We start from the raw sequence: 72,089 nt of genomic DNA, 5'->3' as shown, positions 1-72,089 counted from the left end.
TATGTATAAAACATGTGTGTATCATCATAAAACAAGCATGGAACATAAGAAATTATCGATACGTTGGAGACGTATCAGCATCCCCAAGCTTAGTTCGTACTCGTCCCGAGTAGGTAAACGATAACAAAGATAATTTCTGAAGTGACATGCTATCATAATCTTGATCAATACTATTGTAAGCACATGTAATGAATGCAGCGATTCGAAGCAATGGTAAAGACAATGAGTAAACAACTGAATCATATAGCAAAGACTTTTCATGAATATTACTTTCAAGACAAGCATCAATAAGTCTTGCATAAGAGTTAACTCATAAAGCAATAAATTCAAAGTAAAGGCATTGAAGCAACACAAAGGAAGATTAAGTTTCAGCGGTTGCTTTCAACTTATAACATGTATATCTCATGGATATTGTCAACATAAAGTAATATAATAAGTGCAATATGCAAGTATGTAGGAATCAATGCACAGTTAACACAAGTGTTTGCTTCTAAGATGGAGAGAAGTAGGTAAACTGACTCAATATAAAGTAGAAGAATGGCCCTTCGCAGAGGGAAGCATTGATTGCTATATTTGTGCTAGAGCTTTTACTTTGAAAACATAAAAACAATTTTGTCAATGGTAGTAATAAAGCATATGCATTAGGTAAATTATATCCTACAAGTTGCAAGCCTCATGCATAGATTACCAATAGTGCTCGCACCTTGTCCTAATTAGCTCGGATTTTCATGGATTATCATCGCAATACATATGTTTTAACCAAGTATCACAAAGGGGTACCTCTATGCCGCCTGTACAAAGGTCTAAGGAGAAAGCTCGCATTGGATTTCTCGCTTTTGATTATTCTCAACTTAGACATCCATACCGGGACAACATAGACAACAGATAATGGACTCCTCTTTAATGCATAAGCATTCAACAACAAATAATATTCTCATAAGAGATTGAGGATTGTTGTCCAAAACTGAAACTTCCACCATGGATCATGGCTTTAGTTAGCGTCCCAATGTTCTTCTCTAACAATATGCATACTAAAACCATTCAACTCATGATAAATCACCCTTACTTCAGACAAGACGAACATGCATAGCAACTCACATGATATTCAACAAAGATAGTTGATGGCGTCCCCAGGAACATGGTTATCGCTCAACAAGCAACTTAATAAGAAATAAGATACATAAGTACATATTCAATACCACAATAGTTTTTAAGCTATTTGTCCCATGAGCTATATATTGCAAAGACAAAGAATGGAAATTTAAAGGTAGCACTCAAGCAATTTACTTTGGAATGGCGGAGAAATACCATGTAGTAGGTAGGTATGGTGGACACAAGTGGCATAGTTTTTGGCTCAAGGATTTGGATGCACGAGAAGTAATCCCTCTCAATACAAGGCTTAGGCTAGCAAGGTTATTTGAAACAAACACAAGTATGAACCGGTACAGCAAAAATCACATAAAAACATATTGCAAGCATTATAAGACTCTACACTGTCTTCCTTGTTGTTCAAACCCATACTAGAAAATATCTAGACCTTAGAGAGACCAATCATGCAAACCAAATTTTAGCAAGCTCTATGTATTTCTTCACTAATAGGTGCAAAGTATATTATGAAAGAGCTTAAACATGATCCCTATGAGCACAACAATTGCCAAGTATCAAATTATTCAAGACATTATACCAATTACCACATGTAGCATTTCCCGTTTCCAACCATATAACAATTAACGAAGCAGTTTCAACCTTCGCCATGAACATTATGAGTAAAGCCTAAGGACATATTTGTCCATATGCAACAGCGGAGCGTGTCTCTCTCCCACACAATGAATGCTAGGATCCAATTTTATTCAAACAAAACAAAAACAAAAGCAAACAAACGCTCCAAGTAAAGCACATAAGATGTGATGGAATAAAAATGTAGTTTCACTAGAGGAACCTGATAATGTTGTCGATGAAGAAGGGAATGCCTTGGGCATCCCCAAGCTTAGATGCTTGAGTCTTCTTGAAATATGCAGGGATGAACCACCGGGGCATCCCCAAGCTTAGAGCTTTCACTCTCCTTGATCATATTGTATCATCCTCCTCTCTTGATCCTTGAAAACTTCCTCCACACCAAACTCAAAACAACTCATTAGGGGGTTAGTGCATAATCAAAATTCACATGTTCAGAGGTGACATATTCATTCTTAACACTTCTGGACATTGCACAAAGCTACTGAAAGTTAATGGAACAAAGAAATCCATCAAACATAGCAAAACAGGCAATGCGAAATAAAAGGCAGAATCTATCAAAACAGAACAGTCCGTAAAGGCGAATTTTTTAGGTGCACCAGACTTTCTCAAATGAAAATGCTAAAATTGAATGAAAGTTGCGCACATATCTAAGGATTACTCACGTAAATTGGCAGATTTTTCTGAGTTACCTACAGAGACTACTGCTCAAATTCGTGACAGCAAGAAATCTGTTTCTGCGCAGTAATCCAAATCTAGTATGAACCTTACTATCAAAGACTTTACTTGGCACAACAATGCAATAAAATTAAGATAAGGAGAGGTTGCTACATTAGTAAAAACTTCCAAGACTCAAATATAAAATAAAAGTGCAGAAGTAGAATCATGGGTTGTCTCCCATAAGCGCTTTTCTTTAACGCCTTTCAGCTAGGCGCAGAAAGTGTGTATCAAGTATTATCAAGAGATGAAGCATCAACATCATAATTTTTTATAATAATAGAATCAAAAGGTAACTTCATTCTCTTTCTAGGGAAGTGTTCCATACCTCTCTTGAGAGGAAATTGATATTTAATATTACCTTCCTTCATATCAATAATAGCACCAACAGTTCGCAGAAAATGTCTTCCCAATATAATGGGACAAGATGCATTGCATTCAATATCCAAGACAACAAAATCAACGGGGACAAGGTTATTGTTAACCGTAATGTGAACATTATCAACCCTCCCCAAAGGTTTCTTTGTAGAGTTATCAGCAAGATTAACATCCAAATAACAATATTTCAATGGTGGCAAGTCAAGCATATTATAGATTTTCCTAGGCATAACGGAAATACTTGCACCAAGATCACATAAAGCATTACAATCAAAGTCATTGACCTTCATCTTAATGATGGGCTCCCAACCATCCTCTAACTTCCTAGGAATAGAAGCTTCACGATTTAATTTCTCTTCTCTAGCTTTTATGAGAGCATTTGTAATATGTTTTGTAAAGGCCAAATTTATAGCACTAGCATTAGGACTTTTAGCAAGTTTTTGTAAGAACTTTATAACTTCAGAGATGTGACAATCATCAAAATATAAACCATGATGATCTAAAGCAATGGGATCATTGTCCCCAACATTACAAAAAAATTCAGCAGTTTTATCACAAGCAGTTTCAGCAGTTTTAGCAGGTTCCGGCAGTTTTGCAGGCTTTGCATTAGAAGTAGAAACATTGCCAACACCAATTATTTTACCATTGATAGTAGGAGGTGTAGCAACATGTGAATCATTAGCATTACCAGTGGTGGTAATAGTCCAAACTTTGGCTACATTGTTATCTTTAGCATTTTCTTCTTTTTCCCACCTAGCAGGCAATTCGGCCATCAATCTTATATTCTCATTAATTCTAACTTGGATGGCGTTTGCTATAGCAAATGACTTAATATCTTTATTTTCATTAGGCATAACTTTTGATTTCAAAAGATCAACATCAGCAGCAAGACTATCGACTTTAGAAGCAAGTATATCAATTTTCCCAAGCTTTTCTTCAACAGATTTGTTAAAAGCAGTTTGTGTACAAATAATTTATTTAAGCATGGCTTCAAGTCCAGGGGGTGTATTCCTATTATTGTTGTAAGAATTCCCATAAGAATTACCATAACTGTTACCATTATTATAAGGATATGGCCTATAGTTGTTACTAGAATTATTCCGATAAGAATTGTTGTTGAAATTATTATTTTTAATGAAGTTCACATCAACATGTTCTTCTTGACCAACCAATGAAGCTAACGGAACATTATTAGGATCAACATTAGTCCTACCATTCACAAGCATAGACATAATAGCATCAATCTTATCACTCAAGGAGGAGGTTTCTTCAACAGAATTTACCTTCTTACCTTGTGGAGCTCTTTTTGTGTGCCATTCAGAGTAATGAATCATCATATTATCAAGAAGCTTTGTTGCGGCGCCTAGAGTGATGGACATAAAGGTACCTCCAGCAGCTGAATCCAATAGGTTCCGCGAAGAAAAATTCAATCCTACATAAAAGGTTTGGATGATCATTGATACGTCTCCGACGTATCGATAATTTCTTATGTTCCATGCCACATTATTGATGATATCTACATGTTTTATGCACACTTTATGTCATATTCGTGCATTTTCTGGAACTAACCTATTAACAAGATGCCGAAGAGCCAGTTGTTGTTTTCTGCTATTTTTGGTTTCAGAAATCCTAGTAAGGAAATATTCTCGGAATTGGACGAAATCAACGCCCAGGGTCCTATTTTGCCAGGAAGCTTCCAGAAGACCGGAGAGTCAACGAAGTGGGGCCACGAGGCAGCCAGGAGGTAAGGCGGCGCGGCACAAGCCCTGGCCGCGCCAGCCTGTCTCCTGGGCCCCTCGCGACGCCCCCTGACCTACCCTTCCGCCTACAAATAGCCTTCATCGCGAAACCCCCAGTACCGAGAGCCACGATACGGAAAACCTTCCAGAGACGCCGCCATCGCGAAGCCAAGATCTGGGGGACAGGAGTCTCTGTTCTGGCATGCCGCCGGGACGGGGAAGTGCCCCCGGAAGGCTTCTCCATCGACACCACCGCCATCTTCATCAACGCTGCTGTCTCCCATGAGGAGGGAGTAGTTCTCCATCGAGGCTCGGGGCTGTACCGGTAGCTATGTGGTTAATCTCTCTCCTATGTACTTCAATACAATAATCTCATGAGCTGCCTTACATGATTGAGATTCATCTGATGATGCTTGTAATCTAGATGTCATTATGCTAGTCAAGTGGATTTTACTTATGTGATCTCCGGAGACTCCTTGTCCCACGTGTGTAAAGGTGACAGTGTGTGCACCGTGTGGGTCTCTTAGGCTATATTTCACAGAATACTTATTCACTGTTATGAATGGCATAGTGAAGTGCTTATTTATATCTCTTTATGATTGCAATGTGTTTTGTATCACTATTCATCTGTGTGCTACTCTAGTGATGTTATTAAAGTAGTTTATTCCTCCTGCACGGTGTAATGGTGACAGTGTGTGCATCGTGTAGTACTTGGCGTAGGCTATGATTGTGATCTCTTGTAGATTATGAAGTTAACTATTGCTATGATGGTATTGATGTGATCTATGCCTCCTTTCGTAGCGTGAAGGTGACAGTGTGCATGCTATGTTAGTACTTGGTTTGGTTATGTTGATCTGTCATGCAATCTAAGGTTATTTAAATATGAACATCGAATATTGTGGAGCTTGTTAACTCCGGCATTGAGGGTTCGTGTAATCCTACACAGTTAGTGGTGTTCATCATCCAACAAGAGAGTGTAGAGTCTAGCATCTATTTATTTATTCTGTTATGTGATCAATGTTGAGAGTGTCCACTAGTGAAAGTATAATCCCTAGGCCTTGTTCCTAAATACTGCTATCGCTGCTTGTTTACTGTTTTACTGTGTTTCTACTGCCTGCAATATTACCACCATCAACCACACGCCAGTCTTGGACAGCAAAACACTTTTCTGGCGCCGTTACTACTGCTCATATATATTCATACCACCTGTATTTCACTATCTCTTCGCCGAACTAGTGCACCTATTAGGTGTGTTGGGGACACAAGAGACTTCTTGCTTTGTGGTTGCAGGGTTGCATGAGAGGGATATCTTTGACCTCTTCCTCCCTGAGTTCGATAAACCTTGGGTGATCCACTTAAGGGAAACTTGCTGCTGTTCTACAAACCTCTGCTCTTGGAGGCCCAACACTATCTACAAGAATAGAAGCTCCCGTAGACATCAAGCACTTTTCTGGCGCCGTTGCCGGGGAGGAAAGGAAAAAGGCACTCATACTCCGGTTCCAGGTAACAGTACTTTTCTGGCGCCATTGTGTTTGTGCTCGAAGCTATTTCCTTTAGATCATGCAATTGCATCTTTTTGTTTCTTGTTTACACTAGTTTGGCATAATGGAAAACAACAAAAATATGAGAGATCTTTATGAACTTTATCTTGAATTAGGACATGATGTGTTTGAAGAGAGAATTAAAAAACCCATGGAACTTTATATGCATGCTAATGGGAATGTTATTAATATGAATGATTTGAACACTATTGTTGCTAATGCTATGGAAAATTCTAAGCTTGGGGAAGCTGGCTTTGATGAGCATGATATTTTTAGTCCCCCGGGCATGGAGGAGAAAATTTACTTTGATGATACTTTGCCTCCTATTTATGATGATTATAATGATAGTGGCCTTTTGGTACCACCTGCTATGGAGGATGAATCTAATTATGATTACAATATGCCTCCTATATTTGATGATGAGAATAATGATAGCTACTTTGTGGAATTTGCTCCCACTACAACTAATAAAATTGACTATGCTTATGTTGGGAGTAGTAATAATTTTATGCATGAGACTCATGATAAGAATGCTTTATGTGATAGCTATATTGTTGAGTTTGCTTATGATGCTACTAAAAGTTATTATGAGAGAGGAAAATATGGTTGTAGAAATTTTCATGTTACTAAAACACCTCTCTATGTGCTGAAATTTTTGAAGCTACACTTGTTCTATCTTCCTATGCTTGTTAATTTGCTCTTCATGAACTTGTTTATTTACAAGATTCCTATGCATAGGAAGCATGTTAGACTTAAATGTGTTTTGAATTTGCCTCTTGATGCCCTCTTTTGCTTCAAATACTATTTCTTGCGAGTGCATCATTAAAACTGCTGAGCCCATCTTAATGACTATAAAGAAAGAACTTCTTGGGAGATAACCCATGTGTTATTTTGCTACAGTAATTTTGTTTTATATTTGTGTCTTGGAAGTTGTTTAATACTGTAGCAACCTCTCCTTATCTTAGTTTTGTGTTTTGTTGTGCCAAGTAAAGTCTTTGATAGTAAGGTTGATACTAGATTTGGATTACTGCGCAGAAACAGATTTCTTTGCTGTCACGAATCTGGGCAAAATTCTCTGTAGGTAACTCAGAAAATTATGCCAATTTACGTGAGTGATCCTCAGATATGTACGCAACTTTCATTCAATTTGAGAATTTTCATTTGAGCAAGTCTGGTGCCTCAATAAAATTCGTCTTTACGAACTGTTCTGTTTTGACAGATTCTGCCTTTTATTTCGCATTGCCTATTTTGCTATGTTTGATGGATATTTCGATTCCATTGACTTTCAGTAGCTTTGTGCAATGTCCAGAAGTGTTAAGAATGATTATGTCACCTCTGAAAATGTGAATTTTTGATTATGCACTAACCCTCTAATGAGTTTGTTTCGAGTTTGGTGTGGAGGAAGTTTTCAAGGGTCAAGAGAGGAGGATGATATACTACGATCAAGAAGGGTGAAAAGTCTAAGCTTGGGGATGCCCCGGTGGTTCATCCCTGCATATTTCAAGAAGACTCAAGCGTCTAAGCTTGGGGATGCCCAAGGCATCCCCTTCTTCATCGACAACATTATCAGGTTCCTCCCCTGAAACTATATTTTTATTCCATCACATCTTATGTGCTTTGCTTGGAGCGTCGGTTTGTTTTTGTTTTTGTTTTGTTTGAATAAAATGGATCCTAGCATTCTTTGTGTGGGAGAGAGACACGCTCCGCTGTTGCATATCGACAAGTATGTCCTTAGGCTCTACTCATAATATTCATGGCGAAGTTTCTTCTTCGTTAAATTGTTATATGGTTGGAATTGGAAAATGATACATGTAGTAATTGCTATAATGTCTTGGATAATGTGATACTTGGCAATTGTTGTGCTCATGTTTAAGCTCTTGCATCATATACTTTGCACTTATTAATGAAGAAATACATAGAGCATGCTAAAATTTGGTTTGCATATTTGGTCTCTCTAAAGTCTAGATAATTTCTAGTATTGAGTTTGAACGACAAGGAAGACAGTGTAGAGTCTTATAATGTTTACAATATGTCTTTTATGTGAGTTTTGCTGCACCGCTTCATCCTTGTGTTTGTTTCAAATAACCTTGCTAGCCTAAACCTTGTATCGAGAGGGAATACTTCTCATGCATCCAAAATCCTTGAGCCAACCACTATGCCATTTGTGTCCACCATACCTACCTACTACATGGTATTTCTCCGCCATTCCAAAGTAAATTGCTTGAGTGCTACCTTTAAACAAATCAAAAATTATTACCTCTGATTTGTGTCAATGTTTTATAGCTCATGAGGAAGTATGTGGTGTTTATCTTTCAATCTTGTTGGGCAACTTTCACCAATGGACTAGTGGCTTCATCCGCTTATCCAATAATTTTGCAAAAAGAGCTGGCAATGGGATTCCCAGTCCCAAATTAATTAACAAAAATAGACACTCCTCCATGGTATGTGATTGTTGGACGGCACCCGAAGGATTCGGTTAGCCATGGCTTGAGAAAGCAAAGGTGGGGAGGAGTGTCATCATAATAAAACTAAAATAAAAAGGCACTCCTTCATGGTATGAGATTGTTGGCAGGCACCCAAGGATTCGGTTAGCCATGGTTTGTGAAAGAAAGGTTGGAAGGAGTGCCACACAAAAATAAAAATAAAATGGGAGCCGCTCTTTGAAGGTTTGTCTGGCAAGGGGGTTAGAGTGCCCACTACCATTCGTTGACAACAACAAACACCTCTCAAAATTTTACTTTTATGCTCTCTTGATGTTTTCAAAATCAAAGCTCTAGCACAAATATAGCAATCGATGCTTCCCTCTGCGAAGGGCCATTCTTTTACTTCCATGTTGAGTCAGTTCACCTATTTCTCTCCACCTCAAGAAGCAAACACTTGTGTGAACTGTGCATTGATTCCTACATACTTGCATATTGCACTTGTTATATTACTTTGCATTGACAACTATCCATGAGATATACATGTTACAAGTTGAAAGCAACCGCTGAAACATAATCTTCCTTTGTGTTGCTTCAATGCCTTTACTATGAATTTATTGCTTTATGAGTTAACTCTTATGCAAGACTTATTGATGCTTGTCTTGAAAGTACTATTCATGAAAAGTCTTTGCTTTATGATTCATTTGTTTACTCATGTCATTTACCATTGTTTTGATCGCTGCATTCATTACATATGCTTACAATAGTATGATCAAGGTTATGATGGCATGTCACTCCAGAAATTATCTTTGTTATCGTTTACCTGCTCGGGACGAGCAAAAACTAAGCTTGGGGATGCTGATATGTCTCCGACGTATCGATAATTTCTTATGTTCCATGCCACATTATTGATGATATCTACATGTTTTATGCACACTTTATGTCATATTCGTGCATTTTCTGGAACTAACCTATTAACAAGATGCCGAAGAGCGATTCTTTGTTTTCTGCTGTTTTTGGTTTCAGAAATCCTAGTAAGGAAATATTCTCGGAATTGGACGAAATCAACGCCCAGGGTCCTATTTTGCCACGAAGCTTCCAGAAGACCGGAGAGTCAACGAAGTGGGGCCACGAGGCAGCCAGGAGGTAAGGCGGCGCGGCCCAAGCCCTGGCCGCGCTAGCCTGTCTCCTGGGCCCCTCGCGACGCCCCCTGACCTACCCTTCCGCCTACAAATAGCCTTCGTCGCGAAACCCCCAGTACCGAGAGCCACGATACGGAAAACCTTCCAGAGACGCCGCCATCGCGAAGCCAAGATCTGGGGGACAGGAGTCTCTGTTCCGGCACGCCACCGGGAAGGGGAAGTGCCCCCGGAAGGCTTCTCCATCGACACCACCGCCATCTTCATCAACGCTGCTGTCTCCCATGAGGAGGGAGTAGTTCTCCATCGAGGCTCGGGGCTGTACCGGTAGCTATGTGGTTAATCTCTCTCCTATGTACTTCAATACAATAATCTCATGAGCTGCCTTACATGATTGAGATTCATCTGATGATGCTTGTAATCTAGATGTCATTATGCTAGTCAAGTGGATTTTACTTATGTGATCTCCGGAGACTCCTTGTCCCACGTGTGTAAAGGTGACAGTGTGTGCACCGTGTGGGTCTCTTAGGCTATATTTCACAGAATACTTATTCACTGTTATGAATGGCATAGTGAAGTGCTTATTTATATCTCTTTATGATTGCAATGTGTTTTGTATCACTATTCATCTATGTGCTACTCTAGTGATGTTATTAAAGTAGTTTATTCCTCCTGCACGGTGTAATGGTGACAGTGTGTGCATCGTGTAGTACTTGGCGTAGGCTATGATTGTGATCTCTTGTAGATTATGAAGTTAACTATTGCTATGATGGTATTGATGTGATCTATGCCTCCTTTCGTAGCGTGAAGGTGACAGTGTGCATGCTATGTTAGTACTTGGTTTGGTTATGTTGATCTGTCATGCACTCTAAGGTTATTTAAATATGAACATCGAATATTGTGGAGCTTGTTAACTCCGGCATTGAGGGTTCGTGTAATCCTACACAGTTAGTGGTGTTCATCATCCAACAAGAGAGTGTAGAGTCTAGCATCTATTTATTTATTCTGTTATGTGCTCAATGTTGAGAGTGTCCACTAGTGAAAGTATAATCCCTAGGCCTTGTTCCTAAATACTGCTATCGCTGCTTGTTTACTGTTTTACTGCATTTCTACTGCCTGCAATATTACCACCATCAACCACACGCCAGTCTTGGACAGCAAAGCACTTTTCTGGCGCCGTTACTACTGCTCATATATATTCATACCACCTGTATTTCACTATCTCTTCGCCGAACTAGTGCACCTATTAGGTGTGTTGGGGACACAAGAGACTTCTTGCTTTGTGGTTGCAGGGTTGCATGAGAGGGATAGCTTTGACCTCTTCCTCCCTGAGATCGATAAACCTTGGGTGATCCACTTAAGGGAAACTTGCTGCTGTTCTACAAACCTCTGCTCTTGGAGGCCCAACACTGTCTACAAGAATAGAAGCTCCCGTAGACATCAATCATCCAAGTAGTCAGTCCATGGGTTGGGCAATTTTTAACCGAAGATTTCATTCTTTCCCATGCTTGGGTAACATGCTCATTATCCAATTGTTTAAAATTCATTATGCTACTTCTCAAAGATATAATTTTAGCAGGAGGATAATATCTACCAATGAAAGCATCCTTACATTTAGTCCCTGAATCAATACTATTCTTAGGCAGAGATAGCAACCAATCTTTAGCTCTTCCTCTTAATGAAAAAGGAAACAATTTTAATTTTATAATGTCACCATCTACATCCTTATACTTTTGCATTTCACATAGTTCAACAAAATTATTAAGATGGGCAGTAGCATCATCAGAACTAACACCAGAAAATTGCTCTCTCATAACAAGATTCAGTAAAGCAGGTTTAATTTCAAAGAATTTCGGTTGTAGTAGCAGGTGGAGCAATAGATGTGCATAAGAAATCATTATTATTTGTGTTTTTGAAGTCACACAACTTAGTATTTTCAGGAGTACCCATTTTAGCAATAGTAAATAAAGCAAACTAGATAAAGTAAATGCAAGTAACTATTTTTTTTTGTTTTTAATATGGCAAACAAGACAGTAAATAAAGTAAAGCTAGCAACTAATTTTTTTGTATTTTGATATAATGCAGCAAACAAAGTAGTAAATAAAATAAGGCAAGACAAAAAACAAAGTAAAGAGATTGGAAGTGGAAGACTCCCTTTGCAGCGTGTCTTGATCTCCCCGGCAACGGCGCCAGAAAAAGCTGCTGCTTGTGACGGTAAAGCACACGTCCGTTGGGAACCCCAAGTGGAAGGTGTGATGCGTACAACGGCAAATTTTCCCTCAGTAAGAAACCAAGGTTATCGAACCAGTAGGAGCCAAGAAGCACGTTGAAGGTTGATGGCGGCGGAGTAGAGTGCGGCGCAACACCAGGGATTCCGGCGCCAACGTGGAACCTGCACAACACAACCAAAGTACTTTTCCCCAACTTAACAGTGAGGTTGTCAATCTCACCGGCTTGCTGTAACAAAGGATTAGATGTATAGTATGGATGATGATGTTTGCAGAAAACAGTAGAACGAATATTGCAGTAGATTGTATTCGATGTAGAAGAATAGACCGGGGTCCACAGTTCACTAGTGGTGTCTCTCCCATAAGAAATAGCATGTTGGGTGAATAAATTACAGTTGGGCAATCGACAAATAAAGAGGGCATGACCATGCACATACATGTTATGATGAGTAGTGTGAGAATCAATTGGGCATTACGACAAAGTACATAGACCGCTATCCAGCATGCATGTATGCCCAAAAAGTCCACCTTCAGGTTATCATCCGAACCCCTTCCAGTATTAAGTTGCAAACAACAGACAATTGCATTAAGTATGGTGCGTAATGTAATCAACAAATACATCCTTAGACATAGCATTGATGTTTTATCCCTAGTGGCAACAGCACATCCACAACCTTAAAACTTTCTGTCACTGTCCCAGATTTAATGGAGGCATGAACCCACTATCGAGCATAAATACTCCCTCTTGGAGTTACAAGTAACGACTTGGCCAGAGCCTCTACTAATAACGGAGAGCATGCAAGATCATAAACAACACATAGATGATAGATTGATAATCAACATAACATAGCATTTATTATTCATCGGATCCCAACAAACGCAACATGTAGCATTACAAATAGATGATCTTGATCATGTTAGGCAGCTCACAAGATCCAACAATGATAGCACAATTAGGAGAAGACGACCATCTAGCTACTGCTATGGACCCATAGTCCAGGGGTGAACTACTCACACATCACTCCGGAGGCGACCATGGCGGTGAAGAGTCCTCCGGGAGATGATTCCCCTCTCCGGCAGGGTGCCGGAGGCGATCTCCTGAATCCCCCGAGATGGGATTGGCGGCGACGGCGTCTCTGGAAGGTTTTCCGTATCGTGGCTCTCGGTACTGGAACTATTATCGACGAAGGCTTCTTATAGGCGAAGAGGTAGGTCAGGGGGCGACGCGAGGGACCCACACAGTAGGGCCGCGCGGCCAGGTCCTGGGCCGCGCCGTCCTAGCGTGTCGTCGCCTCGTCGCCCCACTTCGTTTCCCTTTCGTCCAATTCCGAGAATATTTCCTTACTAGGATTTCTGAAACCAAAAACAGCAGAAAACAGCAACTGGCTCTTCGGCATCTTGTTAATAGGTTAGTGCCGAAAAATTCATAAATATGACATAAAGTATGTATAAAACATGTGTGTATCATCATAAAACAAGCATGGAACATAAGAAATTATCGATACGTTGGAGACGTATCAGCCCCTCCTCGTCCATGTCTGACGATGAAGATGACTGTGTCGCAGGCGAGGTGTGCGTGCAGCTCTGCCGCGGCCACGGCCACGACCACGGCCTCGACCAGAAATGGCGTCATCTTTTCAGATGGTGGTGGCGGCTAGGGTTGGGAAGAGAGGCGCTAGGGTTTGTGTGTAAGAGGGACGATGAGAGGCGGCCCTTTTTATAGGCTGGAGGGAGGCGGGAGAGCGGTGGTGCTCATTAACGCTGGCACGAAGAGGAAGGCGCGCGCGATGGGACGGTTCGATGCGCGTCTGCGGAAACTGGACCGCCGCTGCGCCGCAATAACTCCCATCGCGAGGTAGGCGATGGTTAGGTTAAAATTGAATGAGACGCTGACGTGTCGGCCCTGCCACTTCCCGCTGGCGTTGACTTTTAGGATGTGTGGCTGATAGGTGGCCCCACGCCCAAAATTTTCAGCCTCGCGAGGCGCTGGCGCGCCTGATTCGCGCCCTTGGCAAAGGGGCCGGCACGGGGTTGCCGGCGATTCTATTGGGCTCGAAAATTGGCCGACGCCGTTTGGGGGGCGCCGGTGCGAGCCCATTTTCGCTCCCGACCCCCAAGTCGCTATCGGGGCCGTTATCGGGGCGCCGGTGGAGATGCTGTTAGGTAAAGGTTTTGTTCAAGCTTGAAGAGGAGATTCATGCAGAGGATGTAATAAATCAACAACAAGTACCATCTTCTGAGGTCATCAATGCCTACCAGATCTGGATGTAACTCTTCGTCCTAGGGTTCAATGGCTGGCTGGTGGCTATTGGAGGGAGAAAGAGGGATAAGAGCATAGTAGGTAGGGGTAAAGCGTGGGATGCTCATCGATTTATCGAGACATGTCTTTTCCGCATGCCGTGCGCGTGCAACATACCGTTCGAGATATCCAGTTGTGTCTATATTGGGAAGCGATCAATTACGAAAAAAGGAAAGGTTTGTTGGGGTGACTTCAGGTTAAGCCAGATCTAGGTCGGCCTCAGTGTAGCCACACCCTTAATGTTAATTTAGCGGGTTTTCGCAAAAAAATGTTAATATAATGGGGGTTTATCTGTAAAACCTGGCTGCTACTTGCACTGTATAATCTAAAATCAGGCATGGGCCTTCGTCTAAAAAGAGAGCTGAATAAGTTGATGTATGTTCGTAGTTTCACAAAGCAATATATCTCGCTTAGAGCGTGTCTTCGTACAGCTCGCCCATTGGGTTTTTTTCTATCATGGGCCGGCCTCTTTATCTTTCCGACTAATTGGTGGTTTGTCCCGCTCCCATAAAAGACTTGTTCAGAATGACTTGAACTAAGAGCATGTCTAACAAACCCCTTAAAAGGGGGCAAACCCGTATAATAACCGCCGGAATACGGGTTTCGGCTCTACCCGGTCGTTTAGCACGCCCCGTAAAAATGGCCCCCGCTACGATTTTTGCTGTTTTTGATTACGGGGCGCGTCTTCGCCCCCTACTTGTGCGGGGTGAGAGCGGAGGGCCAAACCGGCATCGTCTACTCCACTGCGCGTGAAGGGTTTCGCTGAAGCCAACCGCCGCCGCCGCAGCCGCAGCCCGATCTCCTCCGCCCCGCCCTTCCCGGCCGGATCCCGCTGCCATGGATCGTCCACAAGAGCCGCCTACCACCGGCGGTGCACCTCCTTCGGCCGCGGTGGTTGATGTCCCCATCGGAGGTCCGCCGAACGCCGGCATCGTGTCGGCCATGATCTCCGCCACCATCCCGTTGAAGAGGAAGAGGATTCCGAAGCAATTCTTCGAAGAGTAAGAGCCTCTCGTTTCCTTCCTGGATTTTCATCGGTACTCCTTGTTGATCTTTGCTCTTATTTTTTTCGAGAATACACCATAAAGAGGTGTATCGATCATATAGAAAATATTTGATCTTAATTGATTTCTAGTTGGATCCACTTGCATGCGCAAGGTAATTTTTTTTTTTTTTGACTTGGGTTGGATTCAGGGCGTTACTGGTTTTCAGATGCAAGCAGTGAGTCCTGGCTGGCTAGTCATTGGAAGGCAATTACTACATGGTGTGGCTGGCTTTCTGAGGGTGGAGAGTCACATTTTTTTTTTTTTTTTGAAACGAGGCAAAAGATTTGCCATTTTCATTGATAGAGTAGAAGGTTTAAGAAAGTTACAAACGACCAAACGGTCAAGGCCGCAGCCAAGATCCAAAAGAAAGATATGGATTACTCTCACGGCATTACATTACCCAACGTTTTAGCTCCGGCGGAAGCCCAAAGAGTCGCCTCGTTTTTTATCCTTGTTGCAACCATGTGAACGGTGGAGCAATGGTTCCGGAACACACGTGCGTTTCTCTCTTTCCACACCTCCCATGACACAAGCATGGCAAGAGAGGACATCGCCCTTCTTGATTGCCCATCTTTTTGCACAAAGCATGCCCACCACTCATAGACCGTGGCGGCCTCGGTCCATCTATCCGGTTCGACGTCAACAAGACCAAGCCAATCCTTGATGTTAAGCCACACCCGTCTTGTGAAACGGCAAGTGAAGAGAATGTGTGCCGCGGACTCTTGAACTTGGTTGCAAAGCTTGCAATTTCCACAATTTTTCCACCCTGGCGCTCGAGCCTATCCGCCGTCCACACTCTATTTTGAAGCACAAGCCAAGTGAAAATCTTGCATTTGGGGGTAGCCCAATGCTTCCACACCATGCCCGGCAAGGCGGAGTTTTTGAGGCCCTCAAATTGCATCTTGTAAGCCGAGCTCGAGGAGTAGTTGCCATGTGTTGTGAGCTTCCAAATGATTGTATCTTGTTCATCATCATTGATGTGGATGTTTGAGAGCTTCTCCCAAAGTTTGGCAAATTGGGTGATGTGCTCTAAGGTTAGCCCGAGTTGGAGGTTGACTTGGGAGACCCAAAAATTGTTTTGTAAGGCCTTCCGAACGGTGCATCTCTTCTTTTTGGAAATATTGTAGATGAGGGGTGCTATGTCTTTTGGCCGAATTCCATCAAGCCAAGAAGAATCCCAAAAGAGGGCCCTCTCACCATTACCGATGGTCACCCTTGTGGCGGCCGCAAAAAGCTCCTTATCATGGCTATTGCAAGGAGATTCAAGACCTCTCCAAGGCTTGGAAAGATCCGTCCAATCTAGCCAAAGCCACCTCAAGCGAAGTGCGTAAGCAAATTTATGGAGGTTTAGAATTCCAAGGCCTCCCTTCTCCTTAGGATTGCAAACAAGGTCCCAATTAACTTTGCACTTCCCTCCCGATACTTTATCACAAGCCGCCCAAAGATAGGCCCTCCTAATGCTATCAATCTTTAGAAGAACCTCCAAAGGTAATTCTAGAACGGTGATGAAGTAGATGACCACACTTGTGAGCACCGCCTTGACAAGCACCATGCGGCCGGCCATGGTGGTCTTTCCTAGCCAAGGAACGAGCTTCCCGGAAACTTTATCCTCAAGATATTGTAGGTGAACTCTTTTCAACCTAGTGAGCGAGAGGGGCAACCCAAGATATCGCATAGGGAAGCAAGTGGGCCTAGCGGGGAACGGTTGTAGCACATCTTGGAGATCAATGTGGTTGCACATGATGGGTGCAACTTGGCTTTTGGCACAATTTGTAACTAGACCGGTGACTTCTCCAAACCGATCCAAAGTAGTAGCCAAGAAAATGATATCCTCCTTGTGGGGGGCCATGAAAATGGCCGCATCGTCGGCATAAAGAGAAGTCTGTATGGTGGGAGCTCTTCCCCTTAGGAGGTGTAGATGCCCTTGTTGGGTAGCTTTGCGGAGGATGTAGTGAAGCGGGTCGATGGAGAGCACAAATAGAAGTGGTGATAGCGGGTCTCCTTGGCGTAGACCCCTCCCGTGTTTAATAGGGTCGCCGGCAAGCCCATTGAGGAGAACCCTCGAGGAGCCCGTAGCAAGGAGGGCAAAAACCCAATCTCTAAAGGTTGATGGGAAGCCAAGGTGCTCTAGAAGGTCCATGAGATAGTCCCACCGGACGGAGTCAAGGGCCTTCTTTATGTCAAGTTTGAAGAGGAGCGTTTTGGACTTGTGGAGTCTTCTAGCCAAGCTCCTCACATATAAGAAATTGTCGTGAATACTTCTTTTTTGATGAAGGCGCATTGTGAATAAAACCCGAAACCCGAACCTAAAAGAGCGGAACCGTATAACCCGAACTTGAGAAACCCGAATGCAAAATCAGGTAGGAGTTTTGGAAACTCGAAATTAGTTCAGGAAATTCCGGTACCAAGTCAGGTACCCGTATTTCCCGTTTAACGCAAAGTAACATTAGCCTAGGAAGAAAATTCTCCTAGCCCAACCCACATGAAAGATAGAACCTCGCTAGGTAACCTAATCTCTCCACGTGCATTATGTAGTTGTGCCCCGACCCCAACTCCCAGCCAACACACCGCACCACCGCCTCCGCGTGCCATCCTCGCGCACTGCCGCCAACCCCGACAGCCCCCTGAGTAAAAACCTTTTTACTCGGTGAACAATTTTGAAATTCGAACCATTTTAAATCGTGAACCTTTTTACTTGGTGAACATTCTTTAAAATATAAACCTTTTAACCCGGTGAACAATTTTAAAATCCAAACGATTTTTAAAATCGGAGACCTTTTTTACTTGGTGAACAATACTTCTTTTTTTGATGAAGGCGCATTGTGAATAAAACCCGAAACCCGAACCTAAAAGAGCGGAACCGTATAACCCGAACTCGAGAAACCCGAATGCAAAATCAGGTAGGAGTTTTGGAAACTCGAAATTAGTTCAGGAAATTCCGGTACCAATTCAGGTACCAGTACTTCCTGATTAACGCAAAGTAACATTAGCCTAGGAAGAAAATTCTCCTAGCCCAGCCCACATGAAAGATAGAACCTCGCTAGGTAACCTAATCTCTCCATGTGCATTATGCAGTTGTGCCCCGACCCCAACTCCCAGCCAACACACCGCACCACCGCCTCCGCGTGCCATCCTCGTGCACTGCCGCCAACCCCGACAACCCCCTGAGTAAAAACCTTTTTACTCGGTGAACAATTTTGAAATTCGAACCATTTTAAATCGTGAACCGTTTTACTTGGCGAACATTCTTTAAAATATAAACCTTTTAACCCGGTGAACAATTTTAAAATCCAAACGATTTTTAAAATCGGAGACCTTTTTTACTTGGTGAACAATTTTCAAAATATAACCCTTTTTACCCAATGAACATTTTTAAAAACCAAACATTTTAAAATTATCAAGATTCTTTAAAAATCTAAACATTTTACAATTATGAACATTTTGAAAAATCTAAAAGTTTTTATCTAGTGAATCTCTTTGAAATCTGATTTTTTTTAAATCAAGAGTAATTTTGAAAACTTATCAATTTTTTAAAATCATGAAATTATTATGAACCTTTTTAAAATTATGAATATTTTTTAATGTTACTGTTTTAAGGAAAAAAATTGTTTTTACATTTAGTTTTCAAAAAAATGATTTCCACATTTAATTTTTTTGAACTTTTCAAGTAAAATAGAGGAAATGGAAAATCGGATTTTGAAAAAAACGAAAGAAAAAAAAAGGAAAAGAAGCTGACATGACCACGCTTTTTATTAGGGTACCTGATCGCTATTTCGTTTTTTTAGGTAGCTTACATAGCTCCTTGGTGCTTGCTTGGATGGACACTGGGCCAGACCATCTTGCGCGATACTGCGAACGCTAGAAGCGATGCGCGCATAGGAAGTCCCCATAGTTTTACTCTGTTAATTTGTTTTTTTGTCGTGCTCCTAACGCCTGGTTTTCAGTGTTTCTGTGTTCCGTTGGGCTCCCGTTTAGGTTTCTTCGGTTCATAAATATTATCTTCATGAGATGTTGAAGTCGGCAATGACCTACCAGGTTCAGATTTGAAGGAGGCAAGTTGGAGCTTGGTTCAGAGATTTTTTTTGAAAAAAGGCACGAGAGTTTGGTGCAATGAGATATGTACATTTTTAAGAGACAGGGCAAGCGACATGTACGACTTGTTTAAAATTATGCGAGGAATCAGATAGCAATTGTTTACGTGTTTTCTTTCTAGCTTAGTCGCCGAGCACATTGAGTATACCTGGCGGATTTGATGAGTTTGGTCACCACGAGAGGTCGTTGGCACCTACCAGATGCGCAAACCGCGGCAATGAAAAATAACAATTTCGTGCATTACATGGATCATCACGCATTTCTGCCCGCCCTAGACCAGCTCTTCCCCTTAGAATATTTCTTCGTTCCGAAAACGAGTAACATGGGATCTTCATGATTCAACTGCGTTTCTGTGATTGTCCTACGAACTTGATCAGCCATCGTATATCCCAACTTTGCACGCGCAAGGCAAAAACTTTACTTTATTCATACTCGCAACTATTCTAGGTACACCGAATTGGATGTATTTTTAAAGAAAGTACAGAACCGGCCCCTTTGAACTATGAATGACAAGTAGATCTCCTCGAGATATCTTCTCTATGGTATCAATTTTTGGAAGACGAAATACTGTCAACAGAGAGCTTTTTTTTTTTGACTGAAAATGCAGAGCGGAGCTGCTTTTCATTGATAATAGAGGAAAAACAATTACAAGCTAAAGAAAGCATGTAAAAGTGAGAACTAGCTAGGTGTGCAAGACTACAGCAAAAGAAAAGCTACTCTAAATTGAAGAAAACTGAGCCGAAGTGGACACAAAAGCTCCGCTCCACCCCAACCCTAGGCGACGCGGGGGCGGCTGCGCCGGCGCCTCCAAGGCTCTCCCCCGCCGTCTCCCCTCTCCCCGCCGCCGCCAGAGGTCACCGACGGGCAAAGCCCGGGCGTGGACGGCGGCGGCGGGGCTTCTCCCCGGATGGCGCCTCCTTCCCTGCGGCGGTGGTGACGAGCTCCAGTAAATCTGCGATGGGCTCGACACGACGACGGAGGTCAGGGAGGTGGTCAGCCCGGCGGTGGTGCCCCTGTGGCGGCGGTCTGCAGATCCGGGTCCGGCTTGGGCCTTGGGCCTAGGCGGGCCTACGGGCCCAGGTCTGACGCTGCGGGCGGCGTGGTGGCCTGGCTGCGGAGCTGCCTGGCACCGTGGTGGTGTCGGTCACGATGGGCTAGGTGGCGGTGGCCAAGGCTCTCCTGGCGGCGCGGCTGGTCCTTGGTCGTGCTGCTGTGGTTATTCCTCGCAACAACAATATTCCTGGGATTGCGATGAATGACATAATAGGCATCTGGACTTATAAATCCGGGTGTTGACAGCCACCCACCTGCCGACTCTTGGGCGCTCAAGGGTGGTTGGTACGTCGATGAGGAGAGTTCAGAGGAGGTTGTTTCTTTGGAGTTGCTTGGCTTCGGTTATGACGCGGCTTCGGTTTGAGCTTGAGCGAGACCCCTGTATGTCTTCGTTGTAGTGTGTGGTGGCTAGTCTTCGGATTGGCGGTGTGTGTTGTAGCCATCTTTGGCGTTGTATCGGCCATCGGCCACTTCTTCTATGCAACTGATATGTCTTCCAGGACATATCCTTGAGAAATACTGTCAACACTTCATTTAAGAGACTACAATTGGACTGCAGCAACGATACCGTCACTCATTCACCTGCACTAAATTGATTATTTTGGAAGAAGTACATTAGGGAAAGGCCCCTATAGTGGGTTTTGAAAATCATAAGAACCAAGATCTGTGCTTCTGAGGGTTTGAACTTGGGTGGTTGAATTGCACATCCAGTTTCCGAACCAAGTGAGCTACGCATGGCCTCGATTAGCAAGAAAGGTTTCTGAAAGCCCCTTGTGATGCACATCCAAAAAGATAGGAAGCTGTGAGCGATGGATGTTGTCACAACCTATTTTTCATAACTTGCATAATTTCCAAAACTTGAAAAATAGAGCAAACAAAAACTTTTCTTTCTTGTGCTTATGTGTGTGCTTAAGATAGATTATTGCATGTGAGTTTGTGTTGAATTCTTTTGGTGTGTCAATTCATGGGAAAAACCCTAACACCACCTTGCGCACCATCTTGAGTCATTAGGGTTACCCCTCTTTCTTGATGACACCACCCCTAATGATGTTCTCTGGTTCTAAAACCCTAACCCTAGGTTCTCACCACTCCAAGATAAGAGGGAACACTCCCCTCTCTTCCTTTTCTTGGTGACACATCATCACCTAGGGTTGCACCTTTAACACCCCTGCCCCTGTGGCATGGCCCTCTCTTTTCGCCCTGCCCCTTTTTCCCTTCTCTCTCTTTTCTCTCTTTGTTTTTGGCCGAGAGACTAGAGGGGGGACACTTCCCCCTCTCATTTTCTTTCTCCACTTCCTCTCTTTTTCTTCCCTGGCTTGGGCCGTGGACGACACCACCCCTTCCCTCTCATGCCCAAGCCCAACACTAGCCTCTCCACCCCCTCTCTTCTAGCCCGCAGGCCACCGGCCACCTCTCTCCCGCCCAAACCCTAGCCCCCTCCCCCAACACGCGCGCACGCCTGGCAGAGACATGATGGCACGGAGCCACGCTCGACACGCCATCAGCCTCGATTGCACGCATGACTCCTTGGCGCCCCCGCTTGTTGACGCCACTAGGGAGACGTCACCCTGGCCCCACTGGGTGACGCCAGCCCTCGCCCGCCCGTTGGGCGATGCCACCGCCCCTCCACTACCCAGCCCCTCCCTCTGCCTATTTAAAGCGCCCAAACGCCACCGCCGCCCCCTTTCAGCTCCCTCTCCCACTCACTCCACCCCTCTCTGCCCCTCACTGTGCTGCTCGAGCAGCAGCACGAGCAGCTGCTACTGCTGCACAACGCTGACGACGCCGTGGTCACCGTGACGGTGACAAGGTGGAGCTGCACGACGCCGCCACTCCCCTGCCTCTCCCCTCTCTCATTCATCGTCATCGCCACCTACTGCCATGCCTAACCCCCTCCGTGAACCCCTGCCGCGTAGATCTGCAGCGAGGCGACGACGACGGCGATGCTCCGACGCCGCTCGTGTCGCAGGTGAAGCTGCACGAGGAGGAGGAGACGTGTCCGAGCGACGCCAAGCCGTGCACGCGCAGCACCACCACGCCACCGACCCGCCTACGCCGAGCCACGCCACCGCCAGACGCCGGTAAGCCCCTGGCCACCCCCTTTCCTTATGCACCAGCAAGCGTCACGCTCACGTCGCAGACACGACGGCCACAGGCCGCCAGATCGGCATCTGACGGCTGCATTGGCCATGCAGGCCACGTCGGCGAGCACTCGCCTGGCCCGCCACGGGCCCCGGCCATTTCTTTTTTCTTTTCTTTCGCCGCCACCTGGAAAACCCCATTGGGCCGGCCCATCTCTGCGCACTGGCACGGCCTAGAGCTTCCCGCCAAATGAAATTCGTTTGAAAATTAAAGTCTGCACATAAAATTTGAAAAGCATTTGTGAGCCTTTTTGCCAATAACTTGAGATTTTTGTAGATCCGATTGAGGTGATTCAAATTGCAGTAGAATCGGTATGAAAATATCTATCCATTTCCACTGGGCTTCATTTTTAGGATTTTCGTACGATTTTTAATATATTAAACATGATCATTGGTTACTGTTTAGTATTTCTAATTCCTAAAATTGTAGGATTAATATTTTTGGTTGAATCCAATTGTGATAATCTTGTTTTGTTACTTTCCACCTAGGAAAAATGCTAAGAGTCTATGTTCATGAAGTTTTGTCTCCGTTTATGAGTGGATGTGTGTCACATGCAATGATAGAATTGAAACCCCTTTGATTATTTCAAATCCTTGCCACCACTTTGTTTTAAAAAATCCAACACATGTTTTGTTATTGTCAAACAACTCCCCTGCATATTTTCATTTTGTTTTATTTAACCCTTGGTTCTTGAGCTATGTAATGATTGTATGTGTTATTTATTTTTACGACGCTAGGTACGAACGAGGGTGAAGTTGAAGGGGGGGGGGGATTTGGAGAAGGTTTTTAAGGGGACCAGGGACAAGCCAACCAAGGCAAGCCATCTATTGATCTCTGATGTGAAGTCTCTTTGGATGTCATCTTGTTGCTATTCTTAGCATCTTGGTTCTATGTGTGTTGATCTCTATTTTGTTGTCATCTATGCTTTGTTGCAAGCATGGTACTCCTAGTGGTTATACCTTATCATGGTCTTAGTAATTGTTGGATGCATGGTAACATGGCCATGCTATCCTACTTGGTTATCCTCTACGCTTAGCTTGAGCATGTTTCATCTCGGGATAATATTCACACTACACACCTTGTTAGTCTAGAGGTAGTAATATCATGATCATGGTGTATTCTCGAATTGAGAGGAGTATGCCTATTTACATTAGTGGGATCTTATGTTGGTTAACCATCATCCTTTTATTAGTGTTGGATAGATAACACCACCAAATCTGAAAGTAAGTTCCCTCTTATGTTGTCATTATACATGCTTACCTTAAGCAAGTATGATCCCTTTCGATACCACTCACACATACCCCTCAATGGCATGATGCCCTTCATCTCGTCCATAGTGGATCTTTAGTTCCCTCATGAAACTTTAGGTTGGGAAACCCTCAAGGTTTTACCTTGTTGTAAAAGTTTTGCTAAAACCTTGGGTGGGTTAACCCTACCCAAGTGTATGGTTTATGAAAGCAAATGATCTTAACAAAGGTGTTGGGGAAAGTGGTATATAGTTGGTTGTTGGCAAACCAAGGAAGTGTGGGTGAGATGTTTTTAAAGAGCACTGCGTATAAGTGTTCGCCATCCCAACTTTACTTAGCGCAACCATATTACCCCAACATGGGCACATGGCTTAGCTCGTAGTCCGTTCTTCTCATCTATGGCGCACCGCACAACTATACAAGGGTAATGTAATATCCCAGGAATTGGGGTTACAAAAATAGAGGAAACAGATGTGTGCATTGAATTCATGCATAGAAAATCTGGGGCATTTTCGCGCTTTAAAGTAAAACAGTCACAGTAACTGAAGTTTCACTTGACCTTGGTGGAATTGAAGTAGCTCATCAAGTCCAGTGCTATAAACCTCAATGTTACTTTTGTTAAAACCTAGTTTTGGGTAGAGATGATTTGATCTAAGGGGTTAGATCAAATGAAACTAAAATCAACACAACAACACCTTACTGAATGATCAATTGCTTGATCTTATAAAAGATTATAATATGGTATTCCTTGCTATATCATATGAACAACTATTCAACTATAAATCAAGTAGTAATAAAATGGAGAAACCATTCTTGACTGATCTTTTTCATGTCTTAAACTAATCCTAGATTCTACCATGAACCTGATGGTATTCATTTAACTTCATTCTTGGAAACATAACAAGGAGATCAACTCTAGAAATATAATATTCTTCTCTATTCCAACTTATTATACATAAACACTAGAGAAGTGAGAGTTCTATTTTATTTATTAGAGAAGCAATGACAAGATTTGAGTTAAACCTTGGATATATATCCATGTATTCAAATCATCATATTTAAGAGGAACCTTAGAATATTATTCAAGACATTCCCAAGAGAGATGACCCAATAATGTTAAATATAGATATTGATGATCACATCAACCTTTATGGAGCCTAACCTTAGGTTACTATTAAAAGTCTTTCCCAAATGAGAGAGACTATTCCTATTAATTCTAGCTTTACCTATTTAAGAATCAAGAACACCATTGAACTAAAGTATTAGGAGATAAACCATTTCATCTTAGAGTGGTGAGATAACCAAATATCAGATGGAATAAGACCATATTCCTGAGTTGATAAAATAAGGATAAGACTAATCCAACTAAGCTAGACAATTGAATCCCTAGCCTAGATACCTAAGGAAATAATAAGAGTACACCATAAACCTCGAATAACTATCCCTATATGAGAGAGCTCAAGCTTTGGTGTTATACTCCAGATAGTTGAGGCAACACTTGAAATTGAAGGGAGAGAAATATCCATATAACCAGATGAAATCATCATTCCTTGAGTAGCACCTAAGTAATTATCTCAGGCATTCTCCTGGGATACAATCTATTGGGGCAACCATAGCCATGTTCATCCAAGAAATTATAAAAGAAAAGGTGTTATACCTAGTTGATCAAGACAATACTTGATCTGGGAAGTGAGAAACCCAATTCATGATAGATACCTTAGGAAGCCAAACCTTGACCATTATAAATTGAGTAATGATCATAAACCATAAGAACTTGAGGTAGAAGTTATTAAGAACAAGTTGATCATATCCATGACCCAGCTTTGGAGATATATAATCCAACACATGAAATTATAGGGATATAACTAGCAACCCTAAACCATTTCCCATATGTTAAATAGGGAGACCAATGAATAGAAACAAACCTTGTATGGTTCAGCCCTATATCAACCCAAATGATCTTGAATTGAACCATCCTATGAGTGGTGAGGAAGAGCAACCCTAGCCAAAGTAATGTTGTGTTAAACCCCATATAGAACCTATCCCCATGTCTCAAACTAACTTGTGAATTATTTGATGATCACAAGTAAAACCCTAACCTATATCCCAAAATTAGTTTGTGTACCACTTAGGTGATCACAATGAAAACCTAAGCAACAATTGAGTTTCAACTCATGTGTCAATAGGTAAATATAAATAGAACTCTAGTATTGCACTCTAATTAAATCCTATGCTTAATTGTGGAACATAAGATGAACTTAGTGCTGAACCCTATAATTAAAACCATGTGTAGTTACCAACCACTTATCCTCATAAATCAAAACCAAACTATGATGAGAATAATGTTCACCCTAGGGCGTTCAAGATAGAACTAATATAATACTAGTAGCAAACTTGGAATAGATTTAACCTAAGACTCAACTCTTTATTAATTAAATGGGCACATAAAATAATAGGCAAATGACAACATTCTCAAATCATAGAGCTAACTATATGATTAAGAGCATTACCAAGACTTGGTAATATTTATGTTATGAAGAGATCATCAATTTCAAACAACTTTAACAGAATAGTTTTTCCACAAGGAAAAGGAAATTAAAATGAGAATTTAAACCCATGCATATTTGCTATTATGACCAAGCCACAACTATACAATATAATCCAATATAAAATATTTGTTTCAAATAAAGAATGGTGTAATAGTCATTGCACTACATCTTAATTCAATTAACATAACAAGAAACCTACAAATAAAATTTGAATCCAAATCAGATTCAAAGAGAAAATATAAAACCGAAAATAGAAAACAGAAAAGAGGATAGAAAAACCTTACCAGACCTTACCTGGCCGTGGCAGCCCAACAGCAGCCCAACAAGCGCCAACCCAGCACAGCCCAGCCTGGCCCGAAGAACACGTTCGTCCAAAAATATCAGGAGGAGCTCGTCCTCATCCTTTCTCTCCGCATGGACGACAGCACGACGGCGTGCCCGCTTTCCCCTCTCGCTGGCGACCTCCCCTAGCTCAGCGTCGTGACGAGGCACATCTCATCGCCGTATTTAAGCTCCACGATGAGCCCTGGCCCTCGATTTCTTCCTCTTTGCTCCATTTTTTCCCACACCGAAACCCTGGCCGCACCAGTTTCCACCGCCGTCGATGGAAGCCACCCCAGCATTTACAATATGTCCGTGGAGATGCGCACGACCATGTTGAGCATCTGTGCAAGAGGAATTGACCTGGGGTGATTCCAGCTGGGCGAATTCCATCGATTTCATCCACGGCAGTCCGCCGGAATTCGTGGCAGTGAGCTCGTCTCCGGCCATCATCGTCCTCGGCGACCACCTCGAGCAACCCTGGGTGAGCTTGCGCTTCCATTGATACCTAAATTGCATCAATCAGTGGTCTATAGCTACATAGAGCTACTTGGCCGGAGTTGCTCCGTCGTGAGCTTGTTCTCCGGTGATGCTCCGGTGGCCATTTGACAAAACCGCCACCACCACTGTACTCAACGTGTCGAGGGGATTCGGTAGAGCCTAGCCGCGCGTCCGGGGGTGCCGTAAAACGGCGGCGCCGCCGCGCGCAGACTCACCGGCGTTTAACCGCCGGTAGAGTCAAACTCCCGATCAACTTTGACCAGTCGTCGCTTGCGTGGCAGCCTACGTGGCACTGGTCCCGCGGGTCAGTGTCTAGCGCTAGGTTCTGCCACGGTACCAAACCATTTTCTTTATTTTAATTCCAATTCAATAATTACTGAAACTTTATAAATGTGTAGAACGTTCATTATAACTCAGAAAAATACAAATAAGATATCAAAATTCTTAGAAAAGTAAACTCTATCCAATAAAAATATAATATGAAATTTTATTTTTAATAAAAATTTAATTGTTTTAAACTTAATAATTAAGTCTTTTCTTTTATTCAAAATGCACTTAAAATTCAGTAATTAAGAAAAGTTTCTAAAATAAATAAAAACCAGAAAATGAATAAAGGGAAACATTAAAACTAATTTTCCTTTACTAATAACTTGTTAAATCCTTATTAAGAGGATTTAAAACCCTAATTAATGATCATCTTAATTGTTAATTCTTTAAAAAAATGCCAAATCCAATATTATTTTATTTCAAAGTTGTTAATAACCTCAACTATATAATGAAGTTATTACCTTAAGAACTATATGGTAGATTAGGAAACTCTAGTTCTATTATACATAAAATAGTAGTTCATAATTTTATGTGGGATTCCAAAACCCTAATGCCAATAGGAACCTAGCTCCATTAAATCATATGAACCCTAAGTTGTTTATAAACCAAAACCCTAGAGTATAACATGTGATCATGTTACTCCATTATCATTCAAAGATACATAACTATCAAGTAGATGCATGACTATGTCCACATAGAATATGGGAACCCTATCACTACTAAATTAGCATCCCATGTGTTCATCCAAATCAAATCTAGTTGATCAAGTAGGATCAACCAAGTCTAAACCCTAGTTCCTATTCCCAAGACCATCATTCTTAATCATACTTGTTTAGCATCACACCATTCTGATGAACCCAATAGCAACTATGTCAAATATCATGCATTACTAAGTGGAATCATCCTATTTAGGAACCAACCATTCTTTACTTAGTGGATCCAATAGAAACCCCTAGTACCTATAAACTCTAATTGCAATACTTCTTATTACTTAAGAAGTATGTTCTTCAAAAGTTATTCTTTTGAAGTAAATAGGGAGTAGTCATCAAACCTGCTTAATAGGACCTATAAACCCTAGCCAGCTATCATCAGCAAGATATACCAACCTTGATAACACCTATGTATAATGATTTTCTCAGATGTGCTTCACTAAAACCATATGATTCCTAGCTACTGATGAATCCAACATTGTTGTGATCCATCTAATCCTTACTCTAGAACCCAATTAGAACCATAATAAACCATAGAACTCTGCAATCCTAATTGTCATACTTGTTCTTTATCAAAGAACATGTTCTTCAAAAGTTATTCCTTTGAAGTATATGATAAGCAATCATTAACCATGTCTTATAGTAATCAAACCAACAACTATCCATTACATGATAATACCAAATCATATTATTGTGTGCTATTAATACTGTTGTTATAATATACTGCATTACTTGTTTATGATTCTAAAACAACAAAATCCTAATAAGAACCTTGTTTGTGAATCACTCTAAAAGTGCAATCCACTTTGAACTAATCATTACAACTCATTAATCCTAAATCATCGGGGTTAGGTCACGCTTAGAAGGATTGCATCTCATACTTATGCATTATTGCATCCTTGCCAATCTTTTAAACACCGTCCTTACCGGACGATGATGATATTTCAGAATTTGGAGATTTTGCGTATCGAAGACCTTGCCTGCATAATCTTGCAGTCAAGAAAGGCAAGTTCATCGCTTGCTCATGTCATTTGAGTATTTTTACCAAATTACTTGCAAAGTACTATACTTATCACTCTTGCATGAAAATCAAAAGTACTATTTTCATAACTATGAATATGACTATGTGGTGGGCAATGGAACCATGGTATGTGTTGATATGGTGGAGGTTCCATTGCAAGGGTTTATATCCATCTAGGATTAAACAACAAATGTCGTCCAGTGATTCTTGTGCCGTAATAACCGTGTTAACCATAAGATCTGGAGTGGGACAGAGTAGTCAAAAGTGTTTCCACCTCTCGTTCATCAACGAATGCGCTTACCGTAGTAGTTGGATCTTGCGAGAACAACCGGAGGGTGGGGATCCCTTCTAATTCCCCACGGTAATGCGGTCTATGATGGGTTGCATCTATCGGCGAAGGAGTTTATGGTAGAGCCCAGAACTATTGTCGTGGTCGGGGCCATCCTTAATTGGTATAAGAGCACCGGCGAGGACCCAGGGTCGGGGATTGCAACAAAGGGTGGGTGTTCGAGGTAGCGTAGGAACATGATTGGCTAGACCTTATACCGGGCCTCACACCAAAGGAAGTGTGGACGAGAACATGACTCGGTTGGCACCAAGGTTAAGATCTCTTATGGGTAAAGCAACACACCTCTACAGAGTGTAATGAATCGTGACCTGTCACTCCCTGTTCCGGGATATGGAACTGCGAACGCTGCCGGAAAGGAACTCCATGAAGTTCTAGTAAACCGGTGAAGGCTGACGGACATAGTTCTTCTGAATAAAAGAAACCTTTTGAAGAAATGGTTATAAAAACCTGCATTGGTATTAGACTTTCTGGTCTAATGCTGTAGCTAGTGCATTAAACACCTCTTTCCTATAATGAACTTGTTGAGTATGCTCGTACTCATCCCACTCTTAAATCCCCTGCTTAGATATGGATGCATCAAAGGAGGATCTACAGTGGAACTCGAATACCGATGAGTCAACAGCTACTTCAAGGAACAGGAACCTTCCAGAAGAGTTAAACACTACATCCAACAAGGATAAAACCTAGCTTAGCAATAGAAATGAACTAGCTTCCTAAACCTAGCTCCTAGTTAGCTAGAATCTATTCATAGTCTCTATAGCTAGATAAATACTCTACAAATAGAGTTCGTGATAGGACTAGACTACGGATCGTTCTCGTGGAATTTATTTGCAGTTTTACCTCATTGTAAAGTAGGAGGCTGTGATGATCTTATGTAACAGAGTCAATGTTGTAATTCTATAGACATGCCTTGGACCCGCATATGTTTCTGTTGTACCACTCTGAGTGATATAATACTAGTGGAACGGTGTTTCATTGGTGTTATATCAGACTTGCATACTACACCATGCAGTGGTATGACGGGTCGCCACAGGTAAGAGTACCCCCGAGTCCGGATTGCCGTAGTCGGAGGCAATAGTATAACGGGATGCCTTTGGGACTACCCGTCCAGAAGACACTATGGGTCTCCTGACGTGGCGGTGGAGTCACGCTCAAAGTGAGGTGAGCTGCCACGGTGCCGTGGAGGTACATACTCCATAGGGTAGGATCTCATGATAAGTTGAATAGGCGAAAGGCTTTGACTGATTATCCGAGATTCACATACTTTCGTATGACGAACCGGGGATGATCCCGGCGGATTTATTGGTTCTTGTGGGAAAGTGTGCGAACTATGCAGAGTGTCAATCTTTTCGAATAGCCGCGTCCACGGTCATGGACGAGTTGAAACGGCCATACTTAACCTGGGCTACACTAGTAGGGAAATGCTTATAGGTGGAGCTTAGTTCTGTGGCGCACCATCAAAAATGCGCCACAGAAAGTTATTTTGTGGCGCACCAAACAAGGTGCGCCACAGAAATAGCTTAATTTTGTGGCGCACCAGTGATCCGTGCGCCACAAAAACTTGGTGGGGCCCACACCCTGTCACCCCCAATCATTGGTTTTACTTTTTCTATGGCGCACTGACCCAAGTGCGCCACAGAAATACGTTATTCTGTGGCGCAGCTCCGCGGTGCACCACAAAAATAAGGTATTCTGTGGCGCACTGTGCCTGGTGCGCCACAGAAATAAGGTATTCTGTGGCACACTGTGCTCGGTGCGTCACAGAATTAGCGAACCAGATATACAAAAGTGAGCCAACCTCCCACCTACCACACTACCCAAGCCATTCTTCTTCCTCCATCTAGCTCTTCCCCCTTCTCTCTCATACCATTTTGGCTATACTTTTCACTTGCTTGGGTATTTATTGCACTTACTTTGGTTGATACATAATTGGAGTTGAGGAGAAGGCTCTCCATACTCTCTCCTCCTCTCGAACTCATCGATCGCGGTCTCGTCTCGGTATCGAATCTACAAGGTGAGTAGTTGGAGGAGACATACATATGCTTGGAGGAGACATGCATATGCTTGTTGATCTTGTGTGGCTGTCGTGTGTATGGATGCTTGTTGCAGGTGATCGAAGCGCTTGTGTGTGTGTGCCAGTGTGGTGCACGGATGTTTGCCGAAATGTTGATTAATTTCCGTTTCGGAATTTTTTTGCACTACCCATATGTCCTACCTTGAGGAGAGGTCATGCCGAATTTTTCCGCTCCATGTAATACCTTGAGGAGAGGTACGGCCCATGCATGTGTGTGCATGTGTTGCGGTTCTAATTTCCTGTTCTATGTATACCATTTGCAGGCAAGCATGGTCCTCTCGATGAGTTCCGCTCGAATCTCTAGATACAAGATAGACGCGAAGGAGGACATGATTTGGAACAATAGGCGCCAGATAAGATGTCTGTGTCAATCATGCAAACTCGAGCGCTGGATCAACCCTGATTCCGAACAACTGGAGTAGCACCTACTGAGGCGCGGTTTCATGAAGACAACCAGGCGCGACCGGCCCCATCAAATGGTGCGCATGAAGACCATGTCGAGCGAGATGACTAGCATCATGAAGAAGACTATCATCATGTCGACGGGGACTATCATCATGAAGAAGAAGTCGGCGGAGAAGATCATCATGAAGAAGAAGATGCCGGCGGAGAAGATCATCATGATGAAGAAGAAGATTCCGGCGCGACCCCGCTAATTTCGTCCTTGCGGGACTCTCATGTTCAAGATCTGCTCCTCCAGGAGACGAACTACGATAGAGTTGCAGCTAGAGAGAGAGCCAAGTTATCGCAAATGGAGAAAGACGGGATGACTCCGATCTTTCCTAGGTGCCGTCTGTAGGATACGCACTTGCATGTAACGCTTGATTACCTGCAGATGAAGACGTGGAACAAGTGGACCGATTCCAGCTTCAGCAAGAACTTGAAATTCTGGCACAATCGTCTCCCGGAGGGGAACACATTGCCAAGTAGTATCGAGGAGGCCAAGAAAGTCGTGTGCCCCCTTGACCTACCACACGAAAAATACCACGCCTGCATTAATGATTGTGTGATTTATAGGTGCGAGTACAAGGACAGAACCACATGTCCGGTGTGCGGCCATGGACGGTACAAGGTTGGGAACAAAAAGGTACCTCAAAAAGTGGTATGGTACTTTCCTATCACTCCCCGTCTGCAGCGGTATTTCGTGGACCCTAAGGAAGCAAAGCTCATGCAATGGCACGCGGAAAGGAAGAAGCCCGAAGAAGATCCGGAGATGGGCTATATGCTGACACACCCTTCAGACGCTGGACAGTGGGAAGCATTGGACATCGCCTTCCCTGCTAGGTTCGGGGGCGACGCAAGGAACATCATGCTGGGTATGAGCACCGATGGAATCAATCCGTTCGGCAGCCAGAGTAGCACGCATAGCACCTGGCCTGTGTTTGTATGGCCTTACAACCTACCCCATGGCTGTGCACCAAGCAAAGGTACACACACCTGAGTATTCTCATTCAGGGGCCGAAACAACCAGGTGTCGACATGCATTTGTATCTCGGGCTGCTGAAAGAGGAGTTAGACACGTTGTGGAAGACGCCACCCCGTACGTGGGACGCCTACACTAGAACTTATTTCGATATGAGAACCGCGTTGATCACGAAGGTCACGGACTATCCTGATTACGCATATGTATCTGCCCAGGTCGGCCATGGATTCAACGGCTGTGTGAAGTGCATGGACGAGACCCCGCATCTACAGCTACCAAGGGATCCCGGGTCCTCGAAAACCGTGTACCCAGGTGCTCAAAGGTGGCTTCGCTTGGATCACCCGTGGAGAAAACGCGGTGATCTGTTCAATGGTAAAGATGAGCCCGATGGACCCCCACGCCCGAGGAGCGGTGCAGAAATCGATGATCTTCTGAAAAATTGGAAGGAGTGCCCAGCGTCGGGAAAGAAGCGACCAAAGACAGGGCCGCGGCTCGGTGTATGGAAAGCGAGGTCTGTTTTCCACGACTTGGAGTACTAGAAGGTCCTCCACATGCCCCACAGCCTCGATGTCCTGCACATTACGAAGAACGTTACCGAGAGTCTGCTTGGCACTCTTTGCAACTCAGAAAGTCCAAGGATGGACCGAAAGCAAGATACGATCTGAAACATTTTGGCATCAGGAAAGATCTTCAAGCCCCCGATACTGATGAAGACGATGATGATGATGATCAGACGAAAGGGACTCAACGTCTCCGCCAAAGGGCTAAGAAGAACGCGGTGCTGCTTCCCGCTGCCTGCTTCACAACGAGTCCGGAGGAGCTCGAGCAGTTTTTCAGGTGCCTCCTACGAGTTAAAGTTCCTCATGGTTACTCGGGGAATATAAGCAGTTATCTAAACGTAGCGAAGAAGAGGTTCACCGGGATGAAGTCTCACGATTGCCACGTGCTCATGACGCAGATACTTCCCATTGCGATCCGAGGCATAATGGACGAGCACGTCCGTGATACGCTGTTTGGCCTTTGCAACTTTTTTGACGTTATCACCAGGAAGTCGATCGGCGTGAGGCAGCTCAAGATGCTAAAGGATGAGATCGTGGTGATACTATGTGAGCTCGAGATTTACTTCCCACCCGCATTCTGTGATATATGAGTCCATCTCCTTATCCATGTCGTTGAAGACATCAAGCAGCTCGGCCCGACGTTCCTCTACAACATGATGCCTTTCGAAAGGCAGAACAGTGTCATGAAAGGATACGTTCGCAATAGGGCCCGTCCAGACGCAAGCATGGACAAGGGGTTTCTAACCTACGAGTGCATCTCCTTCTGCCAGAATTATCTAAGCACCGAGGACGACGAGGATCATGTTGGTCTACCCCCCAGGACGCACCTCGGCAGGCTCGCTGGAGTCGGTCACCGCGAGGGCTACCGCTCAGTCCATGTCGGCATTGCCAATCGACGTGACGACTTTGATAGGGCTCACCGGGTCGCGCTACAACACTTAAAACTGATTGAACCTTTCATGCAAGAGCACAAAAGCATGATCGAGCAGAATTACATCGATATGGGCCGGCCGAGGAAGATGGGAGACGTAACCAAAGAGCACAACTCCATCTTCACGCGTTGGTTCAGGCAAACTCAACTGGTTGAAGCACAGAGAAAAAGTCCTTCTACCGAAGATGAAAAACTCATATACACCTTATCACAGGGCCCCGGGCATAACGTAAGGACCTATCAGGGGTACAACATCAACGGTTACAGATTCTACACCGAGGAAAAGGACAGAAGTAGTGAAAATCAAAACTCAGGAGTAACTATGATGTCATACGCCGATGACAAGACTAATGTCAAGGAAAGATTTTTTGGAAGGATCAAGGAGATATGGGAGCTCAATTACTGTGGAGAGACGGTGCCAATGTTTCGTGTGAGATGGGCCAAGAAGGTCGAAAAAGAAGGCCGATATTTTACAACCATGGTTATACCCGATGCAAAATCGAAGAATGCATCTGCGAAAAATGAGCCATGGGTACTCGGTAGCCAAGTTGACCAATGCTTCTTCATCACCGATCCGTCGAGGCCTAGCCGTGTTGTCGTGAGGAGGGGCAAGAGGAGCATCATAGGAATGCAAGGAGACGCAAACGAGGAAGACTAGGACAAGAACGGTGACCAGAAGATCGAGGAGGAATTCGACAAGCACTTCGACATGCCTACTACTAGTAAAGTAAGAAGGAAGACCCCCTAACCTCTAAAGGTTGTTCGTTCATGCGAAGAAATCTCAAGGTGGCTGGCATAAAGTATTCAACAGCCAACAACCGAAAGGGCAAGAAGATTGCGAAGAGACGCTAGAGCTCGAAGCCGGGACGAAGAAGATCTTTTTTTGGTATATCACATGTGTGTGAGTGTGTGTGTTAGACAAGTACATGAATGTGTGTGTGAGAGAAACAAGAATATGTTTGTGTGAGACAAGTAATTTATAATTCCCTACTAATTAATAAATAATGTTGTGTTATTTATTGAAATGTAACTAAAATATGAAAAAAAGGAAGAAAATTTGTGTGGCAGCCAGGGTTCGAACCTGACTACTAATGGGATAACATTGGCCTTAACCACTAGGCTAGTGCTAAGTATCTGTCAGGACACAGCAGTAACCCTTTTTGTTTTGCTAAGTGTCTAAATTCTGTGGCGCACGCCCCTTTAGGTGCGCCACAGAATTAAGGAATTATGTGGCGCATGTCAGAGCTGATGCGCCACAGAATGCTTAATTCTGTGGCGCACGTAGAGGGGTGCGCCACAGAATTTAGACACTTGGTGAAATAACTCGATCGACCCTTTCTTCCCCACTCACAACAGCAGTTTCTTCCCCGACAACCCTAGCATCACTGCTCTCGCAACCACCACCACCGCCAAGCGCCGCCACCTAGCGTCGCTGCCGCCGAGGAGGAGGAGGAGGACCGCCACGCCACCACCGAGAAGGACGCCCAAGCCCGAGCCGCCGCCACAGATCGAGGAGGAGGACGCGCGAGCCCGAGCCGCCGCCGCAGAGGAGGAGGAGGAGGAGGACCGCCACGCCACCGCCAAGCAGGACGCCCAAGCCCGAGCCGCCCGCAGATCGAGGAGGAGGACGCACGAGCCCGAGCCGCCGCCGCAGAGGAGGAGGAGGAGGACAACGCCATCACCACCGTAGCCCTGCCACCGCCGCCGTTCGGTGAGAGCCCCTCTCCCCCTCCCCACTCCCTTGTCCCCCTCCCCACACTGTCCTGTCTTGTGCCCGACCCGTCCCCAATTCGCTGTGCTCCCTTGCTTGCAGGTGTAAGGATCATTACTGGAACTATTAATTGATGAACTGTGTATTCATAATGATTCAATTTGTTTCCATAGAATGAATGGATGCCAAGTAATTGTTGGTAAATATCCATTATAATCTGAATCTTAGAAGATTATGATGATTGATGCTTTGGTTGTGGTTTAATAGCTTGGTGATGCTAGGGGACACATCCCAAACCTATGAATGCCTATGATCCTATAGAAGCCCAATTTTGCTTGCCTATGAATGCCTATAGCAGTACAATTTTGCCAATTCAGTGTTTGTTCAGTGTTTCTTCTTCTCTGGTTCTTCACCAAAATAATGCAGTGGATGATGCTTTCATGAATAAAGTGGCTAATTTATGCAGTGGCTAATTTAGTTAAGTGGCTAATTTATGCAGTGGCTAATTTTATCATTGATATAATAAAAATGGTGTATGATCCATTTGATCATCATCAGTGCCATGTTTGGATAATCTTAAAGTAGTGTGAGATTTAGTCCAATGAGTCCAATGCAATGCCACTGCCTAGGTAATTTAGTCCAATGCAATGCCACTGCCTAGTTAATTTAGTCCAATGCAATGTTACTGCCTAGTTGACATGCTACTGCCTAGTGTTCAATAGAAAATGGAGCACAATTTAGAAAATGTTGCTAAGTTGGCAGTAGCAAATGAACTAGTGTAAAGTAGAGATAAAAGCTACTGCCTACTATTTTAATGAACAAGCTACTGCCTACTCAGGTAATTAAAATGCAATACCGATGAAGTAGTTCATAAAAATTGGTTGTAGATGGTTCATATATAAAAATTGCTAGGAGATGGTTTGAATTGGCAGATGCTTTATTGCAGTGTTCTTGTCCATTTTAGTTCACCTCTGGCCACCTCTGCCCTAGCAAGAATATTCCTCTAAACCAAAAATTGCTCTGCCTAGCAAGAACCATCAGTACATTGTCTCCGATCCTGACCAAATATGACAGATTTTGAAGAATATTCCTGAACCAAAAATGGACAGTCTCTCCTAACCCATTTTGGGGAATATTCCCAATGGCTTGTCTCTGACCCATTTTGGAGAATATTCTCCCTGTTGTGGATTGACATCACAATTCAAAAAAACAAACTGATGGCATTGTCCTTTGTAACACAACTGTTCAGCTTGTGTTCTCATACCCTCTGTGCCCTCCATCCTATATAAATGCCTAGTGTAGTGAACCAGAAAACCACACCAAACATGGACAACCTGTCCTGGAGTGCAAAGAGGAGGAGCACTGGCTCCAGTGGTGCCTCTGGCTCTAGGGATGCCTCTCTTTCCAAGACTTTTTCTATGGGTAGGGCACACAAGGAGTTGCTAGTGTATCATAGGAGAAGTGTGCAAGAGAGGGAAGCTTCTGCTGCCAGGTTCAGAGAAGAAGAAGCAGCAGATGGCTTGAACCAGCTAGGTGTGTTCACATACACTACACAAGTTCTCCAAGTTCCAAAATCCAGACCTAAGCCCATTCCCAAACTGAAAAAGTATAAGCATCAGTTGAAGGAAGGAGGACCCACAGAGGTGTTGCCCTACTATGTAGAACCAAATCTTGAAGAAAAGGTTAAAGCTGGAGTTATCTTGTGCTGGCTGAGGAAGGGCATGAAAAAATCAAAGATTTGGTATCCTAGTTTGTTGTAGTTTGTTGTAGTTTCAGCCATCTAGTTTTAGTGTGTCCTAGTTTGTCTGAATAATTATGTAATGTAAGGGTTGATGTAATGCTTCCATGCAATGATGAATAAAAGGGTTTATGTAATGCTTCTATGCAGATGCTAGGAAATAAATGATGCTCATGGTCACATGTTGGCAGTAGCTACTTGTTGGCTTGCTCCATAAGCTTGTATGCTTGTTTATGCTCTATAACAAAGTTGCATAGCTGCTGGTTATGAAGAAGCATATAATGCTACTAGTACATGAAATGCTACTGTTTGAATTCATTTATGAAATGATCATGCTCATGCTCATTATCTTGTATATGCTTTTGTGCAGTTCTCTATATGCTGTACCAATGCTACTGCCCATATATAATGAATTCATGTTAGTTAAAAACTTGAAGTGCAGTTCTCTGGTTTGAAGTGCTAGCTTTCATAATGTTTTTAATGTACTCTAGTTTTTGTAGTGCTCCAGGTTGTGTAGTGCTCCAGGTTGTAGTGCTCCAGGTTAAAAAAAATATGCTGAAATAGATGCTCCAGGTTAAGAAGGTCATTGTTGTTGTACTGCTCCAGGTTAAAAAATATGCTGAAATAGATGCTCTAGGTTTATGTTGGCTTTTGTTTGATGTATTGTAGATGGGCAACTTTGTATGGTGGATATATGGTGGATATGTTGGATATATGGTGTATATAGTGGATATTTTTGCAGGGATTTCATTGAGTTGCCCATTTCTCCCGAAGCGTTGATTAACTTCCGTTTCGGTTGAGAAATGGGCACTCCTACGTAGAAAAATTAGCAAAGGTCATGCCGAATTTTTTGGTTGACTTTTGTACTAACTTTTTGCCTCTTTTTAATGAAGTGCAAATAAACATGTCGGGCGGCACTTCTAAGCCCAGGAGCCAGAACGAAGAAGCGAGAGAGGCCAACAAGGACTTCTGGGTGGGCTACGAGCGGCCCCGGAAGGCCGCCGCCGAGTGGACCGGCGATGAGGAAGAGGGCCGGGATGCCGCCTACAAGGGAGAGGGCCGGGGGCGCCGACGACACCGACGAGGGCCGGGACGCCGCCTGCGAGGGAGAGTGCCGGGGGGCCGCCACCGACACCGGCGACGAGGATGATACCTGGGATGATGCCGCTGAGACCGGTGAAGAGACCGGTGAAGAGAACGCGGCCAACCGCACGGAAGGTGATAGCGGCGGCAACCCTCAGGAGGGTAAGAAGAAGAGGACGGCAAGGAGGCCAAGGAGGGATCGGAGGCCGCAAGTGCTCGCCAACGTCACCGATGTTGTCACGGTAGTCTCCGAAAGTGGCCTACCGATCGAGCCTTCGTGGGTTGCCAAAGGGTATGGCATGCAACTAGGGTGCATCGTCCGTGAAACCGTGCCGATCCTAACTCAGGACCTCAGAAGCAAGGAGAACGCGGCTATCGCCCAATCCCTCCTCCAGAAGCTTCACCAACGATACATGTTCCCGGAGCCGTTCAATAAGAAGGTGGACTCTTTAGCTCTCACGAAGATGAGCACCGCCTTGAGCAGCTGGAAGAACCAGCTGAAGAACAAGATCGAGGCCGGGTGAAAGCTGGGAGAGGATAAGTAGCAAAGACCCGTCGCTCTCCTTAGAAGACTTTAATGCATTCAAGTCTTACATAGAGACTGACACTATTAAAAAATGGACTGCCTGGGGGAAGAAAATGCGGGATTTCAACTTAGGGACCCACCATTGCGGAAGCGGCGGTTACCGAGGAAAACAACCCACTTGGGACAAGGAGGAAGCCGAGATGGTACGTCTGGGGAAAGAAAACCCCTGGCACAAAATCGAGGATGTACAGGCTAGGAACTTTGTCCGGTCCTGCTACTACTTAGACTGGAAGACGGGGGAATTTATTACGGATCACACAGATGTGAAGAATTTCGAGAAGTACCTGGTAAGGATAGTCTATATTATTTCGCTCATCTTATTAGGCAATGAAGCCAAATAGGCTAACCTTAAGTTCCTTTGTCTGAAGGATGATGAGTTGAAGGCTAGTTGTACGGCTGGCCCGTCATCCCAGGGGTCGACGGAACCGTGGGACACGCCTTTCAACAGGGCGACGAACAAATACAAGGAGAGGGAGCTGGACAAGCCACCGACGTCAGGTGGCCGTGTGTCCGACTTTGGCACAAGTATGAAGCTATCCGAGTACTACAGATCGGATGCCAAGACGAGAAAGCTGGAGAGGAGGTCGTCGGCTAAGGATAAATCTGAGGTTCAGGAGCTGAAGAAGAAGGTGGAGTCACTAGAGAAGCTGGTGGCCGAAAAGCCTGTGGAGAACACGAAGATGATGAAAAAGTTATTGGACGAGAAGATCTGGCAGATCATCCCCCCTGGGTTGATGGAGGGGTTAGCTGCTTGGAATGCCTGAGGTCAAGTGGGGCCGATACATGTGCCCAGTATCAGTGGCAGCAACTCAAGCTTCCACGTGTCGCCAACGCTGCTGCTCCACCCGACGCCGACGTCAGGTGCCCCGACGCCGGCGTCGGGGCTCCACCTGACGCCGCCGCTCCACCCAACGCCGCAGCTTCAACCGCCGATGTTGGGGGGGTGACCCCCGGTATGCCAAAGGCATGCCAAACTGGATGGTTTGAGCCATCGAAGTACCGGTTTAAAGGTTATTCCAAATGGCAAAGGTTGATTCGGAGAATCAAACCGGTATCCCAGGAGGGGGATACCGGAACTGGCTAAGAACGTACCAGAGTACCGGAACAGGCTAAACTGTAGCACGTCAGCAAGACTGGTCAAAGATGCTCTCCAGAGCTAGAAGACAAAGATGAGCAAAGCACTCCAGCTTTAATCGAAGGATGACGTAAAAGGTGCCGGAGGATGTCACAGCTCCTGATTAAAGGCGTACCGGCATCACCGATAGCTAAAGTAGCTTTGTAAAGTAGTTTGTCTAGTCAAAGATCCCATTAGGGTTTCTTAGGGTTTCTTCCCCTATAAGCCACCCTCTCCCCTATATAAGGAGAGGGGGCACAGCCCTTCGCGGGCACGTCCAATTGGCTGTCTTGTACACAGAAACCTGTAAGCACTTATGATCAAGAAATAGAGAGATCTAGAGGTGACATTGTGCTTGAGTTCATCATCTTCTACCTTCGGCCAAGGGAAAGTTCTTGAGGAATCCATCCGGAAATCCTCTCCATCTATACCAAAACCCTCCCCCGAATCCTCTAGCGCACATTCGGCCCCAAGATAAGCCATCCCATGGCATCTGTCTGTTCACCACGAAGACAGTTGGCGCCCACCGTGGGGCCAGCAGCTGCGCTTGCTGGAGTTCATATTCGGGCGGGCCTCCTCACCGTCAGCGGCGAGCGTGTCGTTACCTCGCTCGTCAACCGCATCCGCGACATGCGCTTCATCAACGACAACACGGGCTGCTTCGCCAACGGAGGTAAGTTCCCCAAGAACGGCCGCGTCATCGAGTTCGGGAGCTTCCTCGTCTACTACGACACCGTCGATGAGCGCCAGTGCCTCTCGCCGGTGCTGGTGGCTCCGGATCCGCCAAGATCTGCGCTTCACAGCGGCCGCGCCGCCGGCAGCGTCGAGGTGCTGGTGGTTGGCGCGGGCGACGCTGGCAAGGGAGCTGCGACGGAAGGCGCGGGACAGACGAAGTCCACGCGCACGGCCAAGCCGCCGACCGAGCGCGACCAGGTGGTTGCGGGTGCGTCTACAACGCCACCGGAGACTCCTCTCCAGGAGGCCATGAGCATGCTGGCCACGCCCATCGCGCAGTACATCGACCCGGCAGCGGCTCAGGCGGAGCTGGAGGCACAACGGTAGAAGCTGCTCGCGAATGGCGCCGACATCGTCCGGGCGCAGCGCGAGCTGAACCTAACCCTACGTGAGTATAACTCTGCCCATGGCTTTGCTTCTGTTAGCGCTCAGGCTGCAAAGATACCAGAAAACCGGCTTAGAGCTCGTAACTTAGATCAGGATCTGCGTAAGGAGATTCTTGCCGGAAAAAGTACTTCTGCATCGTTGAGCATGGTAGAGAAACCTAAGTATAGCAGTCCGGATAAAACCATAAAAGCTGCTAAGGCTGCAGTAGAGCTGTGTGAATCGCTTTCCGGAGATGCTTTAGCAAAATAGCAAGAGCGTGTCAGAGAGTTACTTGATACGATTGAGCAGCAAAATGCTGAGCAGCTGGCTAAGTTAAACAAGGCTGCGGCTTCAAAATCTGTGCATTCAACAAAGAATGCCGGAAGCAAGTCCCATGGGTAGGCATCGTCCCCCCATCCGGACAAGAGAAAAGAAAAAGAGGTAAATGCACAACAGATGACAGTGTACGATCCGGTTCTTGCCGGAAAACAACAAGCCGGGCGACACGAGGCCGGTAGAAAAAGGCAAGGGGCAGATCGTGCTTACGCCAGATATGGCTATGCCAGAGATGAGTATGCCGGTAGAGGTGAAACCGAGCAAAATTACCGTGCACCGAGAGCTGCTTATGCAGAGGAGGAAATGCCTCCGCCAAGGTACCGGCAGGCAAGGGCCGCGGTGCCGGAAAGATACGATGAGGCTGATTCAGGAACCGAAAGAATCTGAGCCTACCGGAACCCTTTGGGGGAAAGGTTAGGAGAAAGATGCCTACCAGACCGGGATGCGAGGCACAGGCTGGATAGGATGTACTTATCTGAGATGGTTGAGGCAGAAGGTCCTCCGGGTCCCAAGTGTTTTGGCCCACGCATCATGAAAGAGGAACCACCGGTTCGCAACTTCACGTTGCCCCGTGACACAAAAACATATGATGTCACCACTAAGCCGGAAGACTGGCTCGTGGACTACGTGACCGCAGTTTACGTTGCCGGTGGCGGAGGAACTGTCACTGGTGGAGGAAACCAGCGTTGGGCCGTGAGAATCGTACCATCTTTCCTGGTAGGACCAGCGCGCATCTGGCTAAACAACTTGCCGGCAGGAAGCATAAACGGCTGGTTGGACTTTGAGGAAGCCTTTGTGAGCAACTTCAGCAGTACCTACCGGAGGCCAAACAGGCCGCAACAGCTCGCTTTGTGCGTGCAGCGTTCGAACGAAACAGACCGGGATTACCTGACCCGGTGGAACTCCACAAGGAACTCTTGTGAGGGAGTAATCGAAGTGCAAGCCATAGCTTGGTTTTGCAACGGGTGCAGAAGAGGTTCACCTCTGTGGCAAAAGCTACAGAGAAACATGCCAACAAATTTGGCAGAAATGATACGTGTGGCAGATAGCTACGCATTGGGAGACCCAATGCAACCGGCAGTGCAGGCAGAGCCAGCACAAACAAGCCAACCACGCCAAGATCAGTACCGGGATAACCGGCACAACAAAAGAAGGGAAGATTTTCCGGATCGGAGGTACGGTCCGCAGCAAGTGGCTGCGGTGCATGATAACTCTGGCGCCAGCGGTAGCCAGAGGCAGAAAACCGGATCGCAGCCATGGGCGGGTCCTAAGAAACAATGGGTTCAAAAGAAACCGTGGGGCCAGAAAAAGAATTGGCAAGAACATGCAATATACACCATGGAAGCGGCTATGGACCAACCTTGCCGGTGGCACACACCGAATCCAGCAAATCCGTCGAACCATTTGACAAAGGATTGTTCTTGGACCAAGTACCTGATGCTGAAGGGTGCGGTAAAAGATGCGCATGCACAAGGCTGTACCACGATACTACCACCATCGCAAGATATGTTGCACCAGCACCCCCTACCACCGCCACCACCGCTTACCGGAGCGGACGCACTACCGGTACAGCCTCAGCCAAACCGATAGCAACACCAGCAAGTTCATCAGGTGGGCGATGGCAATGGCCAACCGTCACCGCCGGCACCTTTAGGCCGGAATGTTTACCAGGACCCGGACATGTGCTGTGTTGTGTTCGTTAATGATCCAACTGACAAGCAAAGCATGCATCTCCGTTCCTTGGAAGTGAACGCGGTAATGCCGGCAGTATTAAGATACATGATGTGGTCTGATTAGGAGATTACCTGGTCGTTCAAGGATCATCCGAAAATCATGCCTAATCCGGGTGGTTATGCTCTTGTTGTGGACCCTATCATGCATGGGCCAACGACTCGAGTGCGGTTCAGCAAGGTGCTGATCGACAATGGAAGCAGCATAAACATTATGTACCAGCACACCATGCGTACGCTGGGAATCACTGAAAACATGCTATAGCCAACCCACACTACGTTCCACGGAATCATTCCGGGTTTGTCCTGCTGGCCCATGGGAAAAGTCCGGGTGGATGTGTCGTTTGGAGGACGCGACAATTGCCGGGTGGAAAATGTTCTGTTCGAAGTGGTGGACTTAGACAGTCCCTATCATGCGCTGCTAGGGAGGCCGGCGTTGGCATCGTTTATGGCCTCAACTCACACGGCGTATCTCAAAATGAAGATGCCGGCACCATCTGGACCCTTAACCGTGGTAGGAAACTACATGGTCTCACTGGAAACCGCTTCCGCCGGATCAAATCTGGCAGAATCGCTGGTGATCGCATAAGAAAAAAGGAGAATGCAAACTGCGGTTGCGCTGGCTCAGTCCTCACAGTTGAGCTTAGCGGCAATGAGTGGCAACTTGGGCGCACCGGCGTTCAAGCCAACCAAGGAAACAAAAGACATCGTGCTGGACCCGGCTTACCCTGAGCGCACTGTTTGCATCGGTGCCGGTCTCAGTGAGGCATAGGAAAGCGCGCTCGTCAACTTCCTCCGTGAGAATCGGAATATATTTTCCTGGTCTACTGATGACTTGGTAGGTTTCCAAGGGAGTTGGCTGAGCACTCTCTAAACGTCCGGAAGGATGCGAAGCCGGTAAGGAAGCCACTGCGCCGATTCGCTGAAGACAGGAGGAAAATCATTGGGGAAGAAGTGACAAAGGTTGGTTGCCGGTTTCATTGTGGAGGTGCTGCATACTGAGTGGCTAGCCAATCCGGTGCTGGTCGAGAAGAAAAAAGAGGAGAACCTTGAAGCAAAAGCTCCAAAGGTGTGGCGCATGTGCATCGACTACACCAACCTGAACAAGGCTTGCCCGAAAGATCCTTTCCCCTTACCCCGGATCGATCAAGTGATTGATTCCGCTGCTGGATGTGAACTGCTGTCGTTCCTGGATGCCTATTCCGGTTTCCACCAGATTCCCCTGAAAAAGGAAGATCAAATAAAAACTGCGTTTATCACCCCGCACGGGGCTTATTGCGATGTCACTATGCCTTTTGGTTTGAGCAGCGCTGGTGCAACGTACCAGCACTGCATGCAAAAGTGTTTGTTTGATCAAATCGGAAAGAATGTGCAAGTCTATGTGGACGATATTGTGATAAAAACTAAGGTCAAGGAAACCTTGATCGATGATCTGAGGCAAACGTTTGACAACCTAAGAAGGTTCCGGATGAAACTCAATCCGGCAAAATGCACCTTCGGTGTTCCAGCCGGCAAGTTGCTTGGCTTTCTCGTGTCTAGCCGGGGCATAGAGGTTAATCCGGTAAAGATCCGGGCCATTGAAAGAATGACAATAGCACAAGAACTCAAAGATGTGCAAAAGTTTACCAGAAGCTTGGCATCGCTAAGCCGGTTCATAAGCAGGTTGGGGGAAAAGGCCCTGCCGCTCTATGCTTTGATGAATAAATCCGATACCTTCGTCTGGACCCCTCAGGCAGACGCAGCGTTCAAAGAGCTAAAAACAATGCTAGCCACTGCACCGATATTGGCTTCGCCTCTAGAAAGAGAGCCCATGCTGTTGTACATAGCAGCAACAAACCGGGTTGTGAGTGTGGTAGTTGTGGTTGAAAGAAAAGAGGAAGGAAAAACCGTGCAGAGACCGGTATACTACCTGAGCGAGGTGCTCTCCCTCTCCAAACAAAACTACCCACACTTCCAGAAAATGACCTATGGCGTGTTCATGGCCGCCACAAAGCTCAAGCACTACTTTGAAGAACATCCCATGAAGGTGGTGAGTGAGGCACCCATTTCCGATATCATGTGCAACAAGGATGCTAGCGGCAGGATTGCCAAGTGGGCAATTCAGGTATCACCGTACGTACCGGTGTACGAAAGAAGGGACGCCATAAAATCACAAGCTTTAGCTGATTTCTTGGTTGATTGGGCGGAAATGCAATACAAACCGCCGGAACACAAGATAGAGTTCTGGAAGATGCACTTTGATGGATCCAAACTCAAGGAGGGTCTGGGTGCCGGTGTGGTGCTTACTTCACCTAAGGGAGATCATCTCCGGTATATTTTACAAGTGCACTTCAGAGCATCGAACAATGTTGCTGAGTATGAAGCTCTGATCCATGGGCTGAAGGTCGCAAAAGAAATTGGTGCGCACCGGATCATTTGCTATGGTGATTCAGATCTTGTGGTGCCGCAGTGTTCCGGAGATTGGGACGCAAAAGATGCCAACATGGCCTCGTACCGGTTTCATGTGCAAAAGATTGCCGGCTTCTTCGAAGGTTGTGAGTTTCACCATGTGCCGAGCGCAGAAAATGAAGCTGCAGATACTCTCTCTAAGCTAGGCTCCTCCCGGCAGGAAATTCCTCCCGGAGTGGCTTTGGCTCACCTAAGGACTCCATCGATTAAACCGAGTCCGGAATCAGAGTCAATTTTTGTACCGGAGTCACATATTGTGCCAATGGACATTGACGAAGGAAACCCGGGGACTGCTCCGGTAAACCCGGGGACTGCAGGATCTAAGCCGGAAGAGGCTATGCTGGTGGACAATATGGAGATAAACGTACCGGTATTCCTAGTCCGGGAAGCACCAACTTGGGTTGAACCTATTAAGGAATTCCTGATCAACGGCACCCTGCCGGGTGACGAAAACAAGTCGAGGAGAATCCAGAGAAGATCCAAAGCCTACACTGTCATCAATGGTGAGGTTTATAAAAGAAGTGTTACCGGTGTCCTCCAAAGGTGTGTGGAACCGGAAGAAGGAAAAGAAATGTTGCTAGAGATTCACCAAGGAGAGTGTGGGCACCATGCTTCATCAAGGGCACTGGTGGCAAAAGTGTTCCGGCATGGGTTCTATTGGCCCACAGCTCTAGAAAACGCTGAGGACTTGGTACGAAAATGCAATGGGTACCAGCGGTACGCCAAGCAAAATGATACCCCAGCGTTCGGTCTCAAAACTATACCATTGACTTGGCCATTTGCTGTTTTATGCCTTGATATGGTTGGTCCATTCAAAACCGCAAGGGGCAACATGACCCATGTATTAGTGATGGTGGATAAGTTCACCAAGTGGCTTGAAGTGAAACCTATCGCAAAGTGTGATGGGCATACGGCGGTGAAATTCTTAAAAGATGTGATCTTGCGGTATGGATACCTGCATAGCATCATTACTGACAATGGCACAAACTTTGCTCAAGGTGAGTTCAAAAGACTTTGTGAGGATAACAATATCCGGTTGGACTTGTGCTCCGTAGCGCACCCACAAGGCAATGGCCAGGTTGATAGAACAAATGCTCTGGTGCTTTCCGGTATCAAGCCAAGGCTGATTGAACCGCTTGAAAGATCACCGGGATGCTGGCTAGATGAGCTACCATCCGTGCTGTGGAGCATACGGACAACACCGAACCGGTCTACCGGATACACTCCTTTCTTCATGGTTTATGGAGCAGAAGCCGTAATTCCAACCGATATCATTCATGATTCACCAAGGGTTCAACTCTATACCGAAGAAGAGGTAAAAGAGGCCCAAGAAAATGATGTGGACTTGCTAGAAGAAGCAAGAGAGTTGGCTTTGGCAAGAACAGCCGTATACCAGCAGAACCTCAGAAGCTATCATAGCCGGAAGGTTAACCCGAGGGTATTCCGGGAAGGAGATCTAGTGTTACGCCTAATGCAGCGCACTGAGGGATGCCACAAGCTCTCATTTCCATGGAAAGGACCTTTCATTGTGAGCAAGGATCTACACAATGACGCCTACTACTTAATCGATGCACAGGAATCAAAGAAAGGCAAGGCGGACAGGTCAGGAGAGGAAACCAAGCTCCCATGGAACATAGCACTGTTGCGTCCTTTTTATTCCTGAAGTTGTGCTGTAAGAAGTTCTTTTTTGTACCTTAAATGCTATGAATAAAGATGCTGGCACCTCGAATGAATCTCGGGGACTGCCTCTACCGAAAAATTGCATGTAATGTGTTTATTTTTTCAGTTTACCGGTTGCTTGGCGAACATTTTTTCTTTCCGGTTTAGTAACGTGCTAAACCTATCGGAGTCTTCGATTTTGCTGTTGTCTGTAGACCGGCTTCATGGCAAGCAAGATAAACCGGTAGGAACTAAGCACGCGAAACACGAAGAGGAGGAATGGGAACAATCAATCCGGAAAAAGTTTAACTAACCCCGGTTATACCGGTTTTTTGTGAAAATTTTCTAATTCTTTCTAAGTTCAAGAAAGTGCTTGCTTGGCAAAAGAACTTTGTGACTCATACGCCAAAAAACCCAGAGAGGTAGGTAGAGGCAAAGCAAAAGAACCAAGTGTGCATCGGATTGGATGCCGAAATAATTCTGGAATCTTCACAGTGCAGGATAAAAAGCAAACAACATGCACAATGATAAGATAGCACATAAGCTTAACTTAATTAGTTACCGGTAAAAAGACACCGGCATAACTGTTGTAGCACAACCAAAAGGCATGATAAGTTTTATCTTACATCTTAAACGCCGGCATTCCGGGGTAGAATTTAACGAACTTGAGTTTTTGAGGCAACATATGGCAAGCACATAACAAAAGATTCAGGCAATAGGAGGCTGCGCGCTGGCCTCAGGAGCTTCCGGAGGAGCGTCGCCTTCTTCCGGAACAGCAGCATCTTCTTCTGCTTCTTCATCCTCCTCATCCTCGATGTCTTCTCCTTCGTCATCGGAAATGGCATACTTGACGTCGGGGGGAGGAGGGATGAAGGTGCGCACATGGGCGAACTCTGCGATCCGGTAGGCGCGGTCCTGGCGCTTGGCGGTGCGAACTGGATCTGTGTCGGTGGGCGAATCGCCACAGAGGCTATGGAGGGCGTCCAGATCCAGGTCGTCGTACCAGGAACAGGCGAAGCGCAGCGCCGCATCCGCTCCGGCCCGAGCAGCCGAACATTTCCACTCGCGGATCCTCCGGCCCGCATCCTTCAGCCGGTCGGCGGTGAGCGTGATGTTGGCAGGCACCGGCTCCCCAGGCCACAGCACTTTGAAGATCTGGATGGCAGCATCCGAAAGATCAGCAAGATGCCGGTCGACGGAACACATGTGTTGGACCCGGGCGGAGAGCGCGACCAGATAGTCGTACCCATCCTAGGGCGCATCCGGATTGGGCATGGCATGCTTAGCTCTGTGCTCCGCAACCTTGGCAACTGCGTGCGTCTGGGAATCTGGGAAGATCCCTACAAAGAAAAAGAAAATAAAAATCAACCGGTGTAAGAACATACCGGTATCAACTTTAATCTTCTAAGCAAGAGAGAAAGGAAGAATCGCTTACTGCAGGCGAGGGCGTCGATCTGCATCACCAGCCGATCATATTCAGTTTGATCGGCGGTGAGCAGGGCGATCCGGTCCTGCGCAGCCTTCCGCGTGACCGTCTCCTCCTCCAGCTCCGCCCGCAGCACAGCAGTGAGTTCGTGTACTCCTTCAGGGATTCATCCAGCTTGGCCTCTGCTGCAGCTTTGGCCTCCTTGAGCTCCCGCGCGTGCCGGAGCTCAGCCTGCATGGCCTGCTCCTTCACTTCGCGGTGCGCGGTGGTGAGCTGTTCCTTCTCAGCTGAAATCCGGAAGGGTTTTATTAACAAAGAGAAGTCCGGTATGGTAAAAGATGCAAAACAAGTAAAAACAAGAAATAGTACCTTTGAGCGTGGCGAGCTGGGCGGAGAGATCCTCGAAGGAGGCTTCCGGAAGAGCTGAAATGCAAAAAAGTTAATACGTGCTGGAAAGGAAAAAGCAAACGGTAAAGAGAAGCCGGGGTGTGGAAAGCTCGATACTTGCTGTGGGCCTCAGACAGCTCCCGGTGCTCCCACAGCAGCTCCTCAAGGAGCTGCTTCCGGGTGTCCAGCGTGCTCTGTTCAAGTTAAAAAGGTTTTCGGTAAAAAAGATGTCGGCAAGGACAACAAAGTTTCGCGCTAAGTGCTGCGCTCTAAACCCGAAACTCGGGGACTGGCTATGCCGGTTTTTTGTCTTTATAACAAAGTTTCGCGCTAAGTGCTGCGCTCTAAACCCGAAACTCGGGGACTGGCTATGCCGGTTTTTGGTCTTTACAACAAAGTTTCGCGCTAAGACCTGCGCTCTCAACACGAAACTCGGGGACTGGGGAGATATACATAGTCTTCAAAGCTTGGAAAGAAAACCGGCAAGGATGTTAAAGAGATCGAGGTTGTGCAGCTTACCGACACGTTGGTGCTGGCATCGTGCCACACATTGTCGAACTCCTTGGCCGCGCGCCGCAGCCGGCCAAAGTGTTGACCGGTGCTCCGAGGGCCAGAGGGATCGACCACCGGCAGCTTGTCTTTGCCAAGGCCGCGCGTCGCCGGCGTCATATCCGCCTGATTCCACTTTTCAGCGTAATCAAGTAGATGGCCAAGGTCCGCTCCTCGGCGGTGGAACTCGGTGATCCGGCCTACCTGGGTAGAGGCCGTTTCACCGGCCACAACGGCGGCGCGGACGGCATGCAGAACTAGCGTCTGCGAACCAGAAGAATGAGCAGTGGCCGCGGTCACCACCGCAGCAAGTTGTTGGGCGGTGAGCTTGCTGCTCTATGGCGGTGTTGGCTTGGCGACCGCATGCTTGCCGGCTGAGGTTGCCGGAGGAGGAGTTGGCGCTGATTTGGTTGGCGCAGGAGCTTCAGGAGCGTCCTTTGCCGGAGCAGAGCTTGCCGGCTCGGAAGGATCCGGCTCGGCCTTGGAGGGGGAGGAAGCAGCAATCTTCTTCTTCTTCTTTTTCTAGACAGGAGGAACCAGAGGTTCCGCCTGCCCGGCATCTTTGGTGCCGGCGCCGGTGTTGCTGGCGCCGGTGTCTTGGATTTCTGCAGGGGAGGCAAGGTCCTCCTCCGCGCGCCACGTACTTGTGTTGCCCCCTAGGGGGAGGCAGAAGGTTTGCCGGCACCAGATGGTACCGGACTTGGCTGAGGAGGAGTCGAGGCCCTGGCGGCGTCCTCTGAGGTCTCCGGCTTCATGCTAGAGGCGCTCTTGGAGATCTTCAGGGCAGGCCTGGAAAGATGGAAAAAGAAAGTTCAGAAAGGCAACCGGAAAAAGAGAATCGGGAAACAAAAAGAGTCAAGAAATAAAAAGAAAGTGAAAACGGAAACTCACCCGGAAGCCACCGGCATCTCCCGTTTGCGGTAGCGCTTGGTGGTGACCTTCTTCCCGCCGATCTCCATCCGGGAGCGTTTGGCCGGAGGAGCCTCGCTGGAACCGGCCTCGGGCGTGGGTGATACGTCTCCAACGTATCTATAATTTCTGATGTTCCATGCTTGTTTTATGACAATACTTACATGTTTTGCTCGCACTTTATAATGTTTTTATGCATTTTCCAGAACTAACCTATTAACAAGATGCCACAGTGCCAGTTCCTGTTTTCTGTTGTTTTTGGTTCCAGAAAGGCTGTTCGGGCAATATTCTCGGAGTTCGATGAAACAAAGACCCAGTATCTTATTTTTCCCGGAAGACCCCAGAACACCGAAGGAGAGTCGGAGGTGGGCCAGGGGGCCACCACACGCCAGGGCCGCGCGGGCTCCACCCTGGCCGCGCCGGCCTATGGGGAGGACGCCCCAGGCGCCCTCCTGCGCCGCCTCTTCGCCTATATAAGCCCTTTCGACCTAAAAACGCGATACGAATTGACGAAACTCCAGAAAGACTCCAGGGGCGCCGCCGCCATCGCGAAACTCCAATTCGGGGGACAGAAGTCTCTGTTCCGGCACCCTACCGGGACGGGGAAGTGCCCCCGGAAGCCATCTCCATCGACGCCACCGCCTCCATCATGCTCCGTGAATAGTTCCCCCATGGACTACCGGTTCTAGCAGTAGCTAGTTGGTACTCTCCATCCCTTGTACTTCAATACAATGATCTCATGAGCTGCCTTACATGATTGAGATTCATCTGATGTAATCGGTGTTGTGTTTGTTGGGATCTGATGGATGATACATTATGATTAGTCTATCTATAAAGTTTGTGAAGTTATTGTTGCTGCAATCTTGTTATGCTTAATGCTTGTCACTAGGGCCCGAGTGGCATGATCTTAGATTTAAGCTCTATAATTATTGCTTAGATTGTATCTACAAGTTGTATGCACATGTCTATGTCCGGAACCAAAGGCCCCAAAGTGACAGAAATTGGGACAACTGGAGGGGAAGGCGTAGGTATGAGGATCACATGTTTTCACCAAGTGTTAATGCTTTGCTCCGGTGCTCTATTAAAAGGAGTACCTTAATAGCCAGTAGATTCCCTTGAGGCCCGGCTGCCACCGGCTGGTAGGACAAAACATGTTGTGCAAGTTTCTGTTATCACCAGAATTTGACCGAGTCAGAGGTGGGCCACGATTAAGATGGACTTGAAGATATACATGGAAGGAAGAACAAGAATCGGCCTTATATGCGAAGTTGGGCTAAATTGCCCATGTATCTATAATTATAGTAGATCGCATCTTAGATTAGAAAATAGAGTTTTACCCGTGCACGGTTAGGTGCACGCCTAAATTAGAAAGTCCCCTGGACTATAAATATGTATCTAGGGTTTATGGAATAAACAACAACTCACGTTCAACCCAAACAAACCAATCTCGGCGCATCGCCAACTCCTTCGTCTCGAGGGTTTCTATCCGGTAAGCGACATGCTACCTAGATCGCATCTTGCGATCTAGGCAGCACAAGCTCCACGTTGTTCATGCGTTGCTCGTACTGAAGCCTTTTTGATGGCGAGCAACGTAGTTATCATAGATGTGTTAGGGTTAGCATAGTTCTTCGCGTAACATGCTAGTGTAGTGCAACCCTTGCATATCTAGCCGCCCTCACACCTATCTTAGGTGTGGGGGCGGCACCCCGCTTGATCATGGTTTAGTAGATCTGATCCGTTACGATTGCTCCTTGTTCTACAAGGATTAGTTTAATATCTGCAATAGTTAGGCCTTGCGAAGGGGGGGAGGATCCAGCGGCACGTAGGGTGTCGTTCGCAAGTCCTAAACAGGATGTTCCGAGGATCAACTTCATGTTGGTTTTTAGGCCTTGTTTAGGATCGGCTTACGATCACCGTGCGTGGCCGCGAGGCCCAACCTGGAGTAGGATGATCCGATTATGCGGTGAAAACCCTAAATCGTCGTAGATCTCATTAGCTTTATCTTGATCAAGCAGGACCACCATATATTCGTGCACCCCGTACGAATCATGGGTGGATCGGCTCCTTGAGCCGATTCACAGGATAACCTGAGAGCCGATCGAGGCTCGTATTTAATGTTTACGTGTATGCCATGCAGGAAACTAAGCGAGGCATCTCCATCACCTTCCTGACCAGGTATAGGTCAGGTGGCATGCCCTTGCAATTCGCATCGGACGTGTGACCAGAAGTGCTTTGCGGGCCGTCGCTCGGAGGGGTCTCAGCCAGCCGCAGCTCTAGGCTCTTCCCGGCTCTACCGTGTTGACGGTCGCTGCCCGCCGGTGGGTTTTGGCAGTCAACACATTCTGGCACGCCCGGTGGGACCATCGTCTACATCAACCACATCGCCATCTACATCTGAGATAGCGGACGGCACGCCAGTCACCTACGAGGAGCTGCCCGACGAGCTCAAGAAGAGGTATGACGAGATCAAAGTCACCCTCGAAGCCGACCTCATCGGCTCTTTTCAGAGAACCCGTTCCCATGGCATCAGATGGAAGGGGTTCTCACCAGAAGGTGCACTCGATGGGATAGACCTCTCTGCCCCGTCGGAGGAACGCACCAGGGGCCTGCGGCAGGAGATCAACTACTTGGTGGCTCATTCGCTACACCGCCACTCTGAGAACCTGGTCAACACGTTGGAGCGTGTCGCTCTTCGCGTGATCCAGGAGATCATGAGGCACCAGTACTCGCCGTCAGGACCAGCTCTCGGGACGCATCAAGGAGAGTTGCCACTCCAGTCCCGTCCATCGCTGCCATATGCGTTGGCAGCACCAGAAGTGCCGGCTACACCGGCATTCGTCGTCTACAAGATTGGTGGTGACCCTAGTGACTACCAGTTCTTGCCCGAGGCGCCTAAGGAGATCCCTCACGGATACGCGTGCACGTATGTGCCAGATTGTGGCAACTGGGCACTCACGAACCAGGCCACAACATCAGGGACTCCGGCGAAGGGAGGAACGTCAGCGACAGAGCTTGAGAAGCAGACGTGGCTAACTAAGTACGCCACCCCGACGAACCTCCAGAGCCCAGCTCCTGCAGTTGGCTCAGAGCTGGAAAAGCAAACATGGCTGGCTAAGTACGCCACTCCGGCGAATCTTCAGAGTTCAACTCCTGCAGCCAGCACAGCGGATCAAATCAGTACCATACTGAGAGACCAGTTCGGCATGGTGCCGAAAAGAAGGGCAATCGGCTATTCCAAGCCGTACCCCGACGAGTACGAGATGATCCCGCTGCCACCCAAATATCGGCTCCCTGATTTCTCCAAATTCAGTGGAACAGATGGCTCCAGCTCCATCGAGCACATAGGCCGATATTTGGCACAACTAGGACCGGCTTCAGTGTCGGAACAGCTACGCGTGAGGCTCTTCTCACAGTCCCTCACGGGATTGGCTTTCGGATGGTACACCTCTTTGCCGGCAGACTCCATCCGGACTTGGAAGCAATTGGAAGAACAGTTCCATATGCAATACCATTCAGAAGCTTCCGAGTCTAGCATTGCCGATCTAGCACAACTACGTCAGAAGCGCGGAGAAGCGCGTGACGAGAATACATCCGGTGCTTCGGGAATCTTAGGAACCGATGTTATTCGGTTCGTATAACTGAAAAGGAAGCAGTCGAGTTGGCAGTAGCAGGCCTTGCAACACAGCTCAAGGACATGGCCTCCCAAGCAGATTATCCCTCATTGGCGCATATGGTTCAGAAACTGTCAGCATATGAACAGCGCCACCCGGACCTGTACCAAGACAAGTTCAAGCGTGCAGTAGTCCTGGTCGATGCAGAGGAAGATGAAGTTCCTGCGGGAGACCAAGAGGTAGCAGCGGCTGAATGGACTCGGGGAGGAACCCCCGTGTCATGCAAATGGGTAAAGCCGCCAGGCCCGCCCAGGGGGTTTGATTTTGACGTGACCAAGACTGAGCAAATCTTCGACCTCCTACTCAAGGAAACGATTGAAGATACAGAAGGTCTCAAATTCCCCACGGCGCAAGAACTGAACGGAAAGCCATACTGCAAATGGCACAACTCGCTCTCCCATGCCACCAACGACTGCAGGGTGTGGCGTCAGCACATCCAAGCGGCGATAGAGAAGGGGCGTCTAATTTTCAACCAGTACGCCATGAAGGTCGACACCCAGCCCTTTCCCGCCGTTAACATGGTGGAGTGCACTTACCCTGAAGGTTGCCAGCCAGGATCCTCGTTCAGCATCAACATGGTAGGACCTGGGAACCACTCTGGCAAAGATGGAGACGAGGGCAGCTGCTCTCGTAGCAAGGACACAGAGGAGGCCGCTCCACGCGATCGGCTCCGTCATGATGGCAAGCGCTACGTCACAGAGGGAGAGGTGAAGAACATAAGATATCAGCGACCCCTCTCTGATCACCTCCTCAACAAATATGTGAGTCAGTATGACCAACGCCGACGGTCCAGCTATGATGATGAAGGAGATCGTCTGGCTAGAGAAGCCAGAAGACATCGTCGGCATGATCGTGATGAGGAGGAGCACGAGCGCCGCGCCAAAGAAGAATCAAGGGAGCAAGATGACAACGCCAGACACTGGGACTGCCCCTTCTTCAGACACTGCTGGGATTCAGGAATGAGCCGATTGCCCACAATCGGCAATTGCCCAGAATGCAACCAGAAGAAGAAGGAGGCAGCCAATGTATCTGTGTTCGAGCGCTTAGGGCCTCTCCCGCCACAGAGCAAACGTGCTGAGTCCCCTCGGTGGGCAGATCTCGAGGATTCCGAAGACGAGGGACAAGAAGAAGAAGAGGACAGGTATCACCGTCCAAGGTGGTGCCCTGACGGACTCAGCCGTTCACAAAAGCGCAGGGTTCAACGATTGCGCGGCCTGGAGGAAGCCGAAAGGTTATACCTGCATACGCTAAGGAAGGCACGGCCTGATCTGGCTGCGAAAGTCCAGCGAACCCTGGATGAAGAGGGTCGTCCACGGAAAATGGAGTGGCGTCCCAAGCAAAAGAAAGCCGATGATGAAACATCGGCTGGTACGAACATGGTGTTCATCCTCCCTTCGGAGTTCAGTGCTCCAGGATTAGATGAGATACCCGTGGCACAACTTGACTGCGGTCCACGGCCGGTTATCTTTGAGAAGCCACGAGAAAAGAGCTACAGACATCTGAAGGCCCTGTACTTGCGAGGTTATATCGATGGGAGGCCTGTAAACAAGATGCTGGTGGACACCGGAGCGGCAGTTAACATCATGCCGTACTCTATGCTACGTCGGCTGGGACGCTCTAGCTCAGATCTAATCAAGACCAACGTGACACTGAGCGATTTCAACGGCCAAGCATCTGAGGCACAGGGTGTCCTGAACGTGGATCTGACCGTAGGAAGGAAAACTATCCCTACAACGTTCTTCATCGTTGATAGCACGAGCACTTATGTTGTTCTGCTGGGAAGAGATTGGATCCACGCCAACTGCTGCATTCCCTCCACGATGCACCAATGCATAATACAGTGGGATGGAGATGAGGTAGAGGTCGCCCAGGCCGATGACTCAGCTGAAATTTCAACGGCTGGCATGAACGCATGGGAAGCAGCAGGCCAAGAACCCCTCTCAGGTATCAACTTGGACGACTGCGAGCGCATCGACGTGACGAAGGGAAGGGTTAAGCTGGTTTTATCCACTGGCCTGACCATGTAGTTGAAGCAAAGCGATGTGCAACTTGGCGAGGCTGATCCTTGTGATCGGCCCCAGAAGTCTATGAAGGGACATTACAGAACCTTCAGTCAGCGCCTCAATCATTATGGAGGCCGATCCTAGCGATCGGCCAAAATTATCCTCACCACATGTTCTGCTCGTGTTCGTCCTTGACCCTATCAGGAGCCGACGTGCGAATTACAGAGCCGATATCTGCCATTCCCTGACAGATTCGGCTCGGGGGGCACCTAAACACGATGAACATGGGAACAGGTGCAGGGGGACATGTGTGCAATGAAATATTGGGGGCCGATAGGAGAAAATCGGCCAGTAAAAAAAAAAATTTCAGACAGCCGATGCAAGAGCATCGACTTTAGAATTGAGAAGCAGCCGATGCGCAGCCATCGACTCTAGTGGAATTATGAGAGGTTTATCGAGTCTCCACCAAATCCAGGCCAGCGGTGGTGCCTTCTGTTTCTTCGAGGGAGTAAAACAATGGAAATTTCTTCAGCTGCTTCGAGCCGATCCGGGTTCCTGAACCTTTTTGTCGAGGATTTCCAATCTTTGGTGCTAGTCGGCTGTCTAAGGAAGAAAGGGGATCGGCTTTGGCGCATTCTCTCTGACATTCTCGCCTTGTAGTGACCCGGCATACCACTGCATGGTGTAGTATGCAAGTCTGATATAACACCAATGAAACACCGTTCCACTAGTATTATATCGCTCAGAGTGGTACAACAGAAACATATGCGGGTCCAAGGCATGTCTATAGAATTACAACATTGACTCTGTTACATAAGATCAGCACAGCCTCCTACTTTACAATGAGGTAAAACTGCAGATAACTCCAGAAGAACGACTCGTAGTCTAATCCTATCACGAACTCTATTTGTAGAGTATTTGACTAACTACAGAGGCTAAGAATAGACTCTAGCTAAATAGGAGCTAGGTTTAGGAAGCTAGTTCCCTTCTATGGCTAAACTAGGTTTTCTCCTTGTTGGAGGTGGTATCTGACTCCTCCGACAGGGTCCTGTCTCGTGAAGTAGTTGTTGACTCCTCGGTCTTCGAGTTGCACTGTAGATCCTCCTTCGATGCCTCCATATCTAAGCAGGGGATTTAAGAGTGGGATGAGTACGAGCGTACTCAACAAGTTCATTATAGGAAAGAGGTGTTTAATGCACTAGCTACAGCATTAGACCAGAAAGTCTAATACCAATGCAGGTTTTCATAATCATTTCTTCAAAAGGTTGCTTTTATTCAGAAGAACTATGTCCGTCAGCCTTCACCGGTTTACTAGAACTTCATGGAGCTCCTTTCCGGCCGCGTTCGCAGTTCCATATCCCGGAACAGGGAGTGACAGAGTCACGGTTCTTTACACTCTGCGAGAGGTGTGTTGCTTTACCCATAAGAGATCTTAACCTTGGTGCCAACCGGGAATGACCCGTCCACACTTCCTATGGTGTGAGGCCCGGTATAAGGTCTAGCCAATCATGTTCCTCCGCTACCTCGAACACCCACCCTTTGTTGCATGCCCCGACCCTGGGTCCTCGCCGGTCCCATTATTCCCACTCACGGGTGGACCCCGACCACGACGACAGTTTGGGATCGAACCAAACTCCTTCGCCGGTAGCTGCAACCCATCATAGACCGCAATACCGTGGGGACTTAAGGCTTCCCCAGCCTACCGCTTGCACTTCGAGCAACAAGTGTCTACGGACTATGCCGTGGGGACTTAAGGCTTCCCCAGCCTACCGCTTGCTGCAGCAGATATACAAGTGTCTACGGTAAAGCGCATCCGTTGATGAACGAGAGGTGGAAACACTTTTGACTACTCCGTCCCACTCCGGATCTTATGGTTAACACGGGTATTACGGCACAAGAATCACTGGCGACATTTGTTGTTTAATCCTAGATGGATATAAACCCGTGCAATGGAACCTCCACCATATCAACACAATCCATGGTTCCATTGCCCACCACATAGTCATATTCATAGTTATGAAAGTAGTGGTTTTGATTTTTGTGCAATAGTGATAACCATAATACTTTGCAAGTAATTTGATAAAAATACTCAAATGACATGAGCAAGTGATGAACTTGCCTTTCTTGACTGCAAGATTATGCAGGCAAGGTCTTCGATACGTAGTAACTCCAAATTCTGAAATAGCATCATCGTCCGGTAAGGACGATGTTTAAAAGATTGGCAAGGATGCAATAATGCATAAGAATGAGATGCAATCGCTCTAAGCGTGACCTAACCCCGATGATTTAGGATCAGTGGGTTGTAATGATTAGTTCAGGGTGTGTTGCACTTTTAGAGTGATTCACAAACAAGGTTCTTACTCAGGTGTGATTACTTGGTATTATAAACAGGTGTTGCAACATATCATAACAATAGCATTAATAGCACACAACAATAACATTTTGTATAATCCTGACATGTAATGAATAGTGGTTGGGGTTAGCACTATATGACATGGTTAATGATTCTTTATCATATAATTCAAAAGAATAACTTTTGAAGAACATGTTCTTTAATAAAGAACAAGTATGATAATTAGGCTTGTGGAGTTCTATGGTTGACTATGGTTTCATTTAGTTTCTGGAGTAAGGTTTAGATGGATCCAACAAGGTTGGATTCATCAACAACTAGGGCTTGTAAGGTTAGGATAAGCCTAGGCATCCTAAGCATTTGTTCATACAAGGTTGCTATCAAGATTGGTTTATCTTGTTGGTGATAGCTAGCTAGGGTTTATAGGTCCTTATAAGCAGGGTTGGTGATGACTCCTTATTTTCTTCAAAAGAATAACTTTTGAAGAACATACTTCTTAAATAATAAGAAGTATTGCAATTAAGGTCGAGGTTGTCTTGTATTAGCCATAGGATTCACTAAGTAAGGGATGGTGATTTCCTAAATAGGATGTTAATAATTATCCCACACTAATAGGGTTTAGTGGGTATGGGATATGATGTCAGTATTAGCATGGTTGCTATTGGAGTTCATCACAATGGTGTGATGCTATTTAAGGTTAATTAAAGATGAGATCCTTGTGATAGGAACTAAGTTTGATTAAGATGAACACATGGGATACTGATTAGTAGTGATGGGGTTCCCATATGTTATGTGGATTTGAACAAGCATTTAGTTGCTAAATATGAATCTATGGTTACCAATGAAGTAACATGATCACATGTTACTTAGGGTTCATGTTTGGGATTAATCTAGGGTTCATATGAAATAGTGGAGCTAAGGTTCCTAATTGAATTAGGGTTTTAGGGTTTCACATGAAATGATGAATTCCCTTTTTTCCTACTATATGGAACTAGGGTTTTCTAATTACCCTATAATTCTATGATTAATAACTTCAATTTAAAGTTGAAGTTATTAATAATTTGGCATAAAAATAATATTGAATTTGGCATTTTTTTATTTTTAAACAAATAATATTTAAAGTGATTATTAATTAGGGTGTAAATCCTCCTAATAAGGATTTAATAAGTTGATAGAAAAGGAAATTAATTTTAATGATTTCCTTAATTACTTACTGGTTTTTAATTATTTTATGAAGTTTTACTAATTATTGAATTTTAATTGAATTTAGAATTAAAATTAAAGGCTTAAATAACAAGTATAAAATAATTAAATTTTTATTAAAAATAAAAATTTCATATTATATTTTTTTTGGATAGAGTTTACTTTTTTATGAATTTTGATATCTTATTTATATTTTTCTGAGTTAAATTGAATTTTCTATGAATTTGCAAAGTTTCAGTAATTAATGAAATTTGAAATTTAAAATGAAATGACTAGTTATACCGGACTAGTTTACCCACAGAGGCTGACTGGTGGGGTCATTGACCCAGTCAGTTGCCATGTAGGCAACGACTGGTCAAGGAACGCGGGATGGCCCCACTGCCACGTCGACCTCGCCGGTCCACTCGCCGTCGGCGAGTCAACACACGGCAATGACGCCGTTTTTGCCCTACTGGGACGCGCGACTACCATTTTCCGAACCCCCTCTACACGCTGAGTCTGATGGTGGGTTTGGTTGCTCGATTTGACCACTGGAGCATCGCCGGCGAACATGGCCGCGGTGGTTCAACTCCGGCCAAGTAGCCCTATGGAGCTACAGACCACGGATTGATGCAATTCAGGTATCAATAGAAGCGCAAGCTCACCGTGGTTCGGTCGAGATGGTCAGCGAGGTTGGGGAAGGTGTAGTTCGCCGGTATTTGGGGTCCCCGGTGTCGGAGAAGATGAACTCATCGGCGATGCTACGGATCGCCCCGCCTCAATTCCTTTTGCACGATGACCAAGTCGAGCCTGGCGGTGATGATGGTGTCCTCGGCTTGGCTTGGGAATGCTCCAATCGCCGGCGGTAATGGTGAAGTGGTGCGGCCAGGTTTTCGGCTTGGGGCGAAATTGAGCAGAGGAAGAAAAATTGGAGGCTAGGGTTCGTCCAGGGGTTTTATACCACGCGGGAGCACGCCTCGTCACGCCTTGGAGCCCTGGGAGGTCGACAGCGAGAGAGAGGAGGAAGAACACGGCGTCGTGCTGGCCGGCATGCGCTTGGAGAGGATGAGGACGACTTCGTCCTGGGATATTTCTCAGATGAAGGGGTACGGGCTGTGGTTTGGGCTGGTTGACAGGCTGCTGCTGGGCTACCTCGTGGACTACTGATGGGCTTCGTTGCTGGGCTCTACTAGCCAGGTAAGTCCATTTCCTTTCTCTCTTTTCTTATTTCTGTTTTTATTTTATGTTTTGAATTCTGTTTTGAATTCATACATGAATTATTTTCTATTTTGCAGATCTTGCTTGTTTCATTCATACAAGAATTAGTTCAGGGTACTACAAATTCTTGAGTGGTGTATTATCAAATTTAATATGGCACCATAACATTGGTTTAATTATTATTATTGGTATTTGAATTTCAATACCCCTATGGACATGAATTTGAATATTATCTTTGGGAACATTCAAATTGTTTTCCAATTGGTAGTGTTCTTACTTAGTGATATATCTTGTTTTATTTGTATTGTTTTACAAGAAACAAGTTACCAAGTAAGGGTTGTTTATAGAGTTCTATTAAGTAAGTGTCTAAATGGCATGATTTCATGTGCTAAAAATATCTCTAAGGACTTGATCTCACATTTGAGATTGTTGGTCACTTACACAGGAATTTATGTGAACACTTGCTTGTTAAGGTCTTGTGAGGTTTATCTTAATTTCTATTTCAAGTTTATTACTTGTACTACTATTTTAATAACACCTTGAAATACTTAGAGTAGTTATTACTCTCATCAGGGTTTGGTCTTGGTCATAATGATAAGTATTTGATCACCACTTATGGTTTTTAATTATAAAATGTAGCACAGGGTTTCTTATGTTCATTAATTCAAGCATAAGATATTATTGAGGTTGCAATTCTGGTGATAGAGATGGGATGACATCATATTGCATGTGCTAGGGTTAATCTCCCCTAACCAAGATAATATGGTTACTTTCTTAATTGCTTCTGTGCTCATTTAATTACTAAGGATTTAAGAATTGGTTTTATCTTCTACCAATTAACTATAATTATTATCCTTAATTTATCATTAAGTTAACTACATTGATTATAGTTCTTTTTATAGTTAACTTTGGTCATATGGGTTGATGGTTTCTCACCATATCAAGTATGGAGTTTTACTCTAAAGCTTTCTTAGATGAAGAATAAGTGGAATGTATGAGTGGTAGAATTCTACTTGGGATCACCAAGTGGTTCACAAGTTAGGGTTGAGGACATAAGTCTAGGTTTGTTTACTAGTTACCTCCCTATGATTTCATGTGGGGATTATTATCTAATAATCATATTAGGGTTTAACTTATCCTCACATACCTCAAGAGCATGATCATGGATTAGGCATGATCAACACTTGTTCTTAATATCTCTACCTCAAGTTCTTAAGGTTTATGATCATCACTCAATTTATAATGATCAAGGTTTGGCTTCCTAAGGGATCTCTCATTAAATGGGTTTCTTACTTCCATGATCAAGCATTGTCGTGATCAACTAAATATAGACTTTCTTTTATAGTTTCTTGAATAGACATAATTATGGTTGTCTCAATAATTTATATCCCAGGAGATTGCCTGAGATAATTACTTAGGGTTTTACTCAGGGAATAATGGTTTAACTATTTGGATATTTGAATACATCTCTCCCTTGAATCCAAGTGTTTTCTCAACTAACTTGAGTGTAACACCAGATCTTGAACTCTCTTATATAAGAATGGATTATTCTAGAGTTTATGGTATGTTCACAAGATCTCATTAGATGATAAAGGGTTAAGTCTCCACCTAGATGCTTAGTTGGATTGGTTGCTACTTTACTTCATCATTTCATAGATATGATCTTACTCCATTTGGCATTGGCTATCTCTCCACTCCCAAATGATATGGTTTAACTCCTAATGCTTTAGTTCAATAGTTGTCACTTATTCTTAAATAGGTAAAGCTAGAATTGATAAGAATGGGCTCTCTCACTTGGGAAGGACTTCAATGCTAACCTAAGATTATTCTCCAGAGATAATGATGTGGTCACCAATATCCATGTTTAACATAACTGGGTTCTCTCTCTAGGAAATGTCTTCAATAATATCCTAGGGTTTCTCTGAGTGGATGATTTGAATACATGGATGTGTATTCAAGGTTTAGTTCCAGGTTTGTTATTGCTTTTCTAATAATTGTTATAGAACTCTCACCTATCTAGGTTTGTTGTTTAATAATTTGGAATAGAGAATAATATATATTTCTAGAGTTGATCTCCATGTCATGTTTCCAAGAATGTAGTAAAATGAATACCATGAGGTTCATGGTAGGATCATGGATTAGTTTAATACATGGAGAAGATAAGTGGAGAATAGTTTCTTCAATTATTGTTACTTGATTTCCAATTACATGGATGTTCACATGTTATGGCTAGGAATATCATGTTGTGATATTTAATAAGATAAGGTAGTTGATCATTGAGTAAAGTGTTGTTGTGTTGATTATTAGTTCCATTTGATCTAACCCCTTAGATCAAATCATCTCTACCCAAAACAAGGTTTAACCAAAGTCACATTGAGGTTTATAGCGCTTGACTTGATGAGCTACTTCAATTCCACCAATGTCAAGTGAAACTTCAGTTACTGTGACTGTTTTACTTTAAAGCGCGAAAATTCCCCAGATTTTCTATGCATGAATGCAATGCACACATCTGTTTCCTCTATTTTTGTAACACCATTACCTGGGATATTATAGTCTCTACCCCTTAAACTAAACTTCGTCCTCGAAGTTTGATATCTCTCACGTTTCGGAGTGTGGATCTGTCTTGTGCAAACTACATCTTTTCTCAAACTCCTTGGTGATCTCACTGGATATAATTGAATATATCCCTTGTCCAGATTCTTCCTGGAATCCATTAGGGTTTGTCTCCGAACCATGGTTCTTACTTTTACTCTTTGTTTTCTTCCAATTCTATAAGCTTGTTTCCTCTCTCATTGAATATTCAATTATTGGGATTTCTTCTTGTCCTGGCAGTCTTAATTGAGGACTAATTGGATAACATTCTCCTATTTGATAAAATAGATCTTTGTTTTTCCCTTACTACCAAAAGTGCAGTAATAGTACTTGGTAAGGCACTTACCATGGAAATGGTTGTGATGGTTTATTTTCCTAGGAATGGATTAGACTCATTTAGTCCATCCAATCATGGTTTATAGTTGATACCTATAACTATTTTGGGTTATTTAGGTTCCATGAAAGGAATCATTCTATTAGTCTTTAGTTTTGGTAAGATCAATCTCCTTCGGTTTTTGGCCTTATTAAGCTGTATTTGGTCTATGGTATTTTCTTCGTCCAACTTCTTTATGCTTGACTTACTTGAGCTTTAGTACTTCTGAGTAAATACTACTCACTTTCTCAAGTTATAGTCCACTTCTTACTTCCTCGAGGTATGTTCCTCGGCTTCTGGTCTGACATCCTTCTGAAAGTAATGTTCAACAATCTTATGAAAATAAGATCGAACTTCCTCTCAGTTCAGACCTTCTTCTTCTATCTTGCTTAAAAATATTGAGTTATTGTACATCCAACTCAATCTTTACTCTACCCCTTAGAGTTTTCTTATGTTCTTCAACTCCTTTTCTTCCAACTATTGGACTTATGGTTGGAATATTGGTCTAAGTATAGCGTTGGTTTGTACTTCTTCTAAGGTCTCATGAAGAATATTCGTGGTGTATCCACTCAATTGTGGACATCCCATGTGAATCCTTCGACTAAATGTTTATAGATCTAGCTATTTGGCTATCAAGATTTTTATTTGTTCACAAACTTTTGTTACAAATAATTAAATTGTGGACTATTTGTATTACCAACTGATACCAGCTGTGGTTATTATACCAACTGTGGCTATTTGATATCTAAAAATGGATTCTATTATAGGTTCTGATCAACTGGACGAGACATCTCCTACTTTATCTCGTAGTATTGATCCTATACCAATTGTGGTCTTCTGATATCAACTATGGTCTTGTTATATTTGCTATAGTTTCATAGGTCATCTTCCTTTCTTAAGGGTTTATTTTGCAAGAAAACCACTAGCTAATACTATGATTATAGTATTCGAAGTGATTTCCCATGCATTCCCTCTTCTATGTGGATTATGGATCTGCTTCAGCTTCACCATAATCACTAGATTTCTCACCTTCATTCTTCTTATGTACTAAAGTACTCCTCTATTGAGGTAAGGCATGAGTTTTGATTGGTACTTCCTTCTAAGTATTGTGGTTGCTTCCCACAACTTTACTTCCTTATTTTGATGAACCTTCATCTTGTCTTCGGAATCTTCACAATTCGTCACTTCCTCACACGAATACCATTACCCTCTAGATCTATAGCATCAAGTAAGAACTTGATATTGCAACATGCATTTGCATATCAAAGTCAAACTTCATGTATGGATCTAGTCAAACAATGAAAATCCAATAAAATCCAAAAAGATTCAGCTTTGTGCTTATAATACACATCATCATAAGCCTGAATATAATAGTTGAGTAAGACATCTCTAAACATCAGGCTCTGATGTGTAGTATATAACACCACATAAGATAGGTTTATATCGTGATACTTAGCACGAATATGTGGATTCTACTATTTGTCTCAACATTTACCTTAATTGCACAATTGCAATGAGATAAACTTGACATAAAGTGGTTTGGGATGGTTAAGGTTAACCTAATTTTCTTTGGAAGTACTACTTAACCTTCATTTTATTGAGGACTATCTCCCATGATATGTCTAGGTTCTAACATTGCTACACTAAACACATAACTATGGAAATATAGCTCATATACTCCCATATGTTCTTACCATATAACTAGGGTTCTGATGTACTTGACACAGTTCCCATGGTTTTGGAACACAAATCTTGCACTATTGTTTTGCACTTGGCTTCTTATTGTACTCCTCTTAATTAATTATAAGGTTCTAGTCTATCACATAATGATTCTCAGGTGAATCATATATGATTACTACCTCTAATCTGTAAGGAGTCATGTTTTATTTCTATATCTCTTCCTTACTTTCCATGATTGACTCATCATGGTCTATACTACCTTAAATAACTATAGTTATTACTTACTATCAATTGTTTCACAAGTTTGGATAGATTTTACTTACCCATTACTTGTATGGATCTACATCTTCTATTATGATATCTTAATGATTATCATCACGTGATATTACTTCTAGTACAGGTCTGAGTAATTCTTATTTAATTATATCATGTGTTGGTACACATCTTCCAATAGGATATCTTCCTTATGGTTGTATCCTCTCTTTGGACTACCATGTATTGTATACCAACTGTGATCTACCCATCTATTGTTTAAGGACTTCATGGTATACTATATGTTTGGGATTAGTTAACTAACTTTACCTAGTAAAGATAGTTAAGAAAGGTTGACTTAAGTGTGTCAGGATTATTCTCAAGTGAATATCCATCTCAAGTCATAAGAGGTATTTGGTTTACCTAGGACAACTTCCTATAGACACTACCAATCCTATAGGTCTCCTTTAAAGGGTTTTAATCCTAGGGTCAAAGCATTTGCTCTGATACCAACTGTGGTGACCCGGCATACCACTGCATGGTGTAGTATGCAAGTCTGATATAACACCAATGAAACACCGTTCCACTAGTATTATATCGCTCAGAGTGGTACAACAGAAACATATGCGGGTCCAAGGCATGTCTATAGAATTACAACATTGACTCTGTTACATAAGATCAGCACAGCCTCCTACTTTACAATGAGGTAAAACTGCAGATAACTCCAGAAGAACGACTCGTAGTCTAATCCTATCACGAACTCTATTTGTAGAGTATTTGACTAACTACAGAGGCTAAGAATAGACTCTAGCTAAATAGGAGCTAGGTTTAGGAAGCTAGTTCCCTTCTATGGCTAAACTAGGTTTTCTCCTTGTTGGAGGTGGTATCTGACTCCTCCGACAGGGTCCTGTCTCGTGAAGTAGTTGTTGACTCCTCGGTCTTCGAGTTGCACTGTAGATCCTCCTTCGATGCCTCCATATCTAAGCAGGGGATTTAAGAGTGGGATGAGTACGAGCGTACTCAACAAGTTCATTATAGGAAAGAGGTGTTTAATGCACTAGCTACAGCATTAGACCAGAAAGTCTAATACCAATGCAGGTTTTCATAATCATTTCTTCAAAAGGTTGCTTTTATTCAGAAGAACTATGTCCGTCAGCCTTCACCGGTTTACTAGAACTTCATGGAGCTCCTTTCCGGCCGCGTTCGCAGTTCCATATCCCGGAACAGGGAGTGACAGGTCACGGTTCTTTACACTCTGCAGAGGTGTGTTGCTTTACCCATAAGAGATCTTAACCTTGGTGCCAACCGGGAATGACCCGTCCACACTTCCTATGGTGTGAGGCCCGGTATAAGGTCTAGCCAATCATGTTCCTCCGCTACCTCGAACACCCACCCTTTGTTGCATGCCCCGACCCTGGGTCCTCGCCGGTCCCATTATTCCCACTCACGGGTGGACCCCGACCACGACGACAGTTTGGGATCGAACCAAACTCCTTCGCCGGTAGCTGCAACCCATCATAGACCGCAATACCGTGGGGACTTAAGGCTTCCCCAGCCTACCGCTTGCACTTCGAGCGACAAGTGTCTACGGACTATGCCGTGGGGACTTAAGGCTTCCCCAGCCTACCGCTTGCCCTGACAGATACAAGTGTCTACGGTAAAGCGCATCCGTTGATGAACGAGAGGTGGAAACACTTTTGACTACTCCGTCCCACTCCGGATCTTATGGTTAACACGGGTATTACGGCACAAGAATCACTGGCGACATTTGTTGTTTAATCCTAGATGGATATAAACCCGTGCAATGGAACCTCCACCATATCAACACAATCCATGGTTCCATTGCCCACCACATAGTCATATTCATAGTTATGAAAGTAGTGGTTTTGATTTTTGTGCAATAGTGATAACCATAATACTTTGCAAGTAATTTGATAAAAATACTCAAATGACATGAGCAAGTGATGAACTTGCCTTTCTTGACTGCAAGATTATGCAGGCAAGGTCTTCGATACGTAGTAACTCCAAATTCTGAAATAGCATCATTGTCCGGTAAGGACGATGTTTAAAAGATTGGCAAGGATGCAATAATGCATAAGAATGAGATGCAATCGCTCTAAGCGTGACCTAACCCCGATGATTTAGGATCAGTGGGTTGTAATGATTAGTTCAGGGTGTGTTGCACTTTTAGAGTGATTCACAAACAAGGTTCTTACTCAGGTGTGATTACTTGGTATTATAAACAGGTGTTGCAACATATCATAACAATAGCATTAATAGCACACAACAATAACATTTTGTATAATCCTGACATGTAATGAATAGTGGTTGGGGTTAGCACTATATGACATGGTTAATGATTCTTTATCATATAATTCAAAAGAATAACTTTTGAAGAACATGTTCTTTAATAAAGAACAAGTATGATAATTAGGCTTGTGGAGTTCTATGGTTGACTATGGTTTCATTTAGTTTCTGGAGTAAGGTTTAGATGGATCCAACAAGGTTGGATTCATCAACAACTAGGGCTTGTAAGGTTAGGATAAGCCTAGGCATCCTAAGCATTTGTTCATACAAGGTTGCTATCAAGATTGGTTTATCTTGTTGGTGATAGCTAGCTAGGGTTTATAGGTCCTTATAAGCAGGGTTGGTGATGACTCCTTATTTTCTTCAAAAGAATAACTTTTGAAGAACATACTTCTTAAATAATAAGAAGTATTGCAATTAAGGTCGAGGTTGTCTTGTATTAGCCATAGGATTCACTAAGTAAGGGATGGTGATTTCCTAAATAGGATGTTAATAATTATCCCACACTAATAGGGTTTAGTGGGTATGGGATATGATGTCAGTATTAGCATGGTTGCTATTGGAGTTCATCACAATGGTGTGATGCTATTTAAGGTTAATTAAAGATGAGATCCTTGTGATAGGAACTAAGTTTGATTAAGATGAACACATGGGATACTGATTAGTAGTGATGGGGTTCCCATATGTTATGTGGATTTGAACAAGCATTTAGTTGCTAAATATGAATCTATGGTTACCAATGAAGTAACATGATCACATGTTACTTAGGGTTCATGTTTGGGATTAATCTAGGGTTCATATGAAATAGTGGAGCTAAGGTTCCTAATTGAATTAGGGTTTTAGGGTTTCACATGAAATGATGAATTCCCTTTTTTCCTACTATATGGAACTAGGGTTTTCTAATTACCCTATAATTCTATGATTAATAACTTCAATTTAAAGTTGAAGTTATTAATAATTTGGCATAAAAATAATATTGAATTTGGCATTTTTTTATTTTTAAACAAATAATATTTAAAGTGATTATTAATTAGGGTGTAAATCCTCCTAATAAGGATTTAATAAGTTGATAGAAAAGGAAATTAATTTTAATGATTTCCTTAATTACTTACTGGTTTTTAATTATTTTATGAAGTTTTACTAATTATTGAATTTTAATTGAATTTAGAATTAAAATTAAAGGCTTAAATAACAAGTATAAAATAATTAAATTTTTATTAAAAATAAAAATTTCATATTATATTTTTATTGGATAGAGTTTACTTTTTTATGAATTTTGATATCTTATTTATATTTTTCTGAGTTAAATTGAATTTTCTATGAATTTGCAAAGTTTCAGTAATTAATGAAATTTGAAATTTAAAATGAAATGACTAGTTATACCGGACTAGTTTACCCACAGAGGCTGACTGGTGGGGTCATTGACCCAGTCAGTTGCCATGTAGGCAACGACTGGTCAAGGAACGCGGGATGGCCCCACTGCCACGTCGACCTCGCCGGTCCACTCGCCGTCGGCGAGTCAACACACGACGGCGACGCCGTTTTTCGGCCTACTGGGACGCGCGACTACCATTTTCCGAACCCCCTCTACACGCTGAGTCTGATGGTGGGTTTGGTTGCTCGATTTGACCACCGGAGCATCGCCGGCGAACATGGCCGCGGTGGTTCAACTCCGGCCAAGTAGCCCTATGGAGCTACAGACCACGGATTGATGCAATTCAGGTATCAATAGAAGCGCAAGCTCACCGTGGTTCGGTCGAGATGGTCAGCGAGGTTGGGGAAGGTGTAGTTCGCCGGTATTTGGGGTCCCCGGTGTCGGAGAAGATGAACTCATCGGCGATGCTACGGATCGCCCCGCCTCAATTCCTTTTGCACGATGACCAAGTCGAGCCTGGTGGTGATGATGGTGTCCTCGGCTTGGCTTGGGAATGCTCCAATCGCCGGCGGTAATGGTGAAGTGGTGCGGCCAGGTTTTCGGCTTGGGGCGAAATTGAGCAGAGGAAGAAAAATTGGAGGCTAGGGTTCGTCCAGGGGTTTTATACCACGCGGGAGCACGCCTCGTCACGCCTTGGAGCCCTGGGAGGTCGACAGCGAGAGAGAGGAGGAAGAACACGGCGTCGTGCTGGCCGGCATGCGCTTGGAGAGGATGAGGACGACTTCGTCCTGGGATATTTCTCAGATGAAGGGGTACGGGCTGTGGTTTGGGCTGGTTGACAGGCTGCTGCTGGGCTACCTCGTGGACTACTGATGGGCTTCGTTGCTGGGCTCTACTAGCCAGGTAAGTCCATTTCCTTTCTCTCTTTTCTTATTTCTGTTTTTATTTTATGTTTTGAATTCTGTTTTGAATTCATACATGAATTATTTTCTATTTTGCAGATCTTGCTTGTTTCATTCATACAAGAATTAGTTCAGGGTACTACAAATTCTTGAGTGGTGTGTTATCAAATTTAATATGGCACCATAACATTGGTTTAATTATTATTATTGGTATTTGAATTTCAATACCCCTATGGACATGAATTTGAATATTATCTTTGGGAACATTCAAATTGTTTTCCAATTGGTAGTGTTCTTACTTAGTGATATATCTTGTTTTATTTGTATTGTTTTACAAGAAACAAGTTACCAAGTAAGGGTTGTTTATAGAGTTCTATTAAGTAAGTGTCTAAATGGCATGATTTCATGTGCTAAAAATATCTCTAAGGACTTGATCTCACATTTGAGATTGTTGGTCACTTACACAGGAATTTATGTGAACACTTGCTTGTTAAGGTCTTGTGAGGTTTATCTTAATTTCTATTTCAAGTTTATTACTTGTACTACTATTTTAATAACACCTTGAAATACTTAGAGTAGGTATTACTCTCATCAGGGTTTGGTCTTGGTCATAATGATAAGTATTTGATCACCACTTATGGTTTTTAATTATAAAATGTAGCACAGGGTTTCTTATGTTCATTAATTCAAGCATAAGATATTATTGAGGTTGCAATTCTGGTGATAGAGATGGGATGACATCATATTGCATGTGCTAGGGTTAATCTCCCCTAACCAAGATAATATGGTTACTTTCTTAATTGCTTCTGTGCTCATTTAATTACTAAGGATTTAAGAATTGGTTTTATCTTCTACCAATTAACTAT

Source organism: Lolium perenne, chromosome 6, assembly GCF_019359855.2.
Source record: "Lolium perenne isolate Kyuss_39 chromosome 6, Kyuss_2.0, whole genome shotgun sequence".
Lineage (NCBI taxonomy): Eukaryota > Viridiplantae > Streptophyta > Magnoliopsida > Poales > Poaceae > Lolium > Lolium perenne.
This window is presented reverse-complemented; position numbering follows the sequence as displayed.